We start from the raw sequence: 69,531 nt of genomic DNA on the forward strand, positions 1-69,531 counted from the left end.
AGGAAGAGCTGGACCTCGCTGTCCTCCGGGCCTTGTGCTTGCTTCTCTCTGTGATGCAGGGAGAAGATAAGGCCTCTGTACCCTGCTCTGCTCTGGGGCAGCCTCTACTCGGTAGGACCCTCCCAACCGGCTCCCCAAGAGCATCTTCGGAACCTTCTTTGGGATCCTGGAAGTCACTGTGTGCCTGGCAGGGTGGCCAGGCCCGACCTCAAAGGCCCAGCACATTAAAGCATGAATAAGGCACACCCTCCCCTCCACCGAGCCTCCTCCCTATCCGAGGGCCTCAGTCTGGGTACTACGCCGAATCCCTTGCTCCCTGGGGGCGGGCCCGACAGATGCAAGTGTCCCGCAGCGCAGAGCCGCACACCCCTTTCCCTGTCCCTACGGTCCTCACCCTCAGACGTGCTGCTGGCCTTGTGACCCTGGGATTTGGAGGCTGAGCAGTTCCTCGAGGCGTCCTTACTACTTTTCTTGCTTCGCTTTTCTGACCCCCGTCGACCCCGCGAACGACTGCGACTCCTCGAGCGCTTGCGAGAGCCAACGTGAGCCATAGCAAAGCAGGCTAGAGACCGGAAGAGACGCGTTTAACCTGCGGCTCCTCTTGGGCACGTCCGCAGAGTAGATCCAAACTCAGTGCCAACGGGGCCTGGTCCTCGAGGCACCTAGTACCCATTCCCGCCCGAGAACCTTGCGCTTGGCGGCCCCAGCTCCTCCGACTCCGCAACGCGGTCCCTTTAAGGGCCCGCCCCGCCCACACGCCTGCGCACTGGACTCTGCGCGGCGGGCGCGGGGAACGCCACAGCTCTCCTCAACTGCGAGAAGGCGGCCTGGCTGCCCACAGAGGAGTCGCGAGGCCCAACTACCAGTCTACAGTAAGCCTCCGTGAGGAACTAGCAGCCTCTCGGGGTTTTCCGGTCCGCTCCCGAGGTGGGGCCGTCCTGAAAGGCCGTCCGTCCGGGTGTAGCTTGAGTCCTTGTTGCCTTTAGTTCCGGACCCTGGGTTCCGCTTCTGGCACACCCACTTCCAACAAGAAGTGGTGTTTTTACGTGGGTGGGAGTCGGGTTGTGGCCCTGCGCCAGCCGCAAGCCCTCGGGGCCTCTCACTCTCCTGAAAGCCACCCTCCTACTGTTTTCCCTGGTTAGTCTGCCGGTCTGTCCACTCCACCAGACTGAGAGCTCCGATGGACTGAAGACAGCTAGTATTTCCAATGTCACTCACTGCTGGAGGTGGCAAGTCCAGTTGCCCATCATGAGCCAGGGATCATGACAACCAATTAAGGAATGAATCCCCGGCCTGTCGGGTGTCTAGCTGAGACTGCTCCATCTGGAGGGAGGTGTTCCTGTATCTCAGCACTTTCCCTGAGTACCTAGACTTACAACGGAAGTCCACAGGAATGTGTATCCCGAACAGCGCACAGCTATGTGCACCCCTCAGTCAATCTCCAAACCACCAGTTCTAAGCTCTTAAATAACAACAGGAAGCAGAGGGCTGTTATAAAGTGCTTTATAAATGTCAGTTCGTCACAACACCCAGGCTGCCACAGCAGGATGTGCCAGAACAGAGACTTGAACCCAGAAAGTCTGGCTCCCCACTCGCCAGCACTGACAGACCAATGAACCCCACTTAAGTCCCTGGGAGCCACCCTATCCAAGGAGTCACAAACTGAGTCCTCCACCCCAGGCAGAGCTCCTCAGGGATCAGGCTGAGGCTGGACATCACTGGGAATCACTTTCTTTGGGGCTCCTTCCCTTCCTGAACCTGCTCCACCCTCGACCCTCAATATTTCATCTCAAACTCGACTTGTCTTCCAGCAGTTCTGCCCTAAGACAGCTCATCTGTCCAAAGAGTGACCGGGGAGTCAGCGTGTCCCTTTGGCCCAAGGAGGGTCATGGCTATAGAGTTTATTTCTGCCCTCCCCACTCAAGCTGGCAGCTTCCTGCCGCCATGGCACCACCGCCCCTGGGGGACCAGGCTCAAGTCAGTGCACATACATCTACCACGGCAGACTCCTCCCGGGTGAAGCCATCACCGAAGCCCTCATCGTCCACCAGCTCTGGCTTCTGGCAGCACATAGGACAGAGGCGGTTTCGAACAGCAGATGCCCGGAGCCAGATGACAAGGTTCCAGCGCTCTCCGGTGCCCAGGGGCCGAGCCCCGTGCAGCTGGCCACCGCGGTGCAGGATACCCTGGCCCACCACATGATCCACTTCCAGGGGTTCCATCAGGGCTGCAGGTGCCTGCAGATGGTAGGGTTCAGGCTGGAGTATTCATGACTGCCTGGACCCTAAGTGGTGGGGCTCACTCACCTGGAAGAGGCCCCCAAAGTATAGGGCACCCCCTGTGAAGGCCTTGCCCAGAGCAACATTGAGGGTGAGCTCAGCATTATCGTAGTGGCAGCCCAGCTCCAGGTCCTGGCCCAGCGCATACTTGACCACAAAGGCCCGGTGGCTATCAAGCTGGCCCCCACCACACTCCGGGTACAGCAAGGCCAGCAGTGGCTGCAGGAAGCACTCCCGCAGTGGTGTCACCAGTGGCTCATCGAGGCCTAGCTCGTGCATCAGTACCTAAGGAGGATTCCCAGGAATCAGCAGGGAGACTTGGGGAGCCTCACCCTGCATCCCCACAATTCTTTGCCAAAGATGTTGCTAAGTGCAAGAGCTGCTTGCTTTCCTGGTGCTCTAGGTTCAGAACAAGGTGACTCGTGCACTCTAACTGTCCTTATTCTCCAGATACACAGGCAGGCCTCACCCACCCCATAGTTGTTCATGGTGTTGGGCCTTCCCTTGGGCATGTCCGACTGCTCGAAATGCTCCAACTCCTCCAACAGGGCCTGGCAGAACTCCGCCGAGAACACAGGCACCCGGTAGATGCGCTTCTCCTCTGAGGAAGGAGGGGCAGACTGTGGGACATTCAGCCTCATGAGCCAGCTTATCTGAAAGTCATTCTAAAGCCTCAAGCCAGTTCCCTCTGTACAATGGAAATAGTAACATACTCCCTGAACCTAGCTGGGTGATCCATAAGTGAACAAGAGAATGGATGAATTAATGAATGAAATTCCCTGGCAGACTGCTCCTCCTGCTGGCCGACCCAGTTCCTGGTGGCTATTTCCGGGCCGGAGAGGAGAGTTAAAGTACCCCGCCTCCCATACCCAGGTGTCTCAAGCTGCCACGACCCTACCCCCACCCCCAGCAGTGCTGGCTGGTGATGGGGTTGAAGGGCCTCACCTGACACTATCTCCAGCTGCTGGAGAAGGCCCTCAAGGCCTGCACCGGGGGATGCGCTGTATTCAGCTGCAGCCACAAACTCAGGGGCCAGAACCGCGTCCTGGGGCAGAATGGGGCAGCTGTGGAAAGTCCAGCCCCCCCCACCACCACCACCACCACCAGGGCAGCATCCTCCAAGCTCCCAGGCCGGCCTAGTACCTGCAGTGAGCAGTAGACATCAGGCCTCGCTGGGTGGTAGGTGCTGGCAATGAGGGCTTTTCTGGCAGCTGATTCCTGCCCCAGCCTGCGCCGGCGCCCCACCTCCTGCTCAAGCTGGAACGGCAAAGGCAGTTACACACTGGGGCCACCCACCTCCAACGCCATGAGAAGAAACTGAAGTCCAGGGAGGCCAAAGTGGGACCCAGGCTGGAAGGCAAGTCTGCCTATACTTCTGAACCCGCCAGAGTTCTCTGCAGGTGTCAAGGTGTCCTGATAGCTGAAATGGGGGTGGTGGCCCTGACCATGCCACTCAGCTGGTGAGAAGGAGACGCTGGGGGCAATTTGGTCTTTCTCAATCTCTCTCCTGGGCCAGGAGCTGGGAGTGGGAGTAAGAACTGGGGAAAGAGGGCTAAGAAGTCCTTCGGAGTCAAGGGCTCCAGGGGAAGGGCTGGCAGGGGTGCCGTACCTCCTCCAAGAGTTGCTGGAAGTCCTTGGAACTGACGCAGCCTCGGCTGCGCAGGAGCTGCGAGCAGAAAGGTCAGTTAGCAGGGCTATGTGACCCTGTCAATAAACATCTCTGAGCCTCAGCGCCCCCCCCACCCCTGTCACGGAGATGACAGTGACAGGATCATCGATAGGTCTGAAAACTTCTGTCCAGCGCACTCGGCACGCGTGTTCTCGGGTTCCTAGGGAGCTGCCAATCTGCAGCGAGAGGCCTCGGGCAAAGCCAGTCCTGGTGTCCGGGCCCCTCCTGCGCCCCCCGCTCACCGGGCCATAGTCACGGCGCAACTGCTGCTCGTCCCGGAAGCGCAGGTGCAGCCCGTAGCGCGCCACGTACAGGTTCTGAGAGCAGAAGCAGGCGCAGCGGCAGAAGCGTCGCCGAGCGGCCGTCGCCATGGCAAAGCGGCCGCCCCACCTGCGGTACGGCAACTTCCGGGTGAGTCCCCACCGAGAGCCAGACGCCGGCAACCAAGAGGCCGCTGTAAATTCTCAACTGCAGAGAGGAACGCAGACAGGGCAGGAACCGGTCTAGAAGGCGGCTTCCCGGGCGAGACGGCAATGTTTCCTCACAGGACGCACGGAGTGCAGGACTCAGAATCTTTATTTTAAAGCTGCCCTGTCTCCTGTTGGAAAATTCTTTGCGGAGCCGCCTGACGCAGCACTCAGGACGGTTGGAGTTCTGAGGTACGACCGCGGCGTCGTCTGTGCGGCTAAGCTCGGGTTTGACCTTCCTTGCTGGTTCCTACCGTTCCGGCGTCACCTCCGGCCGTTCCCGGTAGAAAGCAGCGGGGGTGGGGGCGGGGTGGGGGCGGGGGCGGGCGTGGTCTGTCGCGGGCACGCCCCTCGCCCTGGTCAAGTTCAAGAACTTGTGTTGAGGTCTTCCAGGGTTCCTCTGGGAGACGCACCACTGCACACACGGCCACCCAGCGGGCGCAAGGGCAGGTCTACAAGGCCATGTCGCTCAGGGGTAACCGAGGTGCCTAGAAAGGAAGGAAGTCAGTCGCCTGGAACGCGTCAGTGAACCCTCTTCATAGAAGTTCAGAATTTGAATAGTGACCAGAAGTTCAAAAATGAATAACAGCTTCAGTGAACCCGTCCTGAACCCTCTCAGCTTGGAATGGGCACGGAATGGTGGCAAAGCCCTTACCCCCTTACCCAGTTTCTCAACTCCCATCTCTAAAGCAAACATCACATAAGGTACCAGCCTGACACCGTGAAACAGGCTCCGTGGTGCAGTGTCCCTAGGCATTCAGTCAGGATCTGAGCCCAGGAGTGTGCCCTTGTTAGTGCCTTCGGGCCCTCCCAACACAGGAATCTCTTGAGTGGGGGAACCCAGCTGTGTCTTCTTTCGGCAGCTTGGTATGGTTTCACTACGGGGGTCACACGATACGTGCCAACGTGCATGGACACACTCGTGCATCCTCGTACAACCACATTAACCTGTTCACACTCACTGGCAAACTCTCCATCCAGAAGCATCTCCCAGTGATGGCTATGCTCTTACATACAGTCTCTCACGTAGGCGTTCACCCCCACACAGCACAACCCAGGTTCTTTTTTCTATGGCAAGCCCAGCTCTGTCCTACCTGTGACGGTTACGGAAGCTCTGGACCCGAGAGGTGAGAGTGGTCTTCACAGCCTGTGCCTTGGAGCCTTGCCTTCCTCTCCAGCTATGATCATCAGCCCCTTTGGAGATCCAAGGCTCCAGCTACCGGAGTCCTCCTGCCCTCCCTAGAAGCATAGGAAGCTACAGATGGCCCCTGGTCTCCGGGCAGAGCTTCTGACAGCTTGATTGGCTTACACCCTGGCTGCACAAAGAGCAATGAAACTCTTTCCAGTGTGAGCGTGCAAGGCATGCAGGTGAGTGTGCGCCAGCATGGCGAGCTGTGTAACTAATTAGCATTAACTGATTGGCTTAAAACAGCAGACTTTCTCTCAGGATCCTGGCGGCCAGAAGTTCAAATGTCAAGAACTGATGAGCTCTGGCTTCAGAGAGAATCAAGCTGAACCATCTTCCTGCAGGGGCTCAGAAGGTAGGGCAGGCTCTGCATCTTCAAGCTTCTGAGGTGCCCTGCATGGCTTCACGCCAGCCTGTGGTTCTCCACCTTCCTAACGCTGCAACCTTCTAATACCGTTCCTCATGTCGTGATGACCCCAAATCATAAAATGATTTTCATTCTACCTCATAACTGTAATTTTGCTACTGTTATGAATTGTAGTTTAAATATCTGTGTTTTCTGATGGTCTTAGGTGACCCCTGTGAAAGGGTCATTCAACCTCCTAAAGGGGTTATGATCCACAGGTTGACCTCTGGCCTACACACACACACACACACACACACACACACACACACACACACGCACACATGTGCATATGCACCTGAACATGGCCAACAGAGCCATGGCTAACATTTTCAATGTTACCCATGTGCAGTTTAGTCTTTACCATTTCCATTCGTGACACAGGAAAGTGAATGGCAGCAGCCATCCAAGGTCATGCAGCTTATAAATGGTAGATAAGGAACTGAACTCAAGCCTGACACTCCTGAGTTGTTCCTAAAGGGGCAGCCCAGTCTCCAACAGCACATCTCCCCTCAGATGTGAGGTCACTGGGCCGCAGGAAGCCCAGCCTCTTGGCCCAAAGAAGAAGAGGCCTGTCAGGACCCACTTCCTCTGCAGAGCCTGGCTCCCTGGCCCTGAACCAGCCTGCCAAGAAGCTGTTTAAAGTTTCACACTTGTCTCGATTTCTCTGGAAATCCCTGCCATCCAGAAGGGGACCTGTCTACTCATCTCAAAGGTATTTATCACCCTGCCTGCCCACTGCTTTTGAGGAGGTCCAGCTCTCCAGACAGCCACCACAGCCCTGCTTCGCCTGACTGAGTTTCATGGTTTATAGTTTGCAGGGTCAGTAGGTTCCATGTGTCCCTTAGAGTGTCTCTCCCCTAGCACCATTAATTATGCAAGCAGCGTCTCCATGCCCCTGCCCCAGTCTGGGCTCAGTCACTAAGGGGAACAACAGCAGGATACTTGACAAGAAGCTCTGATTCACATGTACAGTTAAGCCAGCACTGGCCTGGGTCTCCTGTGACCACACATACCAATACTTTAATCTTATGTGTGTCTGTGTATGGGCACATGATGGGGAACCTCCTTCAGCCAATGGCCTTTAAGAGACTGGACCAGGTTGGGGCGTGACTTTTGGGTACCCAAAAAGCTGCCGTCCCACCCAGCTCATTCTCGTCTTACCATGCTCCACACCCCATTTCTGTTCCATGAGTTTTCCCTTTTAATAAAGGAAGACCTCAGGATACTCGGTTCAGAGTTAGCGTGGGGTTATTTGACTGGCGGTCAGCATCAGGCAGGTGCCTGTGCATGCAGATGCCCCCAGAGCCCAGGAGCGCTGGATCCACGTGGAACTGAAGTTGCAGGTGGTCTAGAGCTGCCAGATGTGGGTGCTGGGAACCACACTCAAGCTGTCTCTTATTACACTGTGGGGGTGTACACATGCACACACATGGAGGTTAAAGGACAGCTTTGTGGGTCATCAGGCTCTGGAGGCAGGCACGTGACATGATGTTCCTTGAGTACATTCATTGAAGGACATTCAGTTCTGTGTCTAGGTGCATCTTTGTACAAGCAAATGGCTGTGCAGCTGCTTGCTGTCCCATCATTGTTGACAAGCTCCTTTTACTCCACTCTGTCACCTGGGTTCTCTTCTCAAAGGCGTATATATGTCTGCTGGGATTAAAGGCGTGCGCCACCACCACCCGGCTCCAATATATTTTCTTTGTTCTGCATGTATGGCGCTTTATTATAATGTAAGGGGAGATTCTTCTCTGGTCCTGTCTGCTTGGTGTCTATCTGGAAGACTTTCCTAACTCTCAGAAACTATTACTATTATTTTGACAGTGTTTTCTGTGTCTTTTGAACAAGATTCTTCTCCTTCTATACCTACAACCTATATATTTAGTATTTTTAGAGTGTCGCATACATCTTAAATTCCCACTGTTCCCTTTTATTATTTTATCTTTTCCTTGTCGGATTGTTCCGTTTCCTCCACTGTCTTCAGGTCCAGATACTCCTTTCTCTTCTTCATCCTATTCCTGAGACTTCTCCCCACAATTTCAAACTTTTAGCATTTCTTTCTCTTTGTTGAATTCCTCTTTCACATCATCTACCATCTATTTCATTCCTTTGCTCGTCTTTGTCTTTGAACATCTTTGTCATTATTTCAGGTTCTCTGTTTGGGATTTCATCTTTCTTTTTCTCTTTTTTTCTTTTCTTTTTTTTTTTTAAATTTTCTGAGATATGGTTTCTCTGTGTAGCTTTGGAGCCTGTCCTGGAGCTAGCTCTTGTAGACCAGGCTGGCCTTGAACTCACACAGATCCACCTGCCTCTGCCTCCTGAGTGCTGGGATTAAAGGCATGCGCCACCACGCCTTTAATTTCATCTAACTCACTCTCCCTAGACGTCATTATTCTAGGATTAATTTTTTTGAAGAGTTATATTGTCTTGGTGTTTCCTGTTTCTTTTTTTAATTTATAATTTATGTATATATAGTGTTCTGCCTGCATGTATGCCTGCATGCTAGAAGAGGGCACCAGATCTCATTACAGATGGTTATGAGCCACTATGTGGGTGCTGAGAATTTAACTCAAGACCTCTGGGAGAACAGCCAGTGCTCTTAACCTCTGAGCCATCTCTCCAGCACCGTTTCTTGTTTCTGTGTTACTGTGTTAGGATTTACACGAACAGTATTATTTCACTGATTGCTTTATTTTAGTTTTGTATATGTTTTTGGTTTCTTACTTTATCATTCTGTTGAAGTGTATGCAGTGTTCAAGTGTGGCAGTGTTGAGTATGTGGTTCAGAAAATAATTGCTCACTGCAGGAGCTCAGGGTGCTGGGTGCATGCTCTGATTTATCCCCTGAGTAGGATATTAACTCAGAGAACAAACACCGCTCTTTGGTTCCCCACTAAGTAAATGTCACAGTAGCCAAATTAATCACAGAGGCCTCTTTGACTTGAATAGCTATTGGAGGATAAACAATCAAAGATAGTGTGGAGTGCTGTCTGATTTTAATTAATAAGATCGGGAGTTGGGAGGATAACCCAGGGTAGATGATGGTATAGATTACGTGTTAAATGGACTTTGAAAAGAAAGGAATTGAGGGGGTAAAGTAACTAGAAGGGGAATGTTGGGGCCTGGGGTGGTTCCCAGGTTCTAGAGATGGCTGTGGTTATGTAAGGTTATAATTCAGTAGTAAAACGATGATGGGCCAGCAGTTAGGAGCACTGGGTGCTCTTCTACAGGACCCAGGTTTGGTTCCTAGATCCCACATGGCAACTCACTTCCAGGGGATCCAGTGCCCTCTTCTGGCCTCTGCATACATGGGCCCTGCTAGTGGTGCATAGACATACACATGGACAAAACAGCAGTACACGTAACGTTAAAAAGCAAAGAGATGAAGTTGGAGAGATGGCTCTCACAGAAGACCCATGTTCTGTTCCCACCACCCCCATTGGGCAGCTCGCAACCACCTGTAACTCCAGCTCCAGGAGATCTCATGCTCTCTTCTGGCCTCCTTGGGCACTGCACTTGGTATCTCTCTCTCTCTCTCTCTCTCTCTCTCTCTCTCTCTCTCTCTCTCTCTCTCTCTCCCTCCCTCTCTCTCTCTCTCTCTCTCTCTCACACACACACACACACACACACACACACACAATTTTTTTAAGAGCAAGAGAAGACAGGGTCAGGCATTGGTGGTGCACACCTTTGATCCCAGCACTCAGGAGACAGAGGGAGGTGGCTCTCTGAGTTCGAGGCCAGCCTGGTCTACAGAGTGAGTTCCAAGACAGCCAAGGCTACACAGAGAAACCCTGTCTCGAAATACAACTGCAAACAAACAAAATAGCTGGAGACATCTGTACAGAAGTGGAGACCCAAGCAAAGCGAGCCCAGCAGAGACGCATGGCATGACTTGCGGCACATCTGTGACCTGAAAGGGGACACTTCCAAGATCCCCAGCTCTAGTAGGCTCCGCATGGCACTCCGTGGCAAAGGGGGAGCCCCTGGCCTCTGGATTCTGGTGTGGTGTGGTATGTGTGTGAGAGAGAAGAGGGGGGAAGAAGAAGGAAAAGTGTGTGGTGGGGGAATCCTAAGTCCTTTCTTGGTTCTGTGGGACTCCTGCCATCCACAGTAGGGGTCTGCCAAGTCCTGTGACTATGAGGGCCATAGGTTACAAATTTATAACCTATGTAACTAACTAGTTACATTAACTTTTTGCTGTGGGCTTGGTGGATGTTTTTCTTTTTGAAACAGGGTTTCTCTATAAAAGAGTCCTGGCTATTCTGGAACTTACTCTGTAGACCAGGCTGGCCTTGAACTCACAGAGATCCTCCTGCCTCTGCCTCCCAAGTGCTGGGATTAAAGGTGTGAGCCCTCACTTCCCAGCCTGACTTGGGGACTTTTTAGTAGTTGTTTTGTTTTGTTATTTTTAAACAGGAGCTCATGGAGCCCAGGGTGGGTATAGACAAGGATGGCCCTGCTTCTACCTCCTGTGTGCTGGGACCACAGGTGTGTGCCACCAGGCCTCTTCCCTCTCCCGCTCTCTTTTCTCTGTCTGTGGTAATGAGTCCCTTTCATTCCAACCCAGGTCCCATGTGTTACTGTCAAGTCTTTGGGGCTACCTATTTTTCATCTGTGTCTGGGAGAAATTGTGTCCTAGAATTCTCAATGAAAGTACTAGATTTTACTTCCCTGAACCCATTCCTGTGTTGGGAAACGACCACAATGCTTCTACCCTGGTCTTCTTTTTAAAAAGATGTTTGTTTGGTTGGTTTTTTGAGACAGGGTTTCTCTGTATAACAGTCATAGCTGTCCTGGAACTAGGTCTTGTAGACCAGGCTGGCCTCACACTCACAGAGATCCGCCTGCCTCTGCCTCCCGAGTGCTGGGATTAAAGGCCTGCGCCACCACCGCCCGGCTTAAAAAGATGTTTTATTTTATGTGTATAAGTGCTTTTCCTGCATGCAGATCTGTTCACCACTTGTGTGCAGGCACCCAGGGAGACCATGAAAAGGCATCAGGTCCCCAGGAACTGGAGTTACAGACAGTTAGGAGCCGCCACATAGGTGCAGGGAACGGAGCCCAGCTCCTCTGGAGAAACAGCCAGCGCTCTGAACTGCTGAGGAGCCACGTTTCTTCTTTAAGTAGCAACTTTATTGAGATAGATTCATGTGTGACAGAATTCACTTATTTACAAGGAAATTCAGCGAGGTTTTCTTTTTTGTAGAGTTACTGAATTATGAGGCTGCCGCAATCAGTTTTTGTTTGTTTGTTATTTTGTTTTTGTTTTTGGTTTTGGTTTTTTTTTTTTTTTGAGACCAGGATGTGAACTTCATTAATTGTAAAACCTCCTTAGTAAAAAAAAATAAAAAATAAAACAAACCAGAATTTGTGCAGTGTTAAGGATGGGAACAAGAAAGTGGGTTGGGAGAGTGCCGACTGCTTTCACTCTGTCTTTTCAGACTTTGGTAGAGGCCTTCAAAGACAACACCAACATACCCTCAGCAGTATCCTTTAGGGGACGACAGCAGTTCTTTGGTCTTTAGGTCACCTAGAGATTTGTCTAGGAAGTCCCTGTTTTGAACTAAAGCATCAATGAATTGGGAACCATCCATGCGATAAGTTAGGAAGCAGAAAGTTTCTTGGAAGATTAAGTCTTTACTCACAAACCCAGAGCGCGTGTTGGTCACATTTAGCGTATGGCATTTCTAAGACCCGTGTTTGTGGCTCCTGAGACTTTGAATTTTGTGTTTTTAAAATTTTTTTTAAAATCTATCTTATATATAGAGTGTTTTGCCTACATGTATGTCTGTGTATTACATTCATGCCTGCTGCCTGCAAAGGCCAGAGGAGGCCATCTGATCATTGGAACTGGGGTTACAAATGGTGATGAACTATGTGGGCACTGGAAATTAAACCTGGGTCCTCCGGAAGAGCAGTCTCTTAACCACCGAGCCATCCCTCTAGCCCTCAAGTTTGTATTCTTACGCAAAGGGATTCTGACAATTTCACCCTCATTTACTCCTTTTGGAGACTAGTACTTGAAAAGATAAGTAGGAAGCCTCTCCCTGTTTTCAACTGAAAGAAGCTATGAGTCTAATGAAGAGTGGCAACCATTATTCATTTTACTCTGTGAACATCTTACTTAAATGCTTCACTAAAGCCTCTAGCGCAGGGTTCCCGCCACAGGGCTTCAAGCTCTCTGAGAGTGTACCGAGTATATTCAAAAGAACCTCCTCCGTCTTCCAGGTACTGCACACGGTATTTTTTAATATCTATATTTTCTGTTCTTTGGTGCAGGATGTTCTGTACCCGGGTGCTTTCTGGCCTTGCCCGGATGGCGTGAATATTGGGGAAGGAGAACTTCCCTTCCATCAGGTCTTCACAGAAACTCTTGTTTTCACTGTATTCTTTGGAGTGTAGACTGGCCTAATCCTCTTGATCTGGAAGAAAAGCCCAGGTGTGTCGAGCAGTGGCTTTAAATCTTCTCTGTAATCAGAAAACAACTGCACGAGACCGGCTGCTAGTGCAAACAATCCACCTGTCTTCTGCAACACCATGGCTTTGTACTCTTCCTCAGTGGAACCGGTGGAGGTGTCCCTCCAGTAAATACCTAGGCCTTGTCCCTGATGGAGTTCCAAAAGCTGGCGTGTGAAAAGCTTCACAGCATCCGGGTGACCCAGTGTTAAGACTTTCTCCAGGCCGAGGAAGTAGACGCAATTGGCGGAATTGATGACAGCGGGGATTCCGTAGATGCTGCGTGCCACTGGAAAACCACATCGGAGCTTTGAGTTATCATCAATATCATCAGTGAAAAGCCGGCATTACGCAACATTTCAGTTACTTCGGTGAAAATCTGCAATTTGTCTTCTGGAACTTTCAGCCAGCGATTAAAGGCCTGTGAAAGTTTGGTTCTCACCTGTTCAAAGCCAGCCTGGGCTGCATAACAAGACAGTATTTCACTGCAACAGCAAAGTAGACTAGATCTCATGGGAAAGGGTGCAGGTTTTGGAAACCTGTCCTTGGCAGTGGGAACAAGCTATGCAGAGACACGCCTATAGGAATCAGGAGAAGTTGCAAACTTGGGGTGCAGCGGCAGAGCCCCATGTAGATGAGCGAACAGCAAAGCCCACGTGCTCTCCTGCTGTCACTTGTTTGTTTGTCTTTCGAGACAGGGTTTTTCTGTATAGCTTTGGAGCCTGTCCTGGAACTAGCTCTGTAGACCAGGCTGGCCTCAAACTCACAGGGATCCACCTGCCTCTGCCTCCCGAGTGCTGGGATTCACCATGTCTGACTTCCTATCATCACTTTTACAGATTCTTTTTATTGTATTTCTACTTGTTTATTTTGTGTGTGTACGTATGTGTGTTTTCCTGTGTGTGTGTGTGTGTGTGTGTGTGTGTGTGTGTGTGTGTGTGTATGAGAGAGAATGTGAAGGCAGAGGTCAGATGACAACCAGCTACAGGCAGTTCTCTCCTACCACCCTGAGTTCCAAGGGCTGAATTCAGCCTCAGGCTAGGAAAGCATCCTGAGTCACCTCCGCAGCCCTGACAGTTAGTTCTTGCTTACATTTTTCCGTGCTATTAGAGCCATCCCACGGTTCCTGAAAGTGCCCGGGCCTTGCTCCCGTTATTGTTTACTGTGTGCCACTGTTCCTGGGGAGATGTGAGTAAACGTCTACTTAGATATCCGTCTGCTCACTCCAGGTAGGGAACCCAAGTACAGAAACCGCCCAGATCCAGCGTGGTGGGCCAATGAGTTATATTGGGGTTCCTTACAGGAGCAGAAACGACTCCATGACAGCTGCATCACTTAAGCCCACCCAAGCATGGGTGACAGTCTCGCTCACAAAAGCTTGAGCTCAGCACACAGCCTGCAGGCGGGTTGCAGCATCCTTCGCAGGTAGCTCAGCTGGTCTCTGCATCCTCCAGCAGCTCTGCTGCTCTCAGCCCCTTCTGGGTATCTGAACTCGACTAGGCAGTCTTTACAGCTTACGTTCTCTCGGGGAGGGCAGGATTTAGTATTCCTGATGAGTCCCTGAGCTTAACCAGCTCCCGTTAGAACAACTGGTTGAGAGCTGGGCGGTGGTGACGCACGCCTTTAATCCCAGCACTTGGGAGGCAGAGACAGGAGGAATCCTGTGAGTTCGAGGCCAGCCTGGTCTACAAGAATTAGTGCCAGGACAGGTTCCAAAGTTACAGTGAAGCCCTGTCTCAAAAAAAAAAAAAAAAACAAAACTGGTTGTGTGAGCTCCCTGTGAACNAGTGAAGCCCTGTCTCAAAAAAAAAAAAAAAAACAAAACTGGTTGTGTGAGCTCCCTGTGAACATCATGTGTCATGTTTCTCCAGTTGATGGGAAACTTTAAACTGGAGAAAAACTGCTCTACAACAGCGGGGGGGGGGGGGGAAGGTGGCTGTCCTGGCAGGCCTTGCTACATTGGACCCTCACCGTTCTACACTGCTGGTCACACAGAACTTCCTGCACAGAACTATCCCACTTTCTCTCCAATACGAAAACAGGCTCAGAGTCTCTTACTGGGGGCCACACAATGAATGAGATGTGGGCCTGGCTGGGTCACTCAAGCATTCAGAACCACCCATGCAAAACACTCTCTTCCAGTACAAGTGTCCGCTCGCCTTTGCTGTTAACACAAGCCGACAATTGAACTCTGCTCACGGGATGTAGGTGTTGGCCCTAATGCCCCTGTGTTTCCTCCCTGCTCCCAGATATTCTCTGATAGATGACTACTTATCAGTCCAGTTCCCCGTGAGCAGGCGTGGAGGGTTTTTCCAATCCCTTGCGATCGTTGCTTTTTGTCAACCAGATCTTAGCTCCTTCCCATGAATCCACCAAGAGAAGAAATTCCTACCGGACCAAACAAAAAACACAGCAAAACAAAAGCAACTTTGAAATCTGTATTCCAAATTCCCCTCCCAGGAGACTATCCCGTGAGACTAGCAGAGGCCATTTTCAATTCTGTGCTGGAGAATGGGTGGATGTGGGAAGACCTCTCTGGACCCTAAGCTCACTGCCCACTTTGATGGCTCAGATCAAACCACACGAACCCTTTCTATTCCTGGAATGGCCAGACTGTTTCCTACCCAGATCCCCTGATCCTCACGCACCCCGTTCTCTTGTGGCTTACTCTTTCAGCCCCATCACTGGGGTTTATTAATTTTGTTTTTTGCAGTACTGGTGCAGGAACCTGGGGCCTCGTGCACACTGACTAAGCAAGTGCCCTGCCACTGAACTACATCCCCAGCCCTGGCTTATTTATTGCACTTAATGGTGTCTAGCATCTTCATGTTTCCTGGTGGGTCTCCTGTCTGCTCCGCTCTGTCTGTTTTGCCCACTGCAGTACTCCTAGCACCCAGAATCACTCAGCATAGGTCATGTTCTAGTTAAGAGTTCCTATTGCTGTGATAAAACACCATGACCAAAAGCCACTTGGGAAGGGAAGGTTTTTTGTTTTTATTTTTGGTGTGTGTGTATTTGTGTGTGTTTCTTGAGACAGGGTTTCTCTGTAGCTGTCCTGGAACTCCCTCTGTAGACCAGGCTGGTCTTGAACTCCCAGAAGCGCCTGTCTTTGCCTCGAGTGCTGGGATTAAAGCGCCTGACTTGAAGGACACAAGTTAGGGCAGGAACTGAAGCAGAGGCCATAGAGGAACCCTGCTTGCTGGCTTGCTCTTCATGGTTTGTTTAGTCTGCTTTTTTTTTTTCAAGACAGGGTTTCTCTGTAGCTTTGGAGCCTGTTGCTCTGTAGACCAGGCTGGCCTCAAACTCACAGGGATCCATCTGCCTCTGCCTCCCAAGTGCTGGGATTAAAGGCATGTGCCACCAGCACCCAGCCCAGCCTGCTTTTTCAGAGCACCCAGGATCATGTGGCACTGCCCATAGTGGGCTAACCACCTACATCAGGAGACCAGTCTGATGGAGGCAATTCCTCAGTTAAAGTTTGTTTATTAAACTGCCCAGCACTGCCCACAAACGACTTTATTATTTCCCATAGAATGTGCTCCCTTCTAATAGGTACAATCTGCTTCCTACGTATATCGTCTGGTTCCATCACTAGACTGTGTCTCCAGAAGGGCAGAGATTTTGACTGGGTCCTCTTGGTTTCTTAAGAGACAGGGTCTGTGTTGCCCGGGTTGGCCCTGAGCTCCTCAGTGGAAATGACTCTTTCCTCAGCATCCCCAGTATCCGGGACTATAGACGCATAAAGCTATGCCCAGATCTCAGATGCTTAGAACGGCAAACGGTGTGCAGTAGGAGCTCGACAAAGACTTGTGGATAGATAGCTAATCGAAAGACTGAGGATGGTAACCCCACCATATCGTCCAGGGCTGGCAGGCTGTGCCTTCAAGGAAAAGAAGCCATTAAAGAGTATTTCTGTTCCTTGAATATGCGCTGAGGCCTGGTCCAAGTGCAGAGCATCGAGCCCTCAGGACCTAAAGTCAGGTGGTTTGCAGCAGGTGCTGAAGTTGTGAGTTCAGGTCCAGCCAGGGAGGTTCGACCCAGGAGACACCTATAGTCCCTTGCCACAGAAGCCCCGCCCCATTACAGAAAATCCGCCTACTCTAGCCTCACAAGGTGATCCACCCACCCTGGATGTCCCGCCTACTTCTGAAGCTCCACCTCATAGGCGGTCCTCCAGCATCTTAATCGAGAGCTCCGTCCCATCCCTGAGGCTCGGTCCCTATCCTCAGGGTGTCCCGCCCACTTCCCCTGAAGCTCCGCCCCTAGTAGTGCTCTCTTCCCGCCCATTTCTTCGGAGGTCCCGCCCTGTTCTGGAGACTCCGCCCCGACCTTCTGAGGTGTCCCCCTCTCTCCACTTTCCCGAGGCTCCGCCCTACCCAGGATGCCCCTCCTACTTTCCCTTGAGGCTCCGCCCAGCCCGGAGGCCTTGCGGGCGCCTGCCTCAGAGGCCCCGCCTCACCCAGGGTGTCCCGCCCAGTTGCCTGAGGCCCCGCCCCCGGCGCCGCCCGCCCGTCAGCAGGCGGCGGGGCTGGGCTCCGACCTTGTAGCGGCGCGTCGCCTTCGGCGTGCGGAGAGGACGGGTGCGCGGTGAGGACACGGTGAGAGGCGGGCTCCTGCGTCCCGGCCGGCCACGGCGTGTTCCCCTCCCACGTCTCACCTGGTGGCAGGTAAGGGCCGCCCCCAGCCCTGCGGCGCTCCGCATCGGGAAGCCGGCTGTTTTTGGCCCTTCTGCGACGCTGTCCGTAGGTACCCTGTGAGGAGCGTTTAGAGGAGCCCCTGGAGGCCCGGGGTTCGGCACGGAGCTGGCGGCGACCTCTGAAGGGCTGTGAACGCCAGGCCTAGCCTGGGCCGAGCCTTCCCTGCCGGCTAGCGGGCCTGTGAGGTCCCAGGGGCGCCTCCTTGCCAGCCTGCGTTAACTGAGATAGCTGCAAGCGCGGCTGACGCCTCCCTGCCCTCCGCCCCACCCCCTGGAGATGGGTGGCCTCCATGCCCCTGCTGCAGATGCGTGGGGACAGGTGTCAGAACCTGCTTGGTTTGCCACCAGGTTCCCCGAGGCCACCTGGCATCGCCCGACGGAGTGCCAGTCCCAGCAGTGGGATGTGGTGGGGCCGAGCAAGGGCGGGAGTCGGGATGGAGCCATGTGGACCCAGCCTGGGTGTGTCCTGTTCTCCAGAGACCCCAGAGCATCTAGGGCAGTCGGTACCAGCCCGAGAGCAGCGACCCGCCTCCCCAGGCCAGCAGAGTGAGGGGTGAATGGGAGCCACTTGAGCCGCCTGAGGCAGGACCTTTTTCCTGCAGTTCCTAATTACGCTGGGAGCGCCTTTCCTCCCCCGCCAACAGAGGGTAAAGTCTGGGCTTCCCTCGTGCTCTAATGGGCTTGGTGGCTGTGAGCCTCCGAGGGCACCGGGTCGGGGAACTGGGAGGTATAGGTACCAGGGAAGACCCAAGACTGGTAACTTGTGGTGGTGATGGTAGCTACTTCTCTCCTGGCTGTTCCTGACAACCCTTGCCCACACTGACAACCCTTGCCCAGCTGGAGGGAATCTCTACTGGGAAGAAAAGGCCTTTCTACAAGACTGCCTGTGCTTGGCATGGCGCTTAGTGGGAGAGTGCTTGCCTAGCAAGTCAGGCCTATAGTTCTACACCCAAAACAAAGCACCATCCTGGGGCGTGCTGGGGTCACTTGCCAGTCTTGTGCCATGCCTTAGCATTTGGGTCAAGGCAATGTACCCTGTCTTCCTGGCCCCTACTGGCCCCTGAGCAAGGCCTGCTCTGCCTCTGGCCACCATCTTGCCCTTGTCTCTTGGGCCATGCACATCACCTGTGTGCCCACAGTTTGCCCTCCAGTTCCACCTAGCTGTGCGTCCTCGGAGTCGGGACGGATGGAGGATAGGCATGTGGTTCCCAGCAGCCTCCCTGTCCTCCCAGCTTCCAGCCTTAAGTGCTGTGGTCATCCTCTCCGTTCTGCTGTGTGGAGTATTTAATGGCAGAGTAACCTGCCACCCTGCCCCCGCCCCACCCCAGGTCTATAACCTGCTCTGCCCTGATTTGGACTCTGCTCCCTGGGGGCTTAGAGGAGATGGATGCAGCTCCTGGGAGGGAGGGTACCCTAGGTTCTGTGGTGCTCTGCCCGGAGTACCCCAGACGCTTCCCCTTCCTCCTTCCCAGGCTTTTGTTTTTGCCTCCTGCTGAAGGGCTTCAGCTAGCCTGTGGTGCCGACATCTGGAGTGTTCTCTCCAGTGGACATGGGCACATGTAGCTCCCAGGTGGGCAGCTGGCTACCTGGGCTGTCGGATTGTCATGAAGGAATCTCCACGGACTGACAGAGGTTAGCTGGCTAGCTTCTGGGCTTCCGGCTAGCTGCCCTTCTCCGGCTGGTCCTCTGTCTCACTCCTGGCCCCTTCCTAGGGGCCGTGGAACCCCGGTGCCCACCGCAGGAAGGCAGCAGCTGGATACCTGGCAGGCCCTGTGAGATCAGCCCTGGCCTGGCAGAAGGCCTGGGTGGCGCTGGGCCAGGAGCTTCCCTCCTTGGGCTCCGAGCGGAGCTCACCCACTCATGCTCCCTGAGGCGTCTGCATTGCAGCAGACTGAGCCCAAGAGCTGCGTTGGCAGCTCCGACCCAGCAGGGATGGAGGAAGGCCTGGGCACGGGTGCCTGCCTGTCTCATCTCTTCTCTGCACTAACCCCACTTGGCCCTGGCTCCCTTTGGAAAGGCAGATGCTGACTAATCAAGCCATAGCTCTGACACATAACTCAAATCTGCCTGGCACTGATGGGGCCATCACCCTCCCTGCCCTCTCTGCATGCCAGACACACACCCCTCTTAGCAGCTTCGGGGGCACATCCACCTGGGAGAAACTGCCATCAAGTATAGAGTTGTGGAGCACAGATTTTGGAGTTCTGCCTAGCTGTGTGACCTGAGGCAGGTCACTTGACCTCTCTGTGCCTCAGGTATCTAAACTAAAATTAGAATACATTTCATGGGAGTCTTGCATCAATGTATGGAAATTACTTAGAGCAGTGCCTTGCTCATGTTCCTACCAGAGGATGCCAACTCATGATTGCCACCTCTGCTTCTTGACTGAGCCCTCCAGTGATGCCCACTATTTTCCTTAAAGGAACACATCCTGTTCATGTCGGTTGCATTCAGAAGTTACTGCTTTGCTGTTTACCAGCTGTGTGATCTTGGACAAATTCTCAACTTCTCTAGGCCTCATTTTCTCAATGTGCTGCACAGAGAAAATGACGGTGCAAACCTCACAGAGTCATCTCGAGGATACTCTAACGCATGCAGAGCAGGTGGTGGAGTCTTGGCTCATTCCATAAGCGTGCGATGCAATTGTTAGATGCCTGCTGCATGTCAGGCGTGCACTGCACACAGGCAAGGACCCTGGTGCGGGAGTCCTTCACACAGGGGCTCCTGTCCTGCTTTGTTTTGGGCCCATGTTGACTGAGTGCCTTGAACAGGTGACTTTGTCTCCCCATGCCTCAGTTTCCCCAGTTGTAAATGGATACAGCCTCATGTATAAGGTTAGATCACACTACAGCTCAAAGTCAGTCCCCATGGTGTGGCCACCAGAACTATGGAGGAAAGGTACCGCTCAGGTCGGGTCTCCTGTCACTCATTGTGGCCCCCTCTTAGGAAGATCTGATCAGGAGATAGTACTTGGGGTCACCCCCAGTCTGTCCTAAACCTACCTTAAACAAACACCTGAGGCCACAAGACCCACACCCCAGAGTCCCTGAAGCTCCGGGCCCTCCAGCCTCAGTGAGTCCTCAGGGGCTCTGTGGGAGGAACTCAAGCGGCGTGGCGTGAACAGCAAAATCCAGAGAAAGACACGGGGATCTAGGCGAGGGAGTGAGGGCCAACCTAGGCTGAATGTGAGGACTCTGGAAACTTCCAAGCAGACACAAAGGCCTCTGGGTTGCCATGGAACTTGAGAAGGGAAAGGTGAGTCGAGATATAGCGTGCGCAGCTCTCAGCAGTGGCTAGTGTGTGCCAGCCGTGCCAGGCCTGGTGCCCACGCACTGAACTTCACCACCACCTGTGCAAACGCAACGGTTGAGACTGGCCATCTGTTGAGCTCTGCTAATCTCATTGGTGACAAAGTCCTCCAGGGGATCCTCATCCCCACCCGCCTTCACTGCCCGAGTCCTTACCTTCAACTACAAGGGGCTCTGGCCTTCTGTTCCACCTGTCCAACGTGCCTTCCCCCATATACCCTTGGGGCAATTCCTCTCTCCCTCTGTCTCTCTCTGTTTCTCTGTTTCCATGTGTGTGTGCGCATGCACACACACTGGACATTACAAGGGCCTCATACTTGTAATGAGTAAAGCAAGAACTCTATCTCTGAGTTGATCTAAACTTTCTTTTCTCTCTCTTTTTTTTTTTTTTTTTTTTTTTTTTTTTTTTTGGTTTTTCGAGACAGGGTTTCTCTGTGGTTTTGGAGCCTGTCCTGGAACTAGCTCTTGTAGACCAGGCTGGCCTCGAACTCAAAGAGATCCGCCTGCCTCTGCCTCGAGTGCTGGGATTAAAGGCGTGTGCCACCACCGCCCAGCTCTCTTTTATTTTTGATACTAAGTCTCACTGAGTTGCCCAGGCTAGCCCTGAACTTGCGATTCTCCTGCCTCAGCTTCTCTAGTAGCTAGAATTACAGGCCTATGCCACCAAGCCTGGCTCCCTCTCCTCTTTTGAGTCTTGCTCAAATGTCACCCCCCTGTTTACACCTCTCTCTCTGTCACACACCTTTGTTATCATTCAGCACCAGCTGTCTTTGTTTTATTTACTTATATTTTATGTGTATGGCTATTTTGCCGATATGTATGGGGTACCATGTGCATTCAGTGTCCACGGAGGCCACAGAAGGATGTTGGAGCCTCTGGAACTTGAGTTATAGACAGTTTTGAGTTACCATGTGGGTGGTAGGAATCAAAGCTGGGTCCTCTGGAAGAGCAGCCAGTGCCCCCAACCTCTACGCCATCTATCCAGCCCCTCAGTCCCTTTTTAATCTCCCTCCTGTACTGGCAGTCGTTTTCATAGGGCAGGGATCCTTGTGGTTGGTCTTGGGTTTTGTGTTTCTCTTTGTGGTAGTAGTGACGGTAGATGTGTGTGCACATGCATGTGTGCTTCCAAGGTTGATGTGTCTTCCTCCATTGCTCTCCACATTTTAAAAATATATTTATGTCTGTATGAGTTTATTGTGCACTACATGCATGCAGGAGCCTGTGGAGTCTAGAAGGGAGAAGATCCCTTGGAGCTGGAGATACAGGTGGTTGTGAACCACCTGATGTGGGTGCTGGGTCCTCGGCAAGAGCACCGTTAACAACTGCTCTTAACAGTGGGCATCTCTCTAGCCCTCCACCTTGCGTTGAGAGATAGGAGCTCATCGATTCTGCCTGGTCAGTAAGCTCCAGGGACCCACTGTCTCTAGCGCAGCTCCCCACCCCACCCTGGAGACTACAGAAGAGTGTGTCCCTCTGTGTCTGGCTTGTGTGGGCCCTGCATTTAACTCAGATCCCCACACTCACACAATTGCTTTGCCCACTGAGACATCTCCCTAGATGCCATTTTTCTGTTTTGCTTTTTAAATGAGGGTATGTATGTCTCTGTAATCAAGGATAGCCTTAAACTCAATCTCAGTGCAGCCTCCTGCCTCGGTTTCTGAAGTGGAGTGTGGGAATTATGGGCCTGAGCCACCATGCCTGACTCAATTTTTTTTTTCAAGACAGGGTTTCTCTGTAGCTTTGGAGCCTGCCCTGGAATTCACTCTGTAGACCAGGCTGACCTCAAACTCACAGAGATCACCTGCCTCTGCCTCCCAAGTGCTGGGACTAAAGGTGTGTGCCACCACCACCCAGCAACCTGGTTAAATTTTTGCTCATTCTAAATCCCAAACACAAAGAACAGGATACTAAATAGACATTCCTTACACGAGAATAACTTCCAGCACCCCAGGAAATCTCTGCTCACCAGACTGGCTTGGGGTCCTGCAGCCTGGGAACACACTCATACCTCTTACCCTGATCTTCGTGTTGCCCAGCAGGTGTGGCCTTGCCCAGCAGACGATGATGGCCTTGCCCCGGTGAGCTACAGCCTGCTCCCATCACCCACCAGCCAGCAGGATGCGACTGTGGAAGGCAGTGGTAGTGACGCTGGCCTTCGTGAGCATGGACGTCGGTGTGACCACGGCCATCTATGCCTTCAGCCACCTGGACCGCAGCCTGCTGGAAGACATCCGACACTTTAACATCTTCGACTCGGTGCTGGACCTCTGGGCTGCCTGCCTGTATCGCAGCTGCCTGCTGCTGGGGGCGACCATCGGTGTGGCCAAGAACAGCGCTCTGGGGCCACGGCGCCTGCGGGCCTCGTGGCTCGTCATCACCCTCGTGTGCCTCTTCGTGGGCATCTATGCCATGGCCAAACTGCTGCTCTTCTCAGAGGTGCGCAGGCCCATTCGGGACCCGTGGTTCTGGGCGCTCTTCGTGTGGACCTATATCTCGCTGGCCGCCTCCTTTCTGCTATGGGGGCTGCTCTCTACTGTGCGGCCGGACGCTGAGGCCCTGGAGTCCGGAACTGAGGGCTTCCATGGGGAGGGTGGGGCCCCTGCTGAGCAGGCATCCGGGGCCACACTACAGAAGCTGCTGTCATACACCAAGCCTGATGTGGCCTTCCTAGTTGCCGCCTCCTTCTTCCTCATCGTTGCAGCTCTGGGTAAGTGGGGTCTTGGATCTGGCCCACCCTGAGCGCACCTCAGGATGCTCAGCAACCTCTTTTCCCTCACAAACGTGCTATTACTTAGGTGGTTCACATCTCCCAGAGATCCAGAAAGAATGGGTATGGGATCTTACCTTGTCATCTCAACACCTGAGAGGTTGAGGCAGGGGGATTGTTGAGAGTTAGTGGCCAGCCTGGGCAAATAGTAGGATCATGTTTCAAAAGTACAAAGAAAATAAGAAGAAAACAACAATAACAATAACCAAACCCCTCCCCCTACCAGTCTCCACCATCCACCACCTCCCACCCAAAAAAAACCTAGCTGGACAGTGGTGGTGCACACCATTGAACCCAGCACTTGGGAGGCAGAGGCAGGTGGGTCTCTGAGTTCAAGGTCAGCCTGGTCTACAAAGCAAGTTCCAGGACACCCAGAGCTGTACAGAGAAAGCCTGTCTCAAAAAACAAAACAAACAAACAAACAAAAAACCCAACAGCAGCAACAAGAACAAAACAAAGATATGGAAAGGCAGAAACTGTGCCGTGTGCTTCCCTAATTCTACCCGATTGCCCTGTTGTCCTGCCCTTGGTTAACCACAGGTTATTAGAGGCTCCACGTGGACAGGAGACCGTTGATTCCCTCACCCGTGTGTACATGCATATGTGCTCGTGTGTGGACATAGAGGTCAGAGGTCAACCTGAGTATTGGCCGCAGCAGCTGTCATTTGATTTTTGAGACAGGGTCTTTTTTTTTTTTAAATTATGTATACAATATTCTGTCTGTGTGTATGCCTGCAGGCCAGAAGAGGGCACCAGACCCCATTACAGATGGCTGTGAGCCACCATGTGGTTGCTGGGAATTGAACTCAGGACCTTTGGAAGAGCAGGCAATGCTCTTAACCGCTGAGCCATCTCTCCAGCCCCTGTGGCTTATATNCAGACCCCATTACAGATGGCTGTGAGCCACCATGTGGTTGCTGGGAATTGAACTCAGGACCTTTGGAAGAGCAGGCAATGCTCTTAACCTCTGAGCCATCTCTCCAGCCCCGAGACAGGGTCTTTCACTGAACCTGGAGCTCACTGATTGGCTAGAGGAGCTGGCATTATCCCAGGGATCCTCCTGTCTCTGCCTCCCCAGCAGCGGGATTATTGTTATCGCTACATGATGCCTTGGCCAGCTTTTGCACATGGGGAGCATCTCCCCAAGTCCTAGTCCCCTCTGATGCTTTTGGCGTTTCCCAGAATAACTCCCAGCATACAGATTGCACTGCCTCCCCACCCCTGCACGTTGTTTGCTTGGGGTTTTGTTTTTTTCCCCCACTTAATGGCTTCTAGACATTTCTTACAACGGGACCTCATTATTTTCTTCAGCTGCATAGAATTCTACAGTGTGGAGGCTGTAGCATGCATAGATTTTTTCCCCCATCTGCCTCCTGTTGTATGAACTTGTCTCATGTGCCTAGATGGAACTGAAGGGTAAAGTATGTCTTGATTTGAAAGTGAACTGTCTGGTACTGTAGGTCTGGTCCTCTGCCCCAGCGTGGGCAGGAAGGAGGTATTACAAGGTTGCACCGTGTCCCAGGTGGGAGCAATCATACAAGCCTTTGAGGAGCTGTAAAATTCAAAGCATACATCCCCATGATGTTGGGGTCAATGAGCTAAGAAGATAAAACGCCCCAGACAGACCCACGCACGTGGGAAGCACACTGACCTTGAGTGACCGAGCATCAGGCTGACCTTTCCGGTTGACCTTTCTTCTGCACTTGCATCACAGCCCTGGCTTCTCTCCGGACGCCATCTTGGGTTCTTCTGACTGGCCTTTGTGTGCCCTTCAGTCACTGTTGGTGATATTGCCAACTCTGACTCACTCCAGGTCCTGATCCCTGGCACCAGATGTCACTCCATTATCTTGTCCCTGTGCCCACGGTGGACCTGTGGCTTGCTGTGACATGCCCCAGGGGTACAGCTGTCCTACAGTGCCACTGAGTTCTGGCAGCCTTCAGGGTTCCATCAGGCCAAGGGCTCAGTCCGAGTCAGGCTCCAGCAGGACCGATTCTGACAAGCTGAGCCTGTTTCTCACCCTGCAGTGGGATGTGGGGACAAGCAGGGCACCTGGCCAGGTGCGGAGTAGGTGTGAGGCACCGTGAACACGAGTCTTCAGTCCACAGTCTGTGCTGACCCTTTCTGTACCCTCATGGCCTACACACAAAAAGAAAAGCCCCCAGCCACCAAGTGGGGAAGTGTTCAATGCACCCCTGCCTCTCTGTTTCATCTGTTTGAGACAGGTTCTCACTGTATAACCCTGGCTGTCCTAGAACTCTGTAGACCAGGTTGGTTTTGAACTCACTGAGATAGAGATCTGCCTTCCTCTGCCTCTCAGGTGGGGAGATTAAAGGCATGTGCCACCACCGCCTGGCTTTTTTTTTTTTTTGGGAATTTTTCGAGACAGGGTTTCTCCGTAGTTTTTGGTTCCTATCCTGGAACTAGCTCTTGTAGACCAGGCTGGCCTCGAACTCACAGAGATCCGCCTGCCTCTGCCTCCCGAGTGCTGGGATTAAAGGCATGCGCCACCATCGCCCGGCCCTGGCTTTTTTTTAAATCACATTTTTATTTATTCATTTGGGGAAGGGGGCTGGTTCAGCGCATGCTGTGCCCTGTGAGTGGAGCTCAGAGGACCACTTAAGAGAGAGTCAGTTCTCTCCTTCCACCGTGTAGGTCCTCAGGTTGTCAGGCTTGGTGGCAAGAGCTTTACCCACTGATCCATCTCACCAGCCCAGGATTCTTTTCTGTTTGTTTTCGAATTTATTTTGTGTCTGTGGCACCTGTGTGGGCACATATGGAGGCCAGAGGTCGACGTTAGCTGTCTTCTTCAGTCGCCCTCCACATTATCTCTTGAGGCAGGGTCTCTCATTGAACCTGGAGTTCAGCGGTCCAGCTGGGATCGCTGGCCAGCGAGCTTCGGGATCAGCCTGCCTCTGCCTCCCCAGTGCTGGAGTCGCAGGCGTCTGCCACCAAGCTCAGCTGTTTATGTGGGTGCCAGGGTCGGACCTCGGATTCTCGCGCTTGCATGATAAGCACTTCACTCACTCATTAGCTCTTGTTTATTTGTTGTTTTCACACAGGACCTCATGTGTCCCAGGCTGGCCTTGAACTCCTGATCTTCTGCCTCCACTTCCCAAGTGGAGACTATAGGCATGTGCTATACCTACCATACCTGCTTATTTTTGCTATTTGAAACAGGGTCTTATGTCACTGAGGCTGACCCTCCACTTCTAATCCTCCTGCCTCAGCTCCCAAGCACTGTAAATCAGGATTCTTCCACTGAGTTTCTTGGCATTTCAACTAACTGTATAGAAATGTGGGCACGCGATGAGCATGTAACTGCTGGGCGCTCCAGTCACCGCCTCTGTAGAAAGAAGTCATTTCCACAAATAGCAAGAACAAAAATACCAAAGCCATAAGAACACCGGGTGACATTTGGGACTTGGAGGAGATGAGGGAGCAGATGTCTGAGGTAAGATGTGTTCTAGGCAGAGGGTTACTGTGCACAGGTCCTGAAACAGAAGGCACCTGGTTGTTAACATGGCAGCCAAGGCTGCAAGGCTGGAGCAGAGAGAGCTGGGGCAGAAGCCATGAGCCATTGCAAGGACCTTGGCTCTTTCTTGCTCTAGGTGAGTTGGGAATAAATGGACCATGTTGAGAGGGACAGGATCTGAGTGAATTTTATAGTGGGGAGCAATCCCTGGGACACCAGGCAAGATGGGCAACTCAGAGCAGAGTGGGACCTGCCTAGGCAGCAACAGCAGTCAGATTTGAGAAATTAAGCCCGGTGTAGGATTTGGATTGTCCATGATGCTTACAGATTTCCTCAGAAGGGTTTGCAGTATACCCCCAGCACTCAAGACCACACAGCCCACCATCATCGGAGCTCACTGATGGTTTCTTCCCTATGAGTAAACTGAGGCGGAGCTGCAGCTGTTAAAATCCAGCTGTGGCTGGAGACCCCATCTAGCTAGAGCCAGATAGCCTGCTCCAGGCTCCTGCTTCATGTCCAGCAGAGGGCGCCAGAGCCGCACGGAAGGGCAAGGTGCAGTTCTGTAAGAACCTACCTTGTGTCCAGCCTCAAGCCTGGCTTAGCCTGTGCAAAGAGCTTCAGGGAAGACACCCAGAGGAACCAGGCACCCAACCTCGAGGGCCCATGCTTCTGTACCAAACATTTTTGTGAAGGTGGGCATTCCAGATTCTTGGGAAGCAGGCGTTTTAGCACAGCATTAATCTGACAGCCTTGGAGCTTGTCAGGGCTGGAGTAGCCAAGAGCAGGGCATTCCCAGTGCTAAAAATAAAAGGTGCTGCCAGGTTTGGTGTCCGGTGTGGGTTGCTGTCTGCATCCAAGGTGAGCAAGGCTGTGCCCTTGGAGAGAGGAACTGTGTCCCCCAGCAGCTACAGGAAAGGAAGGGCAGGGCTTTGAGATGCTCATCCCAGCTTCCGAGGAAAACATACCTCAAAGCCCCACCTCTTACATATGTGATCTATAACATGAATGAACTTGGGTTGAATCTCAGCCATTCTCCTTCCTTGCTCTGGGACCAACTGAGTCAGCTGGTTGAAGATCAGGAAGCCTGTGGGTGAGGAATCACCCTGCCAGATGCAGAGCTCCACCCCTCAGAGGGGAGGGACCAGCACGGTCTGGAGTCAGAATAGCAAGGTCTTCCTGGTTCTAGAAGGTAGACTCTCCACCCAGACGAATGAAATCACCTTTGGCATCCTCTCAGCTGATGATGAGCTGTGTGGAATGGGTGATGGCAGGACCTGTGACGGGCTCTACTCTGGAGGGAGTGAGGTGGCTTCATGTGCTCCATGCCCAGGTGTCGTCGACGTCAGCTCGGGCCATGTAGATGGGTCACAGTGTTTTCTATGAAGGGGAGTGGCTGTTAGTTTTCTTCTCTGGGTTGAACTTGGCTCACCATTGAGAGTACAGCCCATCATGGGGGAAGTCATGACGCAGGCACATGAGGCGGCCGGTCACATGGCATCCACAGTCTGTAAGCAGAGATGAACGCTGGTGCTCGGCTTCTCTGTTTTATTCAGTCACGGAATACTGGAGCCCACATTTATGGTGTGTCTTCCCACCACAGCTAATCCTGTCTAGAAACTCCTTCACGGCCATGCCCATGATAATTAAATCCCATCGAGTTGACAGATTAACCACTGTAGAGGCAAGCAGGCACTGGCAGAATAGACCATGGGTTGGATGAGCAACCTGTGTGCTCCCCCTGAGCCCGTCCTGTCTCCCCCAGGTGAGACCTTCCTGCCCTACTACACAGGCCGGGCCATCGACAGCATTGTGATCCAGAAGAGCATGGACCAGTTCAGCACAGCCGTCGTCGTCGTTTGCCTGCTGGCCATTGGCAGGTAGCCACCCAACCCAGGAGGGAGGGCAGCAGGGTGCAGGAGCAGCTCAGCACCATGGCAGCATCCCAGAGTAGCTTTGAACCCTTTGGTTGGGCCACACCTTAAAGCCACACTCTTGTCTCTGAAGATGGCACCAGTCCCTGGGGATATGCTTTCCCTCCCTGCCTGGTTTGAGCATATGCAGGCCAAAGGACTAGCTTCCTATGCTGTTCTAGAAGGATCTGCTGACAGTGTTGAGTCCCTCACCCTTGCTAAGGGACTTACTGGGGAGTGAGAGGGTCTAGACTCCAATGCCATCCCCTACAGAGTGGCCTGTCCTCTCTCCTTTGGGGGAGGGTCAGTGGGTGGTGGCTGCTGCCTGCCGGAAGGACACCGGCTATACCGTCTCTCATCTGCAATCAGCTCATTGGCCGCAGGTATTCGGGGCGGCATTTTCACCCTCGTATTTGCCAGACTGAACATTCGCCTCCGGAACTGTCTTTTCCGCTCCCTGGTGTCACAGGAGACAAGCTTCTTTGATGAGAACCGCACAGGTTGGTCCCTCCTGGGGACTTTGGGTGTCCAGGGAGAGCTAGCTTTTTGTGGGACCCAACAGCAGCATGGCTTGCTCTGCTAGCCCTTCCTATGGTCCAATTCAGGGTGGAGCCCTGGGGTGTAAAAACACCTGCGGAAGTTTTGGGGTGAGCTGTGGTTACCACAGGACCCTGACCAGGCCACTTAAGGTCTCTGCTGTGGCAAGGCCTCTCAATGGGTGCCAGTTCAGTCTGAGAGTGGCCTGCAGATAGGAGGAGCCCAGGTGGGGCAAGGAACAAGAGACCAGCCCAGTCCTGTCCCTTGGGGCCTGTTCCCCACCCCGTCAGCACACCTGATGGCTGTTGCAAGGCCCCTGGCCCAGTACTCCACATTGTGTGAGACACCTGCCGTGTGTTCCTCTCCAAGCTCAGGTGGCTATTTCTAAGGCGGGCATGGAGGGTGTTTACCCATTCTTGCCAGTGACTGCTGGCAGAAATAAGTTTGAAATCTCTCTGTGATGAATGTGTGGTACCAAGCTGGCCCTTCTTAGCTGACATTCAGCTGCTGTTCCCACTCAGAGGGGAGGCAAGATGTTGCAACCGTATGTGGTGGCCTACACCTGTGATTCTGTCAAGGCCAGCCTGGGCTACTTGAGACCTGGCATCAAATAAAACAAAGAAAAAAATGGTACTAGGGGCTGGGTCTAGCTCCCTAGCCTTCCAGAAGTGCCCTCTATCATTCCCAGAAAGCATGACAGGAAAGATGTGATTCACACTGCCCATCTCAGAAGCCCTTAGAGTCCCCTGTGCCCACCCTGGCAGCTCTGGGCTTCCTTGCCGCAGAGGGCTGAGCAGCCTGTGTTCCAGGGGACCTCATCTCCCGCCTGACCTCCGACACCACCATGGTCAGCGACTTGGTCTCCCAGAACATCAACATCTTCCTGAGGAACACGGTCAAGGTCACAGGTGTGGTGGTCTTCATGTTCAGCCTGTCCTGGCAGCTTTCCCTGGTCACCTTTATGGGCTTCCCCATCATCATGATGGTGTCCAACGTCTACGGCAAGTACTACAAGGTAGGCGCCACCCGATCCCCAGGCAGGCAGTCAGTACCTGTGTCTGCTTCAAGAGCCTTGGGGGCTAGGCAAGGCTGTTAGGAAATAATATGCGTTCATTTGTGCCTTCATTTGGTCATCTGGCATTTCCTGAGTGCCAACTGTGTCCAGCACTGAGAAGCAGTGAAGTAGGCCCCACCTTCAGAGCTCATGTCAAGTGACAGCTGGCCTCAGGTCATGGTAATCACAGCAGTGGTATCAGCCGGTCATGGTGGCTCACACCTGCAATCCCAGCACTTGGGCTTGAGGACCGCCACTCCAAAGCCTCCAAAGCAGAGAGGCAGGTGGCTGTGAGTGGGGGGTGGCTGCCGGGACCTGAGGAGAGCGGACGGTCTCAGGACTGCACACACGGGGCTCTGTGGTAGGGTGTGGCTGTTGGGTAGGTGATGGGATGCAGGGAAAGTGACAGGTGATGAGTGCAGAGGTTGACTCGGTTTCAAGGGGGATGGTGACTTGGGCCTTGCTTGTAATCTAGTATGAGGCCTCTGCAGTCTGCTCTGCCACTGCCTGTTAACTGGGCTCACTCTCCCTGGCTCCTAGATTTGTGGGAGCTCCAGAGCTGAGTTCAGACATGCAAGTCTAGGCCCCTAGACAGGCTCAGGCGCCGCTGGGGAAGGGACTCAAGAGCAGGAGCTCCAGGCCAGCTAGTGGGTCTCTGTTCCTGGCTCTGGGACTCTCCCCTGTGCAAACACGTTTCCTTCGACCTCCAGCCTTGGAAAAGGCCATCTCTCCTCAGCTCTGGTCATGGATTCCCCACTAGTTTCTCACTGGGAAAAGTAAAAGGTTGGGATGGAGCCGTTCCCTTCCCTGTCCCTGCCCTCACTTTGCTGCAGTATTGCTGGCCTCAATCTCTGCCCACCTCAGGCACCACCTCCAAGTGGGTGGAGCCTTGAAGAAATTAGCCATCTAAAAAAAATGACCCAGCCCTCAGAAAGGGCACCCCAAGAGCTCCACTGAGGTCTGCTCTCGGAGTCTGCCCTATCAGAAGGAAGTGGGGCTGGGGCTGGGGCAGGCAGTTGGGATGGAGGTGGGTCCAGGAGGGTAGTGAAACTGTCCTGCCCATTCCTATCCACAGAGGCTATCCAAGGAGGTCCAGAGTGCCCTGGCCAGAGCCAGCACCACAGCCGAGGAAACCATCAGCGCCATGAAGACCGTGCGCAGCTTCGCCAATGAGGAAGAGGAGGCGGAGGTGTTCCTTCGCAAGCTGCAGCAGGTGTACAAGCTGAACAGGAAGGAGGCGGCGGCCTACATGTCCTATGTCTGGGGCAGCGGGGTACGTGTGGTCAGATGCCAGGGGTGAGGGGATGGGCATCCAGATAGGGAGCCCTGCTTGGGTAATAGTCTGGGTCCCCACATGTGGGTGTCAAACCATCTGAGAGTCTTTCCTGGAAAGACCACAGTGGCCTTCAGAGGCCTCTGCCGGTTTCTGTGTGAAGTGGCAGGCAGGGAGACCTTGCTTCCCCAGTCTAGCTATGGCCCAACCTAGGTTTCAGCCGGTTTGTCCCTGTCTCAGTAGCCTAGGAGGTGGGAACTGGGCCATCCCAGGAGTGGTGGGAGCAGGGAGGTGCAGTTTCGTGGGAGGAAGGAGCTAGAGGGGTACAGGGGAGCCAGGAGGCAGGGACTATTCAAACGACACTACCTGAGACACCCCCTAAAAATGCCAGTCAAGCAAAAGAGAAGGGACAAGCTCAGCCAGCTGCCAAGTCTTTCTGCCAATTCTTGCACAGTAGGGCTCTTGGGGTGGGGAAGGGTTGCTAGGGATCCTGGGTAGGTTGTGGGTTGTCTCATCTCCCAGACCTTCCTTCCTCAAAGACTATAGCAGGGGGTCCCTAAGATTGCCCTTCAGGAGCCTAGTTAAGGGAACAAAAAGTTCTCACTGTCCAGCCTCTGCCTGGCTGCTGTGTAACCTTAATTGGTGCACCAACTTCTCTGATCCATGCTCTTTGCAATGAAGACTGCCTGGCCCAGCAGAGGAACTTGAGGGTGGCATGTGCCAGCCAGGGCCTTACAAAGAAAGCCTTGTGCTGCTGCCAAGCCCACAGCCTGCTCCAGTCAGGGGCCTTTGTAGGGGTTGCTGGTGGGGGGAGGGGGAGGGGTTATGAGTGACAGGTGGGACAATGAAGTTTTCCATTTGAGGCAGAGTCTACAGAGCCCTTAAGGCTGCCTTCCAGCACCCAGTGAGATGGCTTAGTGGGAAAAGACACTTGTCACCAAGTCCAGTGACTTGAGTTCCAAAAGAAGCTACTCTCCTGTTCCCCCTCACAAGGTTGGGGGCACAGTAGAGGGCAGGGCTCTGGGCAGCTACGGCCTGGGAACATAACCCAGGGCCTCTCCCCTCTGTGCAGCTCACACTCCTGGTGGTCCAGGTCAGTATCCTCTACTACGGGGGCCACCTTGTCATCTCGGGGCAGATGAGCAGCGGCAACCTCATCGCCTTCATCATCTACGAGTTTGTCCTGGGAGACTGCATGGAGGTGAGGGGAGCCAGGGGAGGGGAGGGTGCGCAGTGCATGCAAGATTGCATTCAGACCCATCTCAAACAAGGTGCTTATGATATACCAATGCTAGAGAAACAAGCTGTGAACCAGGACATGTGATGTCACTGTTGGAACACACAGGCATAGCAAGTGTGTACTGTGTAATGACATCACTGTGTGAACACACGGGCATAGTATGTACCATGTGCTCACACTGTCTTCACAGCAATCATGTGCTCTGTTGGTGTGAACTTATGTCCCCAAGATGGACACTGTTACAGCACCTAAGGGACTAAGCACAAGACCAGGCAGGCATCCTCCGCTCAGACTGTGCCACCACTTCTTGCTGTGTGAGGTGGGCATTCTCTGTTCTTCTGAGAGAAGCTACCTCATTGCCAACAGGTGCTCAGAGAAGAGCCCTGCTGTTACAGCTGCACTTAGAACGGTGTGTTTGCAGCCAGAGAGATGGATGCAGAGTATTCATTAGAACCCATGTAAAAGTCCAAGTAGGGCCAAGGCTATGGCTCCCTTGGTAGAGCGCTTGCTGAGCATGGGTAATTCCAGGTTCTATCCCCAGCCCTGAATCAAGGAGGCTTGCTGGTGTGGGCCTCACCACAGCCCTGGAGGGGTACAAGCAGGTTAGGTCTGGGACCTTTGACTTGAGTGGGAGGCAAAGTGGGGAACTAACACTTGACAGCTTGGGCATCAACTCAGAGTCCCCAGCACTGCAACTGGGATACCTCTGAGACTCTTTGCTATCACCAGCGTTGGGGAGCCCAGGCTGGCCATACCATGACTATCCCTTTATAGACTTTCTTTCCCTCCCCAATGCCTTGACATGGTGGGCATACCTTTAATACTGGCAGCAGAGACAGATGGGTCTCTGTGAGCCTCAGGACAGCCTGGCCAGATTGTAAAATCCTGTATGAAAGAATCCTCTTCAACCACATATTGAGTTGTTTGAGACCATCCTGGGCTGCGTGAGGCCCTGGAAAAACAATTGCCAGACTTTAATCCTAGCATTTGGGAGGCAGAGACTGGCAGATCTCTGGGAGTTCGAGGTCAGCCCTGGGCTACATAGCAAATTCCAGAACAGGCATACATAAACCCTGACTTTAAAAAAAAGAAAGAAAGAAAGAAAGAAAGAAAGAAAGAAAGAAAGAAAGAAAGAAAGAAAAGACTTGATTCTCACTCTGCCACGCTTACCACACACACCCTCTGCATGGCATGCAGCATTCAGCATAGTGGCAGTAGAATCAACAAGACCAGCCCTGGGCCCTGGGTCCTAATGCTGGGTCACAGGGGCATCACTTTTTCATACCACCTTCATTTTTTCATGATCACTGTCTGCTGTACCAGCAGGTGGCATCTAGGGGTCCCCTGCATCTCCTTCAAAGCTGCAGTTCTGTCCTGGGACTCCCCACACCCCATTACTGGTGAGTGTCAGGAACGGACTGTCAGTGGGACCAGGGTGTATGTCTTTCTTGCAGTCAGTGGGCTCCGTCTACAGTGGCCTGATGCAGGGAGTTGGGGCCGCTGAGAAGGTGTTCGAGTTCATCGACCGGCAGCCAACCATGGTGCATGACGGGAGCTTGGCTCCTGACCACCTAGAGGGCCGGGTGGATTTTGAAAACGTCACCTTCACTTACCGCACTCGGCCCCACACACAGGTCCTTCAGGTAAGAACGACTCAGGGCCTGCCAGGACCATCCTTCCTACATCTTGGTTGTGTGGCCAGGAGCAAGTAAGGCCAGTCCCTGGGCTCCATTGAGGAAACCTACCCTTAACTGAACTCCAGGAAGACCTGTTAGAGAGGGCTAGACAATGCTCAAGTAGAGGGTCTGCCTAGCGGGCTTCCATCCCTAGTGCCAAAAAAAGGATTGTGTGTGTTGGGGGAGAGGGGGCTCTTCAGTCACTAATCAGAAGCGGATTGGTGGGACCAGAGGTGTGCTGTAGTCATGGAACACAATCAGAAGCTCAGCGAGTAGTGAATCTGGGCTCTGCTGAGGAGAGGGGTAATGACAGACAAGCAGGACTTCTCAGAAGTGACCTTTGAGTAAGACCTGTCCAGGAAGCAGGAGCTGAGCAGGTGGCTCTCTGCAGAACACACTCCAGCAAAGGAGCCACTGAGCCAGTCCTGGTGCTCCGGCTTGTCATCCCAGCTACAGAGGAGACCCAGGGCAGGAGGACCACAAGTCAAGGGCCCCCTGGGCTGCAGAGCAATGAGTGCCAGGCCAGTTAGTGAAAGGAGGGCTGGACTAAATTCCACCTTTTGGGAGTCTGCAACAGGAGGATTGCCACTAGTTTAAGGCTGGCCTGGGCTGTATAGGAAGTTCTAGACTGCCCAAGGCCCCAGTATGGAGATGTAGCTCAGTGGGTGAGATTTTGGTTAGCACACATAAGGCTCTGGGTTCAATCCCCAGTACCTCAAAGAAAAAACAACCCTCCCCCAGGCCTGGTGTCCTAGAAAGACCACTCAGGTGCTGGCCAGCAGCACCAGCTGAGGCAGAGGGCAGGGGGTAAACTGGGTGATACCCTCCTGCCTATGAGACCTGGACATCTTGTGTCCCTGCAGAATGTCTCCTTCAGCCTGTCCCCAGGCAAGGTGACAGCCCTGGTGGGGCCCTCTGGCAGCGGGAAGAGCTCCTGTGTGAACATCCTAGAGAACTTCTACCCGCTGCAGGGCGGCCGCGTGCTGCTGGATGGCAAGCCCATCGGCGCCTATGACCACAAGTACCTGCACCGTGTGGTGAGTGCCACACACCCTGTTCTTCTCTTCCCTTCCTCATAAGCTGTGACACAAACGCAGGGACGTACAGTTAAAAAAAGTCACTGATGTGACCTCACCACATAGAATGTTCTGGCACTCCACAAGCTGCCATGTCCCTTCTCTTCCCCCAGGGGTAAAGCTTCACCTGACCCCTGTGACAGCCATTTCCTTGATTGGCATTAATTTTACTCCCTCTGGACATACCCAGACTGCATGGCTCTGCCCCAGCCAGCCTGAGCTTCTCCAGGCAGAGTCAGAGTGCACGAGGTCGCTCCCATTCCCATGGGCTCCTCACCTGCAGGCGCAGACAGCCATGCACTGGATCCCAGGCCTGGCCAGGCCTCTGGTTCTGTGTTCTCATCAGCATTGACTGTGCAATCATGGGCTGGGTGTGTTCTGATGGTCATTCGTGTGGAGTGTCTTGGTGATACTCACCCTCCTCACCCTCTCTGGCTCCTGATACTACTCACATGTCTCTTTTAATGACACAATTCATTTTATCATGGTTGCTTTCAGGACCATGGCCTGTCTTCCATGTGTATAATGGCTTTGGTTTCTGTTTGTGTGTTTTTAACATGTGTGTGTTCATGCAGAGGTTGGACAACTTTCAGGAGTTGACTCTCTCTCCCTCCACCCAGTGGGTTCTGGAGATGGAACTCAGGGCATCAGACATGACAGCAAGCACCTTTACTTGCTGAGCCATTACCAACCCTTCTTTTGGCTTTTTGAGAAAGGGTCTTTCTCTGTAGCCCAGGATAGCAAACTCTTGGCAGTCCTCCTGCCTCAGGTTCCTGAGTGCTGGGATGTGTGTGTTACCAGATCCAGGTTGAGGATTTTTCTTGCTACTTATTATTTATTCACTAAACAGCGAACCACAGCAACTGTTTGCCTCATGTGGGCATTTTTCGCAGAGTCATAACGGGCTCAAGGGGACTGAGAACACAGGGTGTGCCGTGTGTGGGCTCTGAGTGCATCCCAGTCCCATCCTGCGGCTGCAGAGGGCCTGTCTTGTGTCTGCCCCTCCGCCTGAGAGTCACCAAGCAGCCTTGTGTGCTGCATTTTCCAGTGCTGAAGGATGGTCACTGTTAAAATCGCTGTCTGTCCATCTGTCCACACCTCCCACTCTGGCAGGACTTTGAGTCAGTTTGCTTTTTTTTTTTAAAGTTTATTTATTTATTATGTATATAGTGTTCTGTCTGCATATATACCTACAGACCAGAAGAGAACACCAGATCTCATCACAGATGGCTGTGAGCCACCTTGTGGGTGTTGGGAATTGAACTCAGGACCTCTGGAAGAACAGCCAGTGCTCTCAACCACTGAGCCATCTCTCCAGCCCCCTCGCTATATTTTTTAAGCATCACAAGAGTCACAAGGATCAGGGTGGGATGGGGGTGGCTCTTCCCTCATGCCATGATAGATGATTTGGATCACTGTTTTGTTTTCCATATAAAAGGGACAAGGAGCCGGGCAGTGGTGGCGCACGCCTTTAATCCCAGCACTCAGGAGACAGAGGCAGGTGGATCTCTGTGAGTTTGAGGCCAGCCTGGTCTACAAAGTGAGTCCAGGACAGCCAGAGCTACACAGAGAAACCTGGTCTCAATAACAACAAAAAGTTCTTATTGTACAAGTGTTAGGAGCAGAGTTTGAATCCCCAGAACTTATGTAAATGTCGAGTGGGTGTGGCAGCCTGCTTGTAATTCCAGCCTCAGATGGCAGAGGATCCCCAGAGCAAGCCAGCCACTGAGACTAGCTACATGGGCCAGCTCAGCGTTCAATGGAGAGCTGCTGCCTCAGTGAATAAAGGACGACTCCTGACATCAATCTCTGGCTCTTCTCACATGTGTGCACACGCACAAACACACATACGCAAAACAAATGTAACTTAAGATTTTCTTTAAAAGAAGGTAAAAGTTGCTCCTGTGCTGACATATAAACAGGTATTCAGACTGTATGCTAGACAACACCACCATCTGTTCAGGAGACACTCCACAGCAGGGGTGTGTGTGTGTGTACACATGCATGAGCCAATGTGCTGGAATGTACATGTGTGCATTAATAGGGCTGGAAACCAGGGCCTCATGTTAGATAAGTCATCTATCACTGACCTAGCCAGGCTCTAGTCTCTATGCCTTAAACATTAGTCCCTGCATTAAACATACATAAACAGAGATGGGTGAAAGGTGAGGGCTGTCCCCATCCCCTGTGTGGCACACTGGGCTGCAGTCCCTCACAGCTGCAGTAGTGTGCGGCTCAGATTACAGACAGCTCTGCTAAGTGGGGAATTCTGTGGGCTTCCTCCCCTCCTGATGCCTAAAGACACCAAGCCCCATTTATATGCTTATTAATTAATCATCTGGTTTTCCTATGGCCTACGTTGTCTCCTTACTTTTAAGTTGTTGAAAGCACAAAACTGTCAAGTGCCACGCTATAGCCATTGATTTAGTGATTTTTGTCATGTTTTAGTGATTTCTTTTTTCATTTTTGTGTGTGCGCACACGTTTGCATGTGTGATATACATGTGTGTAGGTGTGTATGCACATGTGTGAGAGTGCATGTGGATTCCTAGAATTACCCCAGATCACTCTTTCACCTCATAATTTGAGGCAGGATCTCTCTCTGTCAAACCCAGAGCTCAGCAATGCTGCTAGTTTCACTGAGCGGCTAGGGAGCTGGCCTCTGCCTTCTGAAGCTGGAGTTACAGGTAGGCCTTCATGCCCACCTGGCACCAATATGGGCTTAGGGATCTGAACTTGGGTCCTCCAGTCTGTGCAGCATACTGAGTTTGGGGTAGCCTAGATGCCAGAGTAAGACCTTGTCTCAAAAAAAAAAAGTGAGGGAGGATGAGTAGAATTAGGGCAACTGCCATGTGGCCTCATGGACACTCACTTGGCAAAGTCACAGAGCTACTTCCTTTTCTCTTTCTCTCTAATCGGGGGAACTTACTTGGCTTAACTCAGAGCAACAAGATTTGCTAGCCCTAGGTTGTCATTCTGGGGGGCCTGAGGTATAGGAGGGTCTGGGTACCAAGGCCCCAGCTAGGAAGTGAGGAGGCAGTTGAGTGCAGCCAGCAGGCGGATTAGGTTACCGACCTGAGACTCCTGGCGTCAGCCAGGCGGGGCTGGAGACGGGGCTGCCAGTGACAGCTGGTGGAGGCTTCATGGCAGCTTCTCCTAGCCAACTTGCTCTCCACTCCCCACAGATCTCTCTGGTAAGCCAGGAGCCCGTGCTGTTCGCCCGCTCCATCACGGACAACATTTCTTACGGCCTGCCCACCATGCCCTTCGAGATGGTGGTGGAGGCCGCACAGAAGGCCAACGCCCATGGCTTCATCATGGAGCTGCAGGACGGGTACAGCACAGGTACCATGATGCACCCATGCCCACCATCTCATTTTCTTCCCATCAGGCACACAAACATGGGCACGTCAGTTAGTCCCAGTGGCGTGTGATCTTTGAAAAAGGTCGTGTATACCCCCAGGGATGGTGGGACATAGATCTCTGAGTTCGAGCCTGGTGTCAGGGCCACATGGGGAGACCCTGTCTCAAAGATGAACAAACAGGGAGCTGGGGAGGTGACTTAAGCATGTCGCTGTCCTTACAGAGGACCAGGGTTCCATTCTCAGTACCCACAAAGCAGCTCACAACTGGCTGCAACTCCTGTCCCAGAGGCTCCTGTGCCTTGTGGCCTCTGGGGCACCAGGCATGTGGTGCACAGGCATACATGCAGGCAAAAGACCCACACATAAAGTAACGATTTGTTTTTGCTTGAGATTGTGTGTGTGTGTGTGTGTGTGTGTGTGTGTTTAGAGACAGGGTTTCTCTGTGTATCCCTGACTATCCTGGAGCTCTGTAGACCAGGCTGGCCTCAAACTCACAGAAATCTACCTGCCTCTGCCTTGTGGGATGAAAGGTGTGCTCAATTTTTTTAAAAAAAGGAACAAAATGTCTATTTAACTGGGCATGGTGGTGCAGGGAGATTGCTACAAATTCTCAGCTAGCCAGGGCTCTGTGAGGAGACCCTATCAAACAAACAGTGTGTATGTGTGTGTGCCTGTGCATGTGTGTATAGTGTTACTGGGCCACCTAAAGATTTATTTGTGTGAGGCCGGCTTTCAGGAGTCAGCTCTCTCCTCCACCATGGGCCCAGGTCTGAGCTCACTGTCGGGTCTGTGCAGCAAGTGCCTTCACCTGCTACGACATCTTCCAAACCTTCCTTGGGTTTTCTGACAGTCTTACTGTGTAGCCCAGGCTGACCTTGAGCCTGCATCACCCCAGCTTCCCAGAGCATAGCAATCACAGTTGTACACCACACTATAACACCCGGTCTTTTATGTCTTTATTCTGCCCTTTTATAGACAAAGGTCAGCCCTTTATTTGTGTACTTGGCAGCTTTTGTCCTTAGTGCATCTTAATGACCTTTCCTATTGGTGCAAGGACCTGTTCCGCCCCTTCTTTCCTCTTATCTGCATTAAGTGTTCAGCTTTTATGATGACTTATTGACTTGGTTTCCTATTGACAGACATTTGAGTTGTTCTTTAATATTTGTCTTGGTAATGACGATGCTGTAATCACACCCAACACCTGCCTCTGGTCCTCTGTGGGAGAGACTTGACCTGTAGGGACATTCTTTGAGGCAGGCTTGCACACTATGTTCAACAATGTGTCAGGGCAGAGCATAACAGTGGGGTTTCCTAGTGTGCTGGATCAGGGAGAGTGTTCCCGCCGACCACACCAAACACCATGGTGCACTGTCATACTTTTAGCCATCTCTCTGGTGCACATGGGGATGATCCTCACGCACCGTGGTATCTCTTCCTGAGCTACCGTCTGTAGGTGGTCCCAACTGGGGACCCTCAAAAATGTCTGCATAGCTGGTGCCCAGGTGACAGGGAGGAAGAAGCCCCCTAATAACTCACTCTGTGCCTCCTCCATGCAGAGACTGGGGAGAAAGGAGCCCAGCTGTCAGGTGGCCAGAAGCAGCGGGTGGCCATGGCTCGGGCTCTGGTGCGGAACCCACCTGTGCTCATCCTGGATGAAGCCACTAGTGCTCTGGATGCAGAGAGTGAATACCTGGTGAGTGGAGGGAGGGGGCTGCTGGACGGAGGGTGTGGCCAGGCGCCCTGAGAGCTGGCTACAGGCTCTCTTGGGTCATGAAAGGGAAGCAGGGAGTTCTGGGCATGGGCTCTTTGGGGCCTGGGCCCCCAGCTCTAAGCAGAGCTACAGTCAAGTGCCATGGAAACAGTGTCCTGCCAGAGGACCCGATAGGAAGCCCATCCTGTGTGTTTCTGTGTTCCCTCCTCCTCCCTCTCCTTCACTGCTTTTGTTCTGCAGCACAATACTCAAGCCCGAAGGCCCTGCAACTTATGGTGTGGCTTTAAGTCGTTTCTCCCTTCTAAGCCTAGCTTTCAGTGATAGGACACAGCTGTCACCTCAGGGGGACAATATAGAGTTTATTCTGGAGCCAAATAAGTGACTGTGGCCCAGGAACACAGATCAGGTTATCCTCAGCTCCATGGTCCAATATGGAAACAGGTTCCAGTTTCATGAAGTTTTTATAGTGGCAGAACAAAGAGTCCAAATGGAGACACTTCAGATACATTGGTGGAAACATCAGAGGCAGTTCCAGCAAAGCTGGGAGGCTCTGTCATGGGCCCCATTTTCTGTCTGATGACACACTTAGCTTTTGGGTTGTGGTAACCAGGGTCTGCTAAGTTAACCCATCCCAAAAGGGTTTTTACCTGTTAGTCACAGTTTGTTAAGTCTAACACAGGTGGGCAAATCTCACCCTTGGGGTTTGAAACCAGCCTGTGGTGTCACCACAGTTCTGACGAGACACACTCATTTCCAGAAATCCTCGCTCACAGCTCCTGTTGGCTAGCATGGCATTTTATGCATGGGTTCCACATAGTACCAATTTATATAGCATCCCTCACAGGAACTCATCCCCGGGGTCTGATGTAGATGAGGCAAGGTGATAGATAGTCAGGGCAGTCTTGAGAGAGGCCATAAAGGAAGACAGTCCTCAGCCAGGCAGTAGTGGTGCACACCTTTAATCCCAGTACTCAGAGGCAGAGGCAGGTGGATCTCTGTGAGTTTGAAGCCAGCCTGGTTGATGGAGTGAGTTTCAGGACAGCCAGAGCTAAACAGTGAAACCCTATCTCAAAAAAAAAAAAGGGAAGACAATTCTCTATCAGTGAGCCTGCTGGCTGTGCTCCAGATCTGATAGCGTTCACATGTGGCATGTAGTAGGGTTTATATTAAAATAAGAATACCAGCAATGAAGGAAACATTTTAAACAACCGAAATTTACCTATTGTTTAAAAAAACCAGATCGGCCATGTCTGTATTTATAGTTATTGGTATTCTGAACTGTCGTCTTAGATCTTTTAACTTAAGCTTTTCCTTTGGCCAGCTGGATGGCATAGCTCTAGCCTTGCATGATGGGGCAGCTAACTAGGAAAGACAGATCTGCAGTCCACACTGTAGCTCTGGCCTGTGGACGCTCACCTTGGCTAAACTGGTCCCCTTGATCTCCTCAGCATGTGCTGACTGGTGGTGAGGGGAGCAGGAGCTCAGGCTTGTAGCACTGAGGAATCCAGCCTTCACAGACCCAATAGGATCCTTTTACTTCAGTGGCAGAAACAGAAGTAGGAATCTGGGGACCATCCATTTCCTTTTCATTAGGAAAATACGATTATTGTTTAAATTAGTCCCAGCTAACCATACTGTGGGACAGTTTAGACACTGATTTAGTCAAGAAACATCGGCACTTATGGGGTATGCTTGGTGAAAGCTGATTTTGTTAGAGACCTGTGTGTGTGTGTGTGTGTGTGTGTGTGTGTGTGTGTGTGTGTGTGTGTGTGATAAAGAGTTAAATCTTTGGGTGTCTCTAGCTGGAGATAATGGAGTTCAAGGTACTTTGAAAACATTTGAGTGTGTGATAGGGCCTTTTACAGTGTTTAGATCACTGTTTCTATGGATGTTAAACGATTGGACTTTGAGACACGTAGCCCTGACTACCCTCAAACTTCTGGAAAGTCACTAGGCAACACCCCCCCACACACACACAGCCCCCACCCAGCTACATATTTTCTTAAAAGGAAAATGTCTGTTTACTTTGACTATAAGAATTCTGATATAAAATATTGATGCTCCCATATTGGAGGGGCTTTTTTAAAAAGATTTAAGATAAATTTTTGTTGATTTAAAAACAAGGTTTTTTTAAAGCCAAATTATACTGAATGATAAAAATATCTGTCACAAAAACAGTGAACACACTCAAATCTTTTAGACATAAAAACTAGTTTTAATAAGGTAGGCGGGGCTCTAGGTGAGCAGCCAGCCACAGAAACAGGACAGTTTCCTCACTAGTGACTCCATTAAAACCAGGATTAGTATTTCATCATTTAGGAATAAACCAAGTGAAATACTAAATATCATGAGTGATTTAAAAAGTCTAATTATAGCTGGGTGGTGGTGGTGGCCCTTGCCTTTAATCCCAGCACTCAGAAGGCAGAAGCAGGCAGATCTCTGTGAGTTCATGGCCAGCCAGTTATACAGAGAAACCCTGTCTCAAAAAACAAAAATGTCTAATTATAAGAGGATTTAAGAAACATAAAAATAGAGAACTGTTCAGCTACCTGGGGCACTGACTGCTAGCAGAGCTGAGATGAGTGTCCTCAGCATCTCCCGAGTGCTGGGGTTAAAGGTGTGCGCCACCACCGTTCAGTACAGGTTCTTTTTTCCCCTTCAAATGTCTAACACTTGGTCCGGATAAGGACCCTGAAAACGCTGCTCACTTGTCTAGAGGCAGGGGTGGCCCAGTGCTGTAAGTGCTGCACAGGACAAAGTACAGATGAGCCATCTCCCCAGTCTCGGGCAGTTAGCCCCAAGGGAAGCTGCGCTCTGGAGCAGGGCAGCCAGCTCTGAAAATGAATTTATGTCGGAACTGAAGCAGAACTGTATAATCATGTAGACCTTGGGTTTTTTTTTAATTTAATTTTAATTTTAAAGCTCAAAAACTCTAGAGCCATCAGCTGCCTCCACTTGTTTTTCCTGGGGTCACATTGATTAAATGTCGCTTTATCCTTTGTCATTTAATTGGTGTTCTGAACATGCAGCCAGGTTTTCTTAGACAGTCGGAGTTGGTTTTTTTTTTTTCCTTAAAATTTTAGTATTATATGAACCAAAAGGAAGCTGGTTGTGGAGAATTGAAAACCTGGCCACCCTGCCAAGAGGACCTAGGTTCAATTCCCAGCACCCACATGGAGGTTCACAACCTCCTGTAACTCCAGTTCCGGGGATCTAACACTCCCTTCTGGTCTCTGAGGGTACCAGGTACACATGTGGTACAAATACATACATGCAGTCAAAACATTCATACACACACATTTTTAAATTAAAAAATGAAGCTGGTCCAGTGTCACATCTTCAGTTTACGTGAGGACTTATGTGTCTGTCGGGGCTTTTAATCTATCACCAAAATACCCGCTTTTAGGAATCTGTACATTTGTCTCTTAATTATGCATGCAAAAATAAATTAGCACACATAAAAATTTTGTTTTACACAAACATATAAAAACAATTCACACACATACATGACACAGTTACATGAAAATCACACAATTACACAAAGTGTGTGCACCCACTTTAAAAAGGTTGGGATGGCTCAGTGGTTAAATATGTGTTGCTCTTACAGAGGATGAGAGCTTGGTTCCCAGCACCCACATCAGAGCTCACAACCACCTGTAACTCTAGCTCCAGGAGATCTGATGCTGTCCTCTAGACTCCATATATATGACTTAAAAAAAAAAACTTAACCAGGTGATGGTGGCACAGGCAGATCTCTGTGAGTTCGAGGCCATCCTGGTCTACAGAGCGAGTTCAGTAACAGGCACTAAAGCTACACAGAGAAACCCTGTCTCAAAGAAAATAAACAAAAATAAATAAACAAAACTTAAAAACTGGGTTGTAGTGGGATGTTCCTTTAATTAACCCCAAGAGGCAGGCAGATCTATGGGTTCAAGGCCATCCTGCTCAACAGAGTGAGTTCCAGAACAGCCAAGGCTACACAGGGAAACCCTGCCCCTCCCCCTGCCAATAAAATAAAATAAAATAGTGGGTTGTGAGAAAGACTTAGCGCATAAACATGAGCAGTTTGGCCGAGGACACGTAATATGACCCCTTCCTCTTTTAAGAGCCTCAGTAGCTGAGGGGGAAGAGCTGCCTCACTGATGAAAGTGTGTATATCTAAGAGAAAGAAAAAATAGTTTTAGCATCAGGCTCTGGCCTGTGGCAGTTGAACACAGTCCATGCCTGGGACCAGCTGTGGCCACACAGGCCTGGCTACAGCTGGTTACCAAGCCTTGCTCCCCACTACTCAGGTGGCTGTTTCTCCCTTGGATCCTTCTGTGCAGTTTGAAGTTTAAATGCAGACAGCAGCTGGGGCTTTGTTTCTCCCTTGCACTTAGGGGACGTAGGAAATACTAAGTGGGTCTCTGGCCAGAAAAAAAGCAGCAAAGGAGCCCAAGGTAAAGGCAAGGCAGGGCGGGCAGCAGCCACAGGCAGGGGCACTCAGCAGTGCTTCAAGGTGGAGCTCAACAGCAAAGACAAAGCAAAGCCCCTGGGGCCCAAGGAGTCCCCTGAGCCTTAGGGACCTCAGCTCAGACCAAACTGGTCTTCAACCAAAAGGAACCTTAGGATGGGCTGGTAGAATAAAGGATTTTAACTTAGGCTTAAACACAGAGGTTAAAGAAAGCTGCCCAAGGAGAAACTGAAAGACACACCCCAGTGTCTTCACCAGGAAGTGGCCTTCACAAGTAGGAATTTTAATACAACGGGATTCTCCTCTGTCTCTAGTTTTTATCTTTAAAACAGGCCATAATGTTTTCCTTTGATGAAGGACTTGGCTCTGTTAAAGAGTGGAGGTTAGCCTCAGGATTTAGTCTTAGTTCTCTTATAACGTCAATATTTTAAAAAGGTTTACTCAAATTACTAATTTCATTTTTATGTATGTATGTGCACCATATGCATGCCTAGTACTCATAGAGGTCAGAAGAGGGCATCGCATCCCTAGGAACTAAAGTCAAAGATGGTTGTGAACCCCACGTGGGTGCTAGGAACCAAACTCTGGTCCCTGCAGAAGCAACAAATGCTCTTAATCACTAAGCCATCTCTCCAGCCCCCTACAATTGATTTTTTTGTTTTGTTTTGTTTTTCAAGACAAGGTTTCTCTGTAGCTCTGGTTCCTGTCCAGGAACTAGCTCTTGTTAGACCAGACTGGCCTCGAACTCCCAGAGATCCGCCTGCCTCTGCCTCCCAAGTGCTGGGATTAAAGGCGTGTGCCACCACTGCCCGGCTCTACAATTGATTTTTAATGTATCCTTTTAACTCACTTGTAAAATTACTAATTTTTGTAAGTTACCACTTTTCTCATTTCTTTTCCTTTATGAAATGATTTTGAGTTCCAAGTAAAGCAGGCTGCCCCTTCAGGATTACCAAGTTTGCAATGGCAGATGTTCCCCCTCGAAGGAGTCATGAAGCTGAGTTAGATGGGCTTGATCGCCCGTATTTTCAATACTTTCAAGTTTGAGTCTGTCACATAGAGCATCACACCACACATGCTGTATCCTCACACACAACTCTTATTTTGGGAAGCTTTTTCCCAGTTTTTCTTTCCTCTGAAAAATTGCAAGACCCAGAGTGGTGGCACACACCTTTAATCCCAGCACTCAGGAGGCAGAGGCAGGCAGATCTCTGTGAGTTCAAGGCCAGCCTGGTCTACAGAATGAGTTCCAGGACAGCCAGACTACACAGAGAAAGCCTGTTTCAAAAAACAAGAACTATTTGCAAGCCCCTCTCAGCTAGCTAGGAAGCACAGTGTTGTTTGGCTCGAGGTATGTGCCGCTTTGGGGACAGACTGCCCACTCTCACCTGAGACCTTCCTTTCGACTGGCTCTGGAGTTAACCCCGAACATGTCCATAAACGTGAGAGTCGAGACCCTGGGTGTTGGTGTGTCTCTCCAACGGGGCCAGCCATGACCCTCTGGACCCAGACATGGGGTATGGCTGCTGAGCTGGAGGGAACAGCGTCTTTTTCCTTTATTACCAGGGGCTGAGAAAAGACCTCAGCTAAGGGCAGCAAGGCTGCGAGAAGCCACAGAAGAGAACTGGGTGCTTGAGGAGAGTCAGGGGGCAGAGTCAAATGGCAATGTGTCAAAGTATTACAAAGAAATCAAAGCCCTCAGATGCCTAAATGTGAACAAAAAACCGAAAACAAGTGGGCACTAACCAAACAACTTCAGTGAACCAAACACGTACCTAGACCAAAATGCCCCATAGCAAATAAAACCAACACCATCACACACCCTAAGAAGCACAGGCATCTGCCACAGGAGCTTGAATAACCAGCCCAGACCAACAAATGCCATGGGCCCAAGCAAGGGAGGCCTGAGAGCACCCCAGAAGGACCACAGCTGTACACTCGAGATAAAATGCCAGATGGCTTAGACTCATAGGGTCCCTACCGGTACCTCACTTCCAGCTCCTCTAGTGAAAAGCGGATGGTTCTTGGATCCCACACTGGGTAGCATAAACACGACTCTCACCTCACAGGGAGTTACTGTATCCTAGAGCCAATATGAGGGGCACATAGATTATCCCAAATTTCATGTTCCAACATAGAAGCTGTTTCATGAAGTTTTTATAGTAACAGAACAGAGTCCTAAGTCCGAACACTTTCAAACGCATCGGTGGAAACATCAGAGAGACGGGTTATAGCCAAGAGGAGAGATCTCAGCTTCTCTGATGGCCACGGGATGTTAGATCTGACACAGAGGTGGGCAAGGGATGGCAATTTAGGGGGCTACAGCTAGCCCAAGACAAGCTGTAATCCTGTAATCTGGCAGGATCCCCTCTCCCAGCACTGCAGCTCTGTCCAGACAGACAGCCTTTCCGCAGTCAGTGGCCATGTCCTTGGTGCTGGTTAGTTGCCCATGCCCATCCTGCCAAAGGCCGGTTGGCCCTTTACACAGATGGTGGCTGGTCTGGTCCCAGGCGCCATGCCCTGCTCTAGACACTGGAACTACAGAGATAGACAAGACCTCTGTCCTCATGGCATTCCAGTCTTGTGGGACAGACAGGTCACAAACAAGTTCCTATAGCTTGTGCTCCAGAGAACTGTCAATCATCTGTGCCGGTAAAGGGTTGGGCCGCTGCTGTCCAGCATACACACATCTGGGCTTTCAGTGAGCTCCCTTTGCCTGGTGCAGAGGCAAGGGAGGAAGAGACAGAACTGGTACAGCATGGCAGAGGCTCAGTATGGGCATACAGCATGTCCTGTGTCCAGCGGTAGTGATGGAGGTTGTGATTGTGACTTTCCTCAGAGGATAGTGACAGGACTCACTCCATCTCTGTGCTCGTGTTCTAGAACAATGGCTCTCGGGTCCTTGAGAGACAGTAGGTTGTAGGAGCTAAACGCATATTGCAGAGCAACAGAGGGCACACGTGTTGAGTCCTAGTTAGTAAATGTGGAGGGAAGGGGGGGGCAGGGGCCTGTGGCAGGTACTGATTCAGATGGGAAATGCATTACACCAATGCTGGGCATTTTCAGGAAGGCACCCAAGGGTCATTGTGCATCTAGGAGCACTGTGGCACCATGGGGGTTACATGGAGTTGTCATGTACTCTCTGGCACTCACTGTGAGGACCAGGCTAAGACCTGAGAGCCAAGGAGCCACCCTGGGGAGTTCTGAGGGGCAAGGGCAGCAGGGTGTTCAAAGCCTCAGGTCAGTGGAGGGGGGGGGGTAGGGAGAAGGTAGGAGGTGATGACGAGGCAGGACTCACTATGAAGTTTATCAACCAATGCCCACAGGTTGTCCTCTGATTCCACACGTTTCCGTGTTCATGTGACACAGTGTGCCTCCGTGTGTGTAAGGGGAGTGGGTAGCACCAGCAGGAAAACTGTAGTCCTACAGCGGGAAGCGAGGGGAAGAAATGGACAGATGCTGTAGTTTCGGGGCTGCTCTTCCTGGCTCGGGCCTTGGGGCTGACGGGTGCTATCTCTGGTCCTCCAGGTGCCCCCTTATTTAGCACCTGGGCTGTCTGAACTAGAGACTTGGGGGTTGGGCTCTATCTTGGCCCTCATTTTACTACCCAAGAACTGAATGTCAGGTGGCAGCAGTGGGCAGAGCAGCGTGTGCAATGCTGTGCAGCCCCTGAACCTCTCTGTCCCGTTCCCTGCAGATCCAGCAGGCCATCCACGGCAACCTGCAGAGACACACGGTGCTGATCATTGCACACCGGCTGAGCACCGTGGAGCGAGCGCACCTCATCGTGGTGCTAGACAAGGGCCGTGTGGTGCAGCAGGGCACACACCAGCAGCTGCTGGCACAGGGTGGCCTCTATGCCAAGCTGGTGCAACGCCAGATGCTGGGACTTGAGCACCACTCGGACTACACAGCTGGCCACAATGAGCCGCCCAGCAACGGCGAGCACAAGGCCTGACAGCCAGGCTGGCCGGACACTGGGCCCCGGCTGCAGCACTGGAGGCGACCTGCCAAGCCCCACTCTTGCTTCCTGCATCTTGCCTCCTTCCACCTGCTCCCCAGGCCCCCACTGGCTGCCATGGGCAACCCTCTTCTACCGTCTCCCTTCTTGGCCCCTCCAGGCCTGCCAAGGTAGAGCAGCCTTTTTAAACCAAGTCACTGGGTGTTTACTGCTTCCTTCAACGTGCTCCAGTCAGCTAGATTTTAAAAACACTTTTCTTTTTGGGACTGGCAGTGAGGAAGCTCACTAAGCTGTCCTCAAGACTTCTGAGCCAGGAGTGACCACCTGGAGGCCGGCTGGGAGAGAGAACTAAGCAGCCTCCTCTGCCCCTGTCCCCTAGGGGGACTCACGGGTTGGCCTTCTGTCCTTCCAGCCTCCCTGCTCTGAGTCAGGCCAGGGGTGGGCAGAAGAGTGGGAGGGGACTGACTGCCCACTAACCCCTGCCAATCAAAGCCAGTCTCACTGTGAACCACCAGGAACCTCAGAGGAGGGGCTGGTCAGGCCTGGTGGGCCTTGGGGTGCCCCCAGCCCCATCCCCAGCACTTGAGCCCTTCATCCTTGCCCCTGGCTGGCACCCTCCCCTCATGTCCACCCTGCTATTCTGCGGAGGACCCCTGTTTGTGAGACAAGTTCTCTGATTGCGAGAGAGAGAGGGACTGAGGTAATGCCCAGGGTCTGGCCTTGTCCTGGTTTTGAGGTTTTGGGAGAACTGGGTCAATAAAGTGTACACTACCTCTGACCTCTACCCTGGGAGGCTTCCCTTGGATCAGGCTCTCTCTGGCCCTGCGCAGGGCAGACGTGCAGGAGCAATTCGGGGTGTGTCTTGGAGCCCCAGTCTGTGCTCTTCATAGCCCTAGGAATGGAGCAGACGTGTGTCAGCTTTCTCCATGGGGCCGGTGCAGTCAAGTTGATAGTCCCCAAATGCCAGGGACCCCCGTGCTTCCATGACAGCCAAAGCCAGCCGACACCACCTGTTTCTGTCCATCAAGGTGAGGGCCTCCCACACCCACCCAATCTGAGGTAGAGAACACGCACTGTCTAGGGATCTTGATCCAGTTAACAAATTAAAAGGTAGAACCTGTTTACCCCAAATTTGTGGACCAGTCGGCCTCCCTGTTTTTGTTCAAACTGACCAACCCTTAATTAGGGGAGGAAGACCCCACCTTGAGCTGAGCAGGCTGGTCCACTGGCGGGGGCCACTCGCAGCTCGCCTGCCCTTTTGTGTCAGGTGACCGGGGAGAGGCCAGCAGGCTCAGCATTTTGCCATCTTTAGTACCCATAGTCATGGCCCCTAACCCATCTGGCCGCCCCCTAGGGGATCTAATTTCTAGTTCCTCAACCCTGCACTGTGGGGAGAGAGGCCTGGGCCGAGGAAGGGCCCGTGACTAATTCAGCTCTGACTTTAAGACAGGGTCTCTTTATGGTGATCCGACCTTGAACTCATGACCTCTAGGGTCACAGGTGAGTATTGCTCTGCTCGTGAGGCTAATCTGATGGAGGCAGTTCTTCAGCTGAGACCCCTCTTCTCAGGTGTGTCTAGGTTGTGTCCTGTTGAACACTAGCCAGCACAGGTGCTATCCGGAGCCTTGCTTTGCCTATGTTTATCTATGGTGACTATATTTTGTAGATACTTAATATTGTAAAGACCCAACAAGATACATAGATGAGCTAAACTGGCCCAGAGGAAAGCTAGGATTGCTGAGGTGCCCTTCTACTCAGTGTCCCCTTTCTGGGCCTCAGTTTCCCCATCTATAAAAGGGGGATGCATTGCAAGAACTTCCTGCCTCTCTGCTCTTACCTAGATGGGGGCTCTGGGGTGGACATAGGGCATCTGTTCCTCTCGTTGCTGTAACAAATGCAGAAGAAATGTACAATCTCGTGGTATGGAAGACCATAATTCTAAAGCAGGGCATCTTGGGGCCCTTCCAAATTCTGGTGACTCCTGAGTTCTTCAGCTAGTGGCCCCATCACTCCAGACTCAACCTCTCCAGCCTTTGAAAGTCCTTGGTATCTGGGCTCTCCCTGTACTTTTATCAGAACCTGACATTGCGCTGAGGTGGCCTGGGTTATTCAGGGTGAGCTTATCTTGAGGGCCTTGGCATAGTCACGTCTGCCGACCTTTCCTCCAACTAGGGTCCATTCTCAGGTCCCAGGTACGTGGCATGGATATCTTTTGGGTATCCACACAGCTCACCACAAAGGGAAACCTGTAGCCTGGGTCATGTCAACCTCAGAACGCATCTGGTTTGTAGAACTGCAGGTTTGTAGTGGGTTGGTCTTCGGATGATTCCAGATTAAGCTGGAAATACCAACTGTAGAGTGGAGACCAGGGCCTCTGTCCTCCCCCACCCCTGCCAACTGAGGATAATGTATCAGGGTTGAGAAGAAAACCTCCTCAGGATAGGCAAATCATAAATCTCAAAGCTGCCTGGTGGATGATAAAAGATAAGCCAGCCTTTTGGAGAGCAGCCACTTCAGAGAAAGGTAAGCCCAGCGTACCAAGAGAAGTGCGCTTCATCTCTGGCTAACCTGAAGGAAGAGAAAGGGGTGGCTCTGCCTCCTGGAGCAGTTCCTTCTGAGGACACACATTGGCTCCAGCTGTCTCCCGTTAGCAGGCACCATGACCCACACCTGGAGGGCTCTTTAGCCACGGCTCAGGAATTGCAGCCTCAGTATTAGGCCCCAAATCCCCCCAAGTCCCTGCAGCTTCCAGATGAAGGGGCAAGCAGCTGCCACAGGGCTCTGGTGTGGGCAGGCACCTCTGCCCCCCTCCCAGCAGCTGCCACGGGACTCTGGTGTGGGGAGGCACCTCTGCCACGCTCCCAGCAGCTGTGGGTCCAGGACACTAACCTCTTCTAGGCCACGTGGTTAGCTCCAATACCCCAGTTTATAAAACCAAGCCTGGAAGTGAGGCCTTTGTCAGTGAAAGAACTTTCTAGAGTCAGCTAGCTCCTCTTTAAGGGATAGCTATGAATTTAGAAATAAGTGTTTGATTTTGGATGCAATTTAAACTCACAGAAATGCCACAGCAACAGTCCAGAATCTTTACACAGCTTCGTGGTCCCCACACATGACAGGTTCGTCTATCCCACTGGGAACAACACACATTCTCACGGTCACTGAAATTCCAAGCTTTTTTGTGCTTTATCAATTTTTCCACCAATGTCTTTCTGTTCTGGGTTCAGACCAGGGTGCTAAGATACATCTAGTGATATTTCTCATTTTAAGGGAATAGAATTGTATAAAACTGTATAAAATTGATCACAGCAGTAGCTTAGCCACCACGATCTAATTCTGGGATATTTTCATTGCCCAGAAGAAACTCTGCCCATGAGCCCACACTCCCTCCTCTCCGGCCCCTCTAGCCACTAATGTATCACTCTCAGGCTGCTGGCTGCGGGCATTGCACACAAATCCTACAACAAGGAGCTCTGTGTGCCTGGCTGCTCACTCCCTCAGCTTCGTATTTCCAATGTTCATCCATATTGCAGCCTGGGTCAGAACTGTATCCTCCTTATGGCTGAATAACAGCCCATTGTATGCAGACCACATTCTGTGTGTCTATTCACCGCTGATGGACGTCTGGCTGTCTCCACCCTTTGACTATTGTGAACCGTGCTGTTGTGAACATTTGTGTTTTTTTACAGATCTGTTTACAGTTCTCTTGGGTGTGATGGGGTCATAGCGTGACCCTGCTTTACTGCTCGAGGTCCCACCCAGCTGTCGTCCACAGCAGCTGCCCCAGTTTACACGCCCAGTAACGAGTAGGGTGCAACAGCTCACACTTGAGATCTTAGCATCAAGAAGCTGATACAGCAGGATCATTCTGAGTCCAAGGACAGCCTGGGTTGCAGTGTGAGACTGTCTCAAAATTTTAAAATAAACTAACAAAGGCAAACAGCCATGCCCAAGGGTTCCAGTTTCTCCCTGTCCCCTTAGTGTTTGATATTTTCTGTTACCTGTTTTTTAGTTATATAGGCTGGAAAGGCAGGAAAGCCGCCAGCCTCTGGTGCTGATGTGGGTTCTGAGGCTCCTCCTCGTGTTGAAGCACTGTAGCCTCTGAGCCATTTCCCCAGCCTGTTTATTTAGATGGATTTGTTTGTTTGGAGACAGGGCTTCACTACATAGCCCTGGCTATCCTGTAACTTACAATGTAGATCAGGCTGGCCGTGGACTCACAGAAATCCACCTGCCTCTGCCTCCTGAGTTCTGAGATTAAAGGGGTGTACCACTACACCCAGCTCTAGAGACTGAATCTTACTCTGTAGCCCAGGCTGGCATTGAATTCATAGACCCCCCCCCCCTGCTAACTCAGCCTCCAGAGTGCTAGAATTACTAAAGCCGCCACACTTGGCAAAAGGTTGGCTTTCTGTAAGGGCTGGTGGGACGGCTCAGCGGGTAAAGGCACTTGCTGCCAAACTGATGAGCTGGGTTTGATGTCTGGAGTCCACTTGAAAGGGGAGAACCAACTCCTGAAAATTGTCTTCTGATTCCCACATAGACGCTGTGACACATACACACGTACATACACACACATACACACACGTACATACACACATACACACGTACATACACACATATACACATGTACACACACATACACACATATACACATGTACACACATATACACACGTACATACACACATGCACACACGTACACATATACACACATACATACACACACATATACACACGCACATACACACATATACACACACACAATGTAAAAAAGCCTGTTAGGGACTAGAGAGACGAGTCAGTGGTTAATACCACTGGCCACTCTTCCTGAAGACCTAGGTTTGAATCTCAGCTCCCACGTGGTAACTCAAAACCGCCTGTAACTCCAGTTCCGGGGGATCCCAAGCCTCTTCTGGTCTCTGGTAGCACTGTATCCTTTTGGTGCACCCACATGTACATAAGGAGCTGAGGCCCAGTAGCTGCAGGTCAGTTCCACCAGGCTGCTCCACGTGTAGGGCTTGGAAGGCAGGGGCACAGGCTGGCCTTCATCCAGAAACCACTGGGTCAGGTTTGAGGAAGCAGGGTGGCAACGGAACTGCTGAGTCACTAAATGCCAGGTGTCCTCATGGGTTAGAATGTCCTGTCTCAGATGCCCTGCAAGATACCTGGGACACCTTGAGGAAAAGTCGTGCTGGCCCCCAAAGCCTTGTGGGTCAGTGTCAGGACAGCACATGACGATTAAAGTGAGGAGGTAAATTTGACTCCGTGGTTCTCTGGCTGGACCTCAGCGCTGCAGGGAAAGGTGCGTTAAGACATTGGAGATGATGATGTAGATGACGGAGTTATTTTTTAAGACAGGGTCTTGCTATGTAGTCCAGACTAGCCTCAGTCTCCAGAGTGCTGGGGTTCAGCCCTTCCCTGCCTAAGGATGACTGCATTGCAAAGCCTGGGAACCCATTGTGTGTCTGTCAGTCTGGGTTTGGGAAAGTGCAGGTCAGTCTTCTGGGAACTGGCATTATCTTTCTCAGTGGGAGCATCAGCCACTTGAATACTTACTTCCTGGTTATGCATGAAGCCAGGCACTGAATCCAAAAGAAAGGCACGGTACAGGATGTGCGGTAGAATGTTATCTGGGGAGATGCTGTGATTGGCACGTGTTCCTCTGAGAAACCTGATCCCAGCACCAGGGACACAGAGGGAGGTGATCAGGCCATCAGAGGGCCCATGGGCATCTGTCAAAGCAACTCTGGCACACTCTTGCTCTTGCCACGTGGCATTTCCTACCAAGCAAGAGGCCTGTGCCTCAGTCTCTGGGACCACAACACACAAATACATTTCAGTTCATGATAAACTAACCTGGTCTGTGGGATGTGTGTCATGTGTGATGGTGCCTGCCTGAACTCTCGCAGCACTTGGGAGGTGGAGACAGGAGGATCAATAGTTCAAGGTCATGCTTGGCTTTGTAGTGAATTTGAGACCTGTGCAGGCTGAGATCCTATCTCAAATACTGAACACTGAACAACAGTAGCGAAGGGAGTGTACATCTGTAGTGGGCTGTGTCTCTGAGGTTTGCAGACAGAGCATGAAGGTGTCATACAATCAAGTATGTATTTCACTAAGAGTGAAAATAAGGGACTGGAGAGAAGGTTTGGTGGAAGAGCACAGATTGCTCTTGCAGAGGACCCGAGATGCCAGCACCCGTATGGGGTGATTTACAGGCTTATAACCACTGATAGCTCCAGCCCCAAGGGAAGACACTCATGCTCAAACCCACAAGAGGCATATATATATAAATTTAAAAGAGGAGTGGGCTACATAGCCCAACCCTGATGAAACCATTCCAGACAGCTGTCCTAATGCTGGTACATGTCCACTGTAATGTTCTCGGAAGAGGTTTGACTAACCAAATGACCTCTGGACATGGAAGCCAGAGTGCTAAGAACCTGCACCAGCCCACCTCGGGAAGACTTCCTGGAAGAGATGAAAATCTGTCCCCCATCTCTGCTGACTGAGCAGACATCACTGAGCCCATGGGAGCGGGCCGGCCCCACAGGGAAGCTGCAGTCCATCATGGCATCACCCAGGGAGTCCTGGTTTCCTCCATTCCAGGGAGGCGTGCCAGGGTGCTCATACCTATAATCCCAACATTTGGAGGATCATGAGTTGGAGGCCCACACAGCCTGGACTACATCATAGTAGGACTGTCTCAAAAAAACAAATAGTAACAACATAAACATTTCAGAGATAAACCAGGTGGTGGTGGCACACACCTTTTCTTTTTCCATTTATTTATTTATTAAAGATTTCTGTCTCTTCCCCGCCACCCCCTCCCATCTCCCTCCCCCTCCCCCAATCAAGTCCCCCTCCCTCATCAGCCCAAAGAGCTATCAGGGTTCCCTGCCCTGTGGGAAGTCCAAGGACCACCCACCTCCATCCAGGTCTAGTAAGGTGAGCACCCAAACTGCCTAGGCTCCCACAAAGCCAGTACATGCAGTAGGATCAAAAACCAATGGTGGCACACACACCTTTAAACCCAGCACTCGGGAGGCAGAGGCAGGTGGATCTCTGTGAGTTTGAGGCCAACCTGGTCTACAGTGAGTTCCTGGACAGCCAGGGCTACACAGAGAAACCCTGTCTTGGAAAAAAAAAATCAAATTGGGGCCAGCACAATGTCTGAGTGAGTGAAGCGGTAGAGAATCAGCCTAGACTGTGCAAGCCCTGAGCTCCACGCTAGCAGGGAGATATTAATGATGATAATATAACCGATAATAGTCACTGTGGGTCAGCCGCTCCACACTGAGGACCAGAGATAGCTGTGCTGAGTCACTAGGCAGGAAGCAGAGGCGGAACACCTCCCGCCCCTGGGCTCCCGGCGCTTTGGTTGGTAAGAGGAGCGGGGAAGCTGGCCTCTCAAACAGCGCAGTCCTCAGGGCGGTCCTAACAGCCACCACGGCAGTCCTCAAGTCTCTGTAGCACCTGACGTCTGAGAGACTGAGATCAGCCAGCAAGTCTTTACTGAGTCACCTCTGCGGACCAAACACGTGGCTCGCCCGGGACATCTCCAGCATGAGGACAATGAGCTCCGAAGGGTGACAAGGAGCCGAGACCAAAGGGATGCAGGAGAGCAGCTCTGCTGAGCTGGGCTTGTCTGAGGAGGTGGCATGTGAGCTCCGACCTGAATAGAAGTTTGGTAATTCCTGGAAAAGTAGAACGGCTAGGGGTGCAGCTCGGCGGCAGTGCACAGGTCAATGCTGTGCTCCTAGCATCCCCCAGAGATCTCAGAATTACCAGGTGACCTAGCAAAGTCAAACCTAGACATTTCTCCCAAGGGAATGGAAACCTCTGCAGGGACACACACAGACATTCCTAATATCTGTCCTGAGAGCTACAGGGTGAGAACTCACACACTGTGTTCTTTGTACACTGTGGGAAGTTCACGCCATAGCATGGATATGCTAGGCTGTGTGAGGGAGGAAGGTACCGGACATGCCAGGCACAGGAAGTCACACATCCTAGGATTTCCTTTGCCGATCTCTCCCGCCCCAAAGGCAGAGGACAGGACCCAGGGCCTTGACCATGCTAGGCAAGTTTTGTTTTGTTTGAGACGGGGTCTCGTTATACAGACGGGGCTAGCCATCTCAACACTGGGATTGCAGGTGTGAGCCGCCAGCTTTACATATGATTTGGACTTGTTCTCTTCAGAATCTCTTTTGTTTTTGGAGACAGAGTTTCGCTGTCACTTTGGAGCCTCTGCTGGAACCTGTTCGCAGACCAGGCTGACCTCAACTCACGGAGATCCATCTGCCTCTGCCTCCCGAGTGCTGGGATTAAAGGCGTGCACCGCCACCGCCCAGCTATTCAGAATCTTAAAATCTCACAGGGGCAGAGAACAAAACCGTGGCTGCCAGGGAAAAGAGGGAATGAGTGTTTAATGGAGACGAGAGGGTTTATTGGATGGTGAGTTTTCTAACCAGAGACCTGTGGCTGCAGGACGTGTGGTCGCCCTCACACCGAAGAGTTTCGAGGTTTTTTTGTTTGTTTGTTTGTTTGTTTGTTTGTTTGAGACAGGGTCTCTCTGTAGCTTTGGAGCCTGTCCTGGAACTAGCTCCTGTAGATCAGGCTGGCCTCGAACTCACAGAAATCGGCCTGCCTCTGCTGGGATTAAAGGCATGCACCACCATCGCCGGCAGAGTTTCGAGTTTTAAAATAGCATGAGGTTTTCATGTCATTAAGAGGGAAAAAGTTAAAAAGGAAAGGGGTGCTGGAGAGATGGCTCCACAGTTAAGAGAAGAGGTTGCTTTTCAGGAAGACCAGGGTTCAAATCCCAGCATCCACAAGGCAGCTCACAGCTGTCTGTAACTCCAGTTCCAGGGGATCCAACGCCCTCACCCAGACATATATGCAGGCAAAAGATTAATGCACACAAAAAAACAATATTTTTTAAAAAAGAAAAAGGTGACACTGTCCTAGCTGGCATGTACCTCTCCCCCCAGAGGAAGGAGCCGGAGGCCCGAGCCCAGCAGTAAATCTACAGAACGACAACAGTGAGTTCTCACCCAGTCAGTGTACACAGCGAGACTGTCTCAAAAAGAAAAAAGGAAAGGAAAGAAGTGTGTGTGTGTGTGGGGGGGGGATCTGTCTTGCCCAGAACACTGAGGTCAAAGGTCTTGAGGCAGGAGGAAGCTGGGATGTCTGTGGGGCAGGCAATGGAGGATGTGAGGGAGGATGGGACAGGGACCTGTGGCCCTCCCAGAGGTGGCTCTTAATACAGGAAGACAGAGGGCATTGGAGGGCTTTGCACAGGGTGTCACACAGACACACCTTCTGGCTCAGTGTGGAGAACGCAGAGGGCAGGAGCGGAGGGAGGCCTCTCTTCCTGCTGGGCTGGACCAGGGCTTACCCTAGGCTGTCTATGAGGAAACACGGCCCAAGGAGAGGGACAGAAGCAGCAATTGTCCGCAGTGCACTCAGGAAGTCCTGCTGTTATTTATAACTGACGGGGCCTTATCAGTTGAAATTGCTTTGAAACATTTTAAGTGATTGTGCAAAGTGGCACCGGCGGCCACACAAAAACATGCAGAGACCCTTCAGGAGTGGCCACACCCCGAAGTGATGAGATTCTGTTAGGTACGCCCTGCTTGGGGCCTTGTCGGCCGAGCTGCCTGGCTCCCCTGACCTCTGACACTCAGCTCTCTGGTTTTTCTAGACAAGGCCTAGAACAAGGGAAAGATTTCTCTAAGCAGGAGCCTGGCTTCCAGCTGGTACTGTTGTCCTTGCAGAGCAGGAAGACCGCTGGTCTTGGAACACCCAGAGGGCGTGCGGCACCCTCCTGCAGGCTCTCTTCCCTTTCTCCAGTCGGAGGCTGGGTCTATCAGTGGAGGGGTCCTCCTTCTCACAGGTACTCAGACCCTAACCCTTTCCTTTCCTCCTGGCTGCTCCTTTTGGCATGTCCACACTTCCTCACTCACTGCAGAGGAAAGGAAGCCTCTTGAGAGTCTGTCCTAAACCTGATTTCCTCCCACACAAGTGCATCTGAGGTAATGGAGTCCTGTGGCAGTTGCTCAGGACGAAAATAATCTCGGCATCTGATGGGACTCCTCCCTTTCTTCAGGCCGCAGAATTCATCTCAGGCAGGGGATGACTGCGTCAATCATTCCCACTTCCCCAGAGGATCCTGTTTCATCAGGGCCTCTGCCCTACCTAGGCCTGACTCACCAGCTCACCTAAGGACCGGCCATCTCACACTGGGGCCTTGCTCTCCACAGGCAGACTTTCGGGGTTTTTCCACCCGAGACTTTATTGCTCATTCACTGTGTGTGTGTGTGTGTGTATGTGTGTGTGTTTATTTTTTATTTTTCGAGACAGGGTTTCTCCGAGTGCTGGGATTAAAAAAAAGCGTGCGCCACCACCGCCCGGCCCGTGTGTGTTGTATATGCACCTGTTAGTATGTGTTTACATGTACGTGTGGGCTTGTGTGCATGGGATAAGTCAGAGATGAACTTAGGATGTCTCCCCTGATTCCCTCCACTTTGTTACCTTTTAAATTTATTTTGTGGGTGTGCGCAACCGCCCATGCCTGTTTGAGGACAATTCTTTTTCCACAGTGAAATCTGGGGACCAAATTCAGGTTGTAAGCCAGCACTCTTTCTTGCTTGCGCTCCGCCGAACTAGAGTTTACCAGTGCCTCAGCCATCTGGCCAGCAAGCTCCAGGGATCACCCCTGGTTTTTGTGAGTGTTGGGGAGCAGAACCACTCATATCTACAGTCAGCTTTTCACCAACTGAACCATCTTCTCAGTCTCTAGACTTTGTTTCTCAGGAATAAACAGTGTTAGATTTATGGAAGAGATGGAATCTAACTCAGAGAGTTCCTAAGCGCCCCATTTCCCCTTGACAGCCCTGGCACGAACCCAGCGTCCCCCTCTGAGCTGCACCTCCAACTTCCCTATTCTTCACAACTTTTTTTTTTTTTTTTTTTTTTTGGTGTGTTACAATTAATGAGACATCGAGTAAAGGCTAGAGTTTGGAATTTAGATTTCCTCAGTTTCCCCATTTTTGTCTGTTGTTCTAGCACCAGGATACCGTGCTACATCTAGTCCTTAGATCTCCTTACATTCCTGCCAGGTGGATAGGGTCCAAGGTAGCCCAAGTTAGCCCTGAACTCAAGGTGTGGCTAGAGGTAACTAAGGATGACCTTGAACTCCTGACCCTTCGATTTCCACCTCCCAAACACTGAGACTACCGCTGCACTGCCCCTCCTGGTTGTCTGTAGTTCCGGGACCTAGGCCAGGACTTTGTGTCTCCTGGTCAAGCACTGTACCCACTGAACTATGCCCTGAAGGCTTGTCTCTGTCTGAACTGAGACGGGGTCTTATTCTAGTCCTGGCTGGCTTTTACCTCCTGCCACTCCTCCTTCCTCGGTGCTGTGAACGTGGCCAGCTGCCTCCACACCCGGCATCAGACTTACTGTTTCGGATACCCTGAGTTTTGAGGTTTTCAGGGCTTTGGAAGGCGTCCTTCTCTGTGACCTGGCTGATGTTTTTCTCTGGATTTGCCTGGGATGGCAGGTTTTAGAAGGAAGAGCCATCTGTCTTATTAAAGGTTTGTACAAATGCCAGCACTCAAAGGCAGGAGGATCATTAATTCAAAAATTATCCTCAAGAACACAGTGAGTTTGAGATCAGCCGAGGGTGCACAAGATCCTGTCTCCAAAAAAAAAAAAAAAAAAAGAAGAAGAAGAAGAAGAAAAAGGGAAAAAAAGCAGTTTTTAGCCTTTTCCTGGTGAGGTTCTTCTCACCTCAAACCTTGCTCTTGAAAGAAAGTCTGCACAGCCCACACCTGCGACTGTGAGTCACGCTATCCGCAGGGCTGAAAATCAGGTCCTCCCAGTTCTGGTCCGCACCCTCTCCGGCTCCAAGCTTGGCTAGCCTCCTGGCCTCCTATGCTCTGGCATGGCAACCCCGCGAGACCTCACCCCCCACTTCCCTGTTAGTCATCACCCTCCAGCACACTGCCTTCCTTGTCCCTCCACGCGGTTCTGCTTCTGGGTCCACCCGCCTCTCCCTCTGCCCAGAACCACTTCCACCTCCTGCTCAGTCCACTTGGGTCAGTTTCCGTGTACGATCACTCAGGTTACAGGGTGGGCATCTCTGCTGGAGACTGCCAGAGAACTCACAACTCCTGGGCGTTCTTCTCCACACAGCCAGTTTGTCCGTAAGGCATTGGTATTCCACCCACACAGCCCCCCGTGCTAAGCCTTGTAAGAGAGCACAGCAAAGACGCTTAGAACACAACCAGGCATGCACAGTTATGGCCCCACCAGAGGGCTGTGAGGCTGCCTCCCAGACTCTCTGAAAGGACAAAGGAAGGGCTGGATGTGGTGGCACACACCTTCAATCCCAGCACTCAGGAAGCAACTCAGAGGCGCAGCACTTGCCCAGCACTGGGCTTGATCACCCAACAATACACATACGGGGCGGGGAGTCACACATCTGAGATTTAAGGCAGGAGGAAGGAGGATTGCTTTGAATCTGAGGTCATCTGGAGTCCACAGCTAGTACCAAGCCAGCCGAAATACAAGATGGGCATGGGGACACACATCTGGAACCCCACCTTTGCAAGGTGAAGGCAGGGGTCAGGATTTCAAAGCTGGCGTTTGCTTCATGGTCCACATAAGGCCAGTCTGAGGCTACCTGGGAGCCTGTCTCATCCGGATCCGATCAAGGGGATTTTACTTTCACGGCCTTTCCAGAGGCCTGATGTCTGCCGCCACGGCTGGTTAGCTCCCCATCCTCCCTGTCTCTCAGTGGGACCGCATCCTCGGTCAGGCAGCCCTGGAGCTGCACTGGAGCCACACTTCACCAGGGCTGCCAGATTGTCTCGGCTGCGTGAAGACTGGATCTGCACTGCCTCTTGCCACACGGACTCTGCCTCAGGGACTCGGTGATATTAATGAAAATAGACAAGATGCCGGGTGCCCACATAAGGGAACAAGTGGCAAGAACAGAGACAAGCCGCACAAAGCCCAAGACTGGAAATTTCCAGCGCGTCTCTAGGATGATTATGCATTTTGTTTAAAGCCGTGAGTACCAGCTTGGCTTCTGCTTGCCTTTTGAGACAGGGTTGTATAAAGCCCACCCAGTCTTCAAACTCCGCACGCAGCTGATGCTGCTACGCCTGCTTCCACCACTGAATGCTGGGACCACAGCTATCGTGCCCGGCTTTGTGTGGTGCTGGGATTGGAATCCCGACTCTGCAGGTTAGGCAAGCGCTCTGCCAACTGAGCTCCAGCCCCGACCCTTATAAGCCAAATAACAATTAACATACGGGGGTGGGGGAGTGCTGGAGAGATAGCTTAGCCTGTAAGAGTGCTACCTGCCCTTGAGAGGACCCTGGTTTGGTTCCCAGCACCTCCATGGTGGCTCATAGCTGTCAGGTTCATTCCAGGGGGATCTAATGCCGTCTTCCGGCCTCTGTGGGTACCTGTTCTCACACGGACATGCATGCCGGCAGACAAAACACCCATACACGTAAACAAAACAAAATACAGAAAATTCCAGGATGGGCAATGAGCTGGCGATGACATGAGAAATTTTGTTCTGTATTTGTTGCAAGTTCCAGACAGGCAGACAGACAAATGGAAGAGGCAGCGTGGGGCAGAAGAGAGTTGATGATGCAGAGCTCAGCCCAGAAAGGCAGCCTCCAGATCCCGGAACCCAGAAAGGCAGCCTCCAGATCCCAGAGTCTCGCTGAATGAGACAGCCAAGCACTGGAAGGGTCTTTGACTGTGGGTCCTGCCTCTGCCCTCCCCCTCCAGTGTGGGTATCCAGGGCACAAAGCCCCTTCTCTCCCCCAGGCTACACACAGTGGGAACCAGTCCCCATCACAGAGGCCTGTCAGCCTGCTGCCAGCTTCCCCTGCCAGATGTCTCTCACCCACTGTTCAGCCTTTGTTGTCCTGCCTCCGCCTCCCTGGTTATCTGTGGGTTTAAAATAGACAGGCAAGGGAGGAATGTTGCCCAGCTACTCAGCTGCTACAGCCCTGCTTGCAGCCTCAGATCTTCCAAATCCTTCCCCTGCAGCAAGAGGAACCGCTCAACCGCTCTACTGAATCGAAAGAAACACTTTGAATTTAGAAAAAGCAGTCAAAACTCCACTGTAACTGAGAGGTTTAAAAACACAGGTTAGAAACGGCTGGCGATGTTTTCATTCTACATCCGGTGTCCTCACTCAGTGTCAAGGACACACGTCACACCAGGCTGTTAGAGACCAACTGGCCATCACACCTTTTTCTTTAAGAATGCTTTATTTTTACAGTGAAAGAGCCAAGACACTGTCTCACTTTCCAGATGGGAACACCAAATCCAAGAAGCGAAATGAAGAAGACTCATGAATGTAAACTCAGCACTCTGGAACCTGAGGCAGGAGGACTGCCATGAGTTTGAGGCCAGCCTGATTTACATAGTGAGTTTCAGGCCAGGCTGAGATACAGTATGGGGCCCTGTCTCAAACCCCAAACTGAAAATGACAAAGCAAAGCCACCACCCATCCATCTACCCACCACCACATGCATACACAGAGGCTGGGTGTGGTGGTGCACACCTTTAACCCAGCACTCGGGAGCAGAGGTAGTTGGGTCTCTATGAGTTCAAGACCAGCCTGGTCTACATAGTGAGTTCCAGGCCAGCCATATATTCTCTACATAGCCCTGGCTGTCCTAGAACTCACCACATAGGCCAGGACAGCCAGAGCTCTACCTGTCTCTGCTTCCTAGATGCTGGGATTAAGTCTGTGCCACCATGCCCTGCCTGTGCCCACCCCACCTCCTGTGTGTGGATGTGTATTCCACGACATTCTCACTGACCTCAGAAATTCTTAGTTATTCATCTTGCCTCCTTATCAACACACATTTCTTTCCTTGAGAGTTTTGTTATTAAGGATGCATAAGTGTGTGTGTGCACGTGTGGGTGTGTGCACAAGCACAGGTGTCTTCAGGAGCCAGATGTGTTGGATTCCCAGGAACTGGACTCACAGCTGCTGGACCTGGGTGCTGGGAACTGAACCCGGTCCTTTGGCAAAGCGTTCAGTGCTCTCTGCGACTGGGCCATCTCTGCACATCTCCTCTCCCTGGGATGGAAAGTTTCGGGTGAAAGCCGGGCCTGTTTGGTTCATGGCATGGTTCTCGGTCTCGAGACAGTCCCCAGCTGTGGAAGCTGCGAGATGATGGGTGAGCGAAAGCACATGGGTGGGGCGTGGAAGGAAGCACGGAGCAGGTGTCACACACCTCTTCACGACACACACCCTCCAATGGTGAAAATGCTGTGTTGCTTTGTGGGAGCCTCTGAAACGGCACGGATGCATTTCAATCCATCGCTCTCTCTTCTTTCAGGAGGGGCTGTCTTATCACATCTGCCCTGGCCCTGCTTTCCTTCAGAGTGTGGTGTGTTCATTTTAATTTAGTGTGTGTGTGTGCGCGAGCGTGCGCACACACATGTGTGTGATGTGCCTGCACCACAGCACGCATGTGGAGGTTCTCTTCTCCCACCATGGATTTGGAGATCACACTCAGGTTGTCGAGTGTGTACAGAAGCACTTTCCCTAGCCAAGCCGTCTTGTCAGCCTTCATTTTGTTTTTGAGTCAGTGACCCCACTACGTAGCCCAGGCTACCTTCAAAGTCACCGTCTTCTCGCCCTGGCCCTCAGTGGTGGGATTACGGGCCTTTGTTGTGGCACTGGGCTCCTACTGCTTCCCATACATGGTTTCACAATGTTGAACTACAGGGGAAGGGTGTGACAGGAAAAAATGTGGCAGAATGCCCATCGCATCATAGCAGGCGGCTTCTGGAACACCGAGGACAGGATGGAGGGTGAGGGGTGTGGGCAGCTGAAGCAGCAGCCGGCCTAGGAGGATCGAAGCTGGCAGAGCCCCTTCCAGAAGAGCTTTGAGGTGTGTGAAACCAACTCCCACCCTCACACCTTCTCTGCCCGAGACATGCAAAATCTCACAGTGATTAGAGTTCCAGATTTAGGGCCTGAATCAACACCTTCTGGTGAGAAGAATCTTCACTTGGGGGAAAGAAACATCATGGAATTGAAACGCAGGCCGTGAAAGAAAACAACTTGCTGGCTACAGGAAATGGGAGCCGGTACGTAAGTTTGTGTCTTCTGGTGACCAGCCAGTGCCATCCACAGAGGGATCTGCAAGAGCACCTGGCCTCTGCTTCCCTCACCAGCAACTGCTGTAGCCTACCAGAAGAACCCTAACTGCCTTCTAGTTCCAGTTCCAGGGTACATGGTACCACCTTCCACTCTGCCTTCCATGGGCACCATGTATACATGTGAAGCACAATCAAACACATAAAATCAGTAAGATCTCAAAATTAAAAAAAAAACAAACTTTAGATTCTTTATTAAAGTCTTTGGCATACTTCCTGTCATTCATTTGTTTGTTTGTGAGACAGGGTTTTTCTGAGTCGCCCTGGAACTTCCTGGCTGTCCTGGAACTCGTTCTGCAGACCAGGCTGGCCTCGACTCACAGAGATCCACCTGCCTCTACCTCCAAAGTGCTGGGATTAAAGGTGTGCGCCACCACCGCTGCAGCCCATATTTCATTTCTTGACTGGGTGATGGGCTTATTACATTCTCTACTCCTTTGGGGAAATGTGAAATATTCATAGAAAAATACACAAATTAACTGGTGTGTTGGTTCATACCTATAATATAACCCAGTCCCTATGATGCTGAGATAGGAGGATTGCCATGAGTTTGAGACCAGCTTGAGCTAAATAGTGAAATCCTGTCTCAAAACACAATCATGTCTAAGAAGTAGGGAAAACAGAGGAGGAGAAGGAAGAAGAGATAAAACTACCCAACTAACACATGGGAAGACAACAGACATCCTCACCACCAGAGAGAATTAGGAGAAACCATACCAAGGAGGACAGTGGTGGCACACACCCACAACCCATGGCCCTGAGACCTGGCTCAGAAAGGGCAGCAAAACAAAGCAGACATAGAAGTTCCTTCACACTCTAGTCGGAATGGCTATCATCAAGAAGACAGTAGCCACCAGGCTTGGCTGCACTCCTGTGATCCCAGCACAGAAGGATCAGGAGGTCAAGGCCAGGCTCCAGAGTCTAAATCAGCCTGGGCTGCGTGTGTCCCAACCCTACCCCCTAAGGAAGAAAAAAACAACCTCCAAGAGGTGGTGGAGCAAGCCTTTAATCCCAGCACTTGGGGAGGCAGAGGCAGGCAGATCTCTGTGAGTTCGAGGCCAGTCTGGTCTGCAGAGCTAGTTCCAGGACAACTAAGGCTTTTTCAAGACAGAAACCCTGTGTCAAAAAAAAGGAAAATAAAAGAAAACCCAGCAACAACAGGTACAATGATGGTTACCAATGTGGGTGGGAGAGAGGAATATTTATATACGACCAGTGGAAATTAAATTAATGCAGCCGTTATAGAAATCAGCACAATAGCTAGAGCTACTATGTGACCAAGCCATACCACCTCTGGTACCTGAAACAGTCATGTTGTTTATAACGCTATTCACCAAGGTCAAGATATGGAATTAATCTAAAGAGCTCATCAACAGATGCATGGACAGAGAGTGTGCCATATGTAGACCAATTAGTAAAGCATTTGCCTAGCATGTATGAAGTCCTGGATTCAGTTCCCAGTACTACATAAACCAGTTGTGCACATCTGTATTCTAGAATGCAGGAGACAGAGGCAGAAATATCAGAAGTTCAAGGTCATCAGATTTGAAGCTGGGCTGTGCTACATGAGACCTTGTCAAGAGGGAGAAGAGAAAGGAAAAAGGAAAGAAAATAGGATGAATACACATAATAAAGCCATTAAACATTAACAAAGCCAGTTGTGGCGATTCATACAATCACAGCACCTGGGAGGCTAAGACAAGAGGATTGGCGTGAGTTCAAGGCCAGCCTGGGCTACAGAATGAGCTACAACACAAGATCTTGTCTCAAAACAAAACCCAATGTATATCACATGGAAGTGGAGAGAGAGTGTGTGTATTGAAGGAGGGCGAGCAGGAAGGGACTGGGGATGAGGCAGGTAACGGGGTGACTGTGGGCAAAGAACATGAAACTGACATCTAAAAATCTCACCGGAAGCCCACTGTTTGCATGCTAACATTAAAAAAATAGAAACTTTGAGGTAACTAGAAGGAACACACTGTTTCTCATTCCAGAATTTTGTTTGTTTGAGACCAGGCAGCACGTTGTATCCCAGGCTGTCTTTGATCTTGCGGCAATCCTCCTGCCTTAGCCTCTTCACAGTGGGGAGCACAGGTGCGCCCCACTGCGCCCAGCTTCACGCCTTTGCCTTTTCTGATTATTAGCATGTGGTTTCTCATTTAGCAGAAGTGAGAAGTCGGTGCACTGCAGTTGCCATTGTAGTGGTTTTTGAAACATATAATTCATTTTTATTTTATATGCTTTGGTGTTTTGCCTGCATATACGTCTGTGTGAAGGTGCCGGATCCCCTGGAACTGGAGTTACAGACAGTTGTGAGCTGCCATGTGGATTCTGGGAACTAACCCAGGACTTCTAGAAGAGCAGATTGCTAACCGATGAACCATCTCTTCAGACCTCATTGTACTGTTTTTTGGTTTGGTCTGGTTTTTCAAGACAGGGCTTCTCTGTGTAGCTTTGGAATCTATCCTAGAATTAACTCTTGTAGAGCAGGCTACCCTCGGACTCACAGAGATCCACCTGCCTCTGCCTCCCGAGTGCTGGGATTAAAGGCATGTGCCACCACTGCCCAGCTGCAAACATCTTTACTATTTCTATTTTTTATTTGAAGACGGGAGTGGTGACGTACACCTGTAAAGAGGCTGGAGAGATGGCTCAGAGGTTAAGAGCTCTAGCTGTTCTTCCAGAGGTCCTGAGTTCAATTCCCAGCAACCACATGGTGGCTCACAACCATCCATAATGGGATCTGGTGCCATCTTCTGATGTGCGGGCAGAACACTGTATACGTATTTTTTTTTGGTTTTTTTGAGAGAGGGTTTCTCTGTAGCTTTGGAGCCTGTCCTGGAACTAGCTCTTGTAGACCAGGTTGGCCTCGAACTTACAGAGATCTGCCTACCTCTGCCTCCCAAGTGCTGGGATTAAAAGTGTGCACCACCACTGCCTGGCTTAAATAAATAAATCTTAAAAAAAAAGAATAAAAAAATTACAGACCTAAACAGAGAACTCTCAACAGATATATCTAAAATGGCTGAAATATACTTAAGGAAATGCTCAACATTCTCAGCTATCAGAGAAATGAAAATCAAAACAACTCTGAGATTCCATCTTACACCTGTAAGAATGGCCAAGATCAAAAACACTGATGACAACTTATGCTGGAGAGGATGTGGGGTAAAGGGAACACTCTTCCATTGCAAGGGGGAGTGCAAACTGGTACAGCTGCTTCAGAAATCAGTGTGGCGATTTCTCAGAAAATTAAGAAACAACCTTCCTCAAGACCCAGCAATACCACTTTTGGGTATATATCCAAAGGATGCTCAATCGTGCCACAAGGACATGTGCTCAGCTATGTTCATAGCAGCTTTGTTTGCCATAGCGAGAACCTGGAAACAACCTAAATGCCCCTCGACCGAAGAATGGATAAGAAATTGTGGTACATTTACACAATGGAGTACTACACAGCAGAAAAAAAAATGATGACATCTTGAAATTTGTGGGCAAATGGATGGATCTAGAAAACATCATTTGAGTGAGGTAACCCAGACACAGAAAGACAAATATCACAAGTACTCACCCATAAGTGGTTTTTAGACATAAAGCAAAGAAAACCAGCGTACAATTCACACTCCCAGAGAACCTAGACAACAAAGAGGACCCTAAGAGAGACAGACAGGGATCTAATCTACATGGGAAGTAGAAAAACAAGATCTCCTGAGTAAATTGGGAGTGGGGATCAGGGGAGAGGGTAGAAGGGGAGGGGAGAGAAAGGGAAGGGAGTGGAGAAAAATGTAGAGCTCAATAAAATCAATTTTAGAAAAAGAAAAGAAAAAATAACCCTGAACTAATAGGCCAGACAGTTTATAATTTTTAAAAAATCTATTCCAAAGCTGGGCATTGGGGAGGCAGAGGCAGGCGGATCTCTGTGAGTTCGAGGCCAGCCTGGTCTACAAGAGCAAGTTCCAGGACAGGATCCAAAGCTACAGAGAAACCCTGTCTTGAAAAAGGTCAATAAATAAATAAATAAGAAAACAAACAAAATTAGTGTCCAAATGTCCATTAGCAGATGAATGTATAATGAGACATGGTTTATCTGTAAGGCTGACTGGAGCAGAAGCAGAAGGTAGGAGATAGAGCTTAGGTATCAGGATACTTTCCTGGCATGCACAAAGCCCCATATTCCATCCCCAGCTCTGCATAAAACCAGGTACGGTGGTACGTGCCTGTAATCCTATCACCTGGAAAATGGAGGCACAAGGGCCAGCAGTTCAAGCTCACTCTTGGCAACATATCAAATTCAAGGCCATTTGGACTATGAGACCCCCATCTCAAAAACAAAACAAAATAAGGTGGAGGGAGCA

At 51.3% G+C, this 69,531-nt stretch overlaps 3 protein-coding genes and 1 pseudogene across 5 annotated transcripts in view; 1 reads left to right on the top strand and 3 right to left on the bottom strand.

Annotated features, from left to right (window-relative positions):
* Arl6ip4 (ADP ribosylation factor like GTPase 6 interacting protein 4) overlaps positions 1–1,346 on the bottom strand; it is a 2,475-nt gene extending 1,129 nt beyond the window's left edge. The window contains exons 1-2 of the mRNA XM_050146440.1: positions 395–1,346; positions 1–48 (exon numbers count right to left, since the gene is read on the bottom strand). The exon at positions 1–48 is cut by the window's left edge and continues 228 nt beyond it. Coding sequence (XP_050002397.1) covers positions 1–48; positions 395–551 — 205 coding nt within the window. The 5' untranslated portion in view covers positions 552–1,346. The remainder of the gene's footprint in view (positions 49–394) is intronic.
* Positions 1,347–1,486: 140 nt separating this feature from the next.
* Ogfod2 (2-oxoglutarate and iron dependent oxygenase domain containing 2) lies at positions 1,487–4,700 on the bottom strand. 2 transcript variants are annotated; one of them, XM_050146438.1, is made up of 7 exons: positions 4,191–4,700; positions 3,889–3,945; positions 3,423–3,536; positions 3,225–3,324; positions 2,753–2,880; positions 2,307–2,564; positions 1,487–2,237 (listed from the first exon to the last, which is right to left on the bottom strand). In XM_050146438.1, the coding sequence occupies exons 1-7, from the start codon at positions 4,317–4,319 to the stop codon at positions 1,974–1,976; spliced, it is 1,050 nt and encodes a 349-aa protein (XP_050002395.1). In that variant the 5' UTR covers positions 4,320–4,700; the 3' UTR covers positions 1,487–1,973. The 2 variants fall into 2 exon arrangements, with proteins under 2 accessions (XP_050002395.1, XP_050002396.1); XM_050146439.1 differs by having other exon boundaries at positions 2,753–2,899; positions 3,423–4,699.
* Positions 4,701–12,104: 7,404 nt separating this feature from the next.
* LOC126504249 (geranylgeranyl pyrophosphate synthase-like) lies at positions 12,105–14,098 on the bottom strand (annotated as a pseudogene).
* A 2,878-nt stretch (positions 14,099–16,976) lies between these two features.
* On the top strand, positions 16,977–50,060 carry Abcb9 (ATP binding cassette subfamily B member 9). 2 transcript variants are annotated; one of them, XM_050146624.1, is made up of 12 exons: positions 16,977–17,132; positions 22,506–23,176; positions 28,474–28,588; positions 28,991–29,121; positions 29,968–30,173; positions 31,288–31,485; positions 32,558–32,686; positions 34,180–34,368; positions 35,265–35,438; positions 38,662–38,821; positions 40,398–40,534; positions 48,703–50,060. In XM_050146624.1, exons 2-12 carry the CDS (start codon positions 22,588–22,590, stop codon positions 48,961–48,963), a joined length of 2,289 nt encoding a protein of 762 aa, XP_050002581.1. In that variant the 5' UTR covers positions 16,977–17,132; positions 22,506–22,587; the 3' UTR covers positions 48,964–50,060. The 2 variants fall into 2 exon arrangements, with proteins under 2 accessions (XP_050002581.1, XP_050002580.1); XM_050146623.1 differs by having other exon boundaries at positions 22,509–23,176.
* Positions 50,061–69,531: the final 19,471 nt, after the last annotated feature.

This window comes from Alexandromys fortis, unplaced genomic scaffold (assembly GCF_014885135.2).
Source record: "Alexandromys fortis isolate MF-2015 unplaced genomic scaffold, M_Fortis_MF-2015_v1.1 scaffold_56, whole genome shotgun sequence".
Lineage (NCBI taxonomy): Eukaryota > Metazoa > Chordata > Mammalia > Rodentia > Cricetidae > Alexandromys > Alexandromys fortis.

Coding starts and splice junctions, on each gene's coding strand:
- Abcb9 (XM_050146624.1), top strand. CDS start 22,588: ATGCGACTGTGGAAGGCAGTGGTAGTGACGCTGGCCTTCGTGAGCATG. Junction 29,122..29,967: donor CTTTGATGAGAACCGCACAG/GTTGGTCCCTCC, acceptor CCTGTGTTCCAG/GGGACCTCATCTCCCGCCTG. Junction 30,174..31,287: donor TCTACGGCAAGTACTACAAG/GTAGGCGCCACC, acceptor TCCTATCCACAG/AGGCTATCCAAGGAGGTCCA.
- Ogfod2 (XM_050146438.1), bottom strand. CDS start 4,319: ATGGCGACGGCCGCTCGGCGACGCTTCTGCCGCTGCGCCTGCTTCTGC. Junction 3,325..3,422: donor ATGTCTACTGCTCACTGCAG/GTACTAGGCCGG, acceptor ATTCTGCCCCAG/GACGCGGTTCTGGCCCCTGA. Junction 2,238..2,306: donor ACTTTGGGGGCCTCTTCCAG/GTGAGTGAGCCC, acceptor TACCATCTGCAG/GCACCTGCAGCCCTGATGGA.